The following is a 72,089-nucleotide window of genomic DNA, read 5'->3' as shown; positions in this document are numbered from 1 at the left end:
CCTTCGACCTAGACGTGAAAGGTTTTAATTTATGAGGGTTTGGTCCCAAATCTCTCTTTCAATTATTTAATTTAATTGTTTTGTTTATTATTTTCCTTGAAGTTACTAACGTATGTATTTTGTTATTAGAAAGAGGTACGAGGCATCAAAGTAAGTACTTTAATGGTTTAATTGATGTTATGATATAGAGATCATGCTTAGGTTTTTATTATGATATTCCTAGTATCATGTCTAGGGTAACTTTAATATTAAGTATGATTAAAAGTATGATGCTTCCTATTTTCTTTCCTAATATTCATGTTAGTATCATGTTAGGGTTAAAGATTTTATTTTTATTGCTTAGTGACATGCTAGGGTTTGTTATTAATCTTGTTAGTATCATGCCTAGGATCTTGCTATTATTATGCTTTAACATGATTATTTTAATTATAATTATTGTTATTAAAATTGTTATTGTTATGATTATTATTATGTTGCTTGATATATATTGTTATTGCTTGATCACACCTTTTATGCACGTTTAAAGGGAATTTGTACTTGTAATCACGCTTAATAAGATAATTAATAATCTTATTTAGGGTTAATATGATTATAATTCAAGTGATCGCCAATAATAGATTTATTTGTGCATTAATATTCAACCAACAAGATAAACAGGTTTAGGGTTAATCCTATTGATTGTATATTAGTCAGAAAGCGCACATGAATACGATCAGAATAAAGTAGAGGCCTATTATTAGGGCAGGTTCAATCTCTTTTAGGTTGGATTTGTACCTTCATCCCCGAACCCTATTTGGTTCAAGACCTTATGGAGTTGACGATCTCTTGGATCGTTAAGGGGTGTAACCTTCACCTCGTGAACGGTTTACAAGTTCCTAAAAAACTTGTTGGCGACTCTTTTGCTCTATCTTCTTTCCCTTTGGACGCCACCGTACTTTAGTGTATGATCACAGTGGGGTTCAAGTTAGGGGATTAACGCTTGAAATATTCCCTACAGTTTTTGGCGACTCCACTGGGGAGGATTTCTATTTTAATTCCTGAATTTGTTTCGGCAATGATTTAGAATGAGTGGATGAGACTCGAAACGTTCTAAGTATTTCATGTGCGTAATTTTGATTAACATTATTGTCATATGCATAAAAAAGATCTCATTGGAAAGACCATCCGTAATGAGTTAAAAAACATAGGATTATACACGTAGGAAATTTGAGAAATATCTTTCACAACTAGGACCGAAATAACACTGCACGAAACTGGAAAATTTTATCGAGCACAGAAAGCTGCTGAGGCAAGTAGGAATTAGCATCAGCGACCAGAGCATTGGCTCCAGGCATTTAACTGTAGCGCCAGACGACAGGCTTGTCGCCAGGCGCTACAGCTAAAACCTGGCGCCAGTCTTTGTTTGTTGGCGCCAAATTCTTCCAATACCGAGCCAGAAATATGCGTTCTAATTTCGACCAGTTTTTCGTATTGTTTGCTGGATCCTACTTCCTGATTGAATTTTTTTCTCACTTTTCTGAAACCCATATGTATTCTACATGTGGACATAACCCTCTGGGAATTCATGCTCCATCTACCTGATTAAACGCTCTGAGCAACAAAGGGTACATATGAGAATCTTGTTCTTGAGCAGGAGTTCCTGGAGCATTCTCCGTTTCTAGTTCTTCATTTGCTTCCAGATTCGTTTGCTCTCCAATTTCCACTTGCTGCTTCTGCAATGATGTTGATTTTTCATCTGGATCTGTCTTGCGGACAAGTCCAATTTCGAAATCATTATCACACTCATGTACATCATTTAAAGACTGTTCAGTTTCATCAAATATAATATGTACAGATTCCTCAACACACATTGTCCTTTTATTATAAACTCTATATGCTTTACTATTAGAGGCATATCCTAAGAATACAGCCTCATCACTACGTTCATCAAACTTTCCCAAGTTCCTTTTACCATTGTTATGAACAAAACATTTACAACCAAAAGATCTAAAGTAAGAAATATTAGGCTTTCTCCCTTTAATCAGCTCATAAGGAGTTTTGTTGGTAATGGCTCTAACTGATACTCTGTTAAGAATATAGCATGCTGTATTCACTGCTTCTGCCCAGAAGTTCCTAGGCAAACCACTTGAGATCAGCATTGTTCTAGCCATGTCTTCAAGGCTTTTTTTCTTGCGTTCCACCACTCCATTTTGTTGAGGGGTCCTAGGGGCAGAGAAGTTGTGATCCATTCCATGTTCAGTGCAGAATTCATCAAATTTTGAATTTTCGAATTCTGTGTCATGATCTGATCTGAGGTGTATCAATGGATTGCATGTTCCTCTCTGTTCTTTCTTTACAAAAGCTACAAATTCATCAAACGTTTCATCTTTACTCACAAGAAAGAAAACCCAAGTAAACCTTGAAAAGTCATCAACAATAACCATAACATATCTCTTACCATTTCTACTTTGGATTCTCATAGGACCACATAGATCCATATGAACAAGTTCCAAAGGTCTTTTGGTACTTACCATTTTCTTGGACTTGAAAGAAACTCGAGTCTGTTTTCCTCTAACACAAGCATCACACACTTTGTCATACAGGAACTTAATACATGGAAGTCCTTCCACTAGTTCCTTAGATCTCAATTTATCAAGTAGAGTAAAGCTTGCATGTCCAAATATTTTGTGCCATAATAAAGGATCATTCTCAATGACACTAAGACATGTTAAACTGCTATTAGGAACTTCGTTAAGATCAACAACATATGTGTTTCCTTTACGAATTCCTTCTAAGATGATATTTCCAGTGTCATTGTGAATGATTCTGCACTTATTAGTAGTAAAGCTTACGGAGTTACCTTTGTCACAAAATTGTGAAATACTCAACAAGTTGTGTTTGAGGCCCTCGACCAAAAATACATTATCAATTGCATGGGAACTTGACCTTCCTACTTTGCCAATAACAACTATATCTCCAGTCATGTTATCACCAAAGGTCACAGTTCCTCCATAGTAGGCATCCAGTGAGAGAAATCTAGATTTGTCTCCAGTCATGTGCTTAGAACAACCACTGTCGAGGTACCAAGTGTTGTTCCCCCTCACTGGAACCTGCATGAGAAATCAAACATTAGGTTCAGGAACCCAGGTTTCCTTGGGTTCTTGTGTAACAATAGTAGTTTATTCTTTTCGATCCAAATCTGTTCTACACGCTTTTTGTTTTTCTGAGTACTATTTTCTTTCATAGGACACTTAACTTGTTTGTGTCCAGAAATATCCACAGAAATAACAAACTATACTACTAGCAGGTCCACATACTTCTTTTCTTTTTGGAACTTCTTTTTGAAACCCAAACCTTCTGTTCTTTTGGTTTGAGCTTTGGTGATCCAGTCAGGAACTTTGTAATCTACAGGTTGTTTGCCTTTCCTGGCTTTCTCAAGTTCCCCCTCAAGTCTTGCTTTATCCGCTTTTAAATTTTCTAAATCAGATTTCAGTTTTTCAAAATTCGGATATTGAGCAAGTGGAGCAACTTCAGAATCAGGGGCATTAAGACAAAGTTTCATCAAGGATAGTTCCACATTCAACATTATGTTATCATGTTTTAACCTTTCTATAGTTTCTTTTAAACAATTATTATCATCGAACAGACTAAAGAATCTATATTGAATATCAAATTTCAGATTATCAACCCACTGACTGTTTTCTTTAAAAGTAACCAAAGCTTTATCACTTTTAAGTTTAGCTTTATGCAAATATTTAAGTTCTTCTTGAATTTCCAAGACAGCTAATATTAAGTTTTCTTTAGAGAAATGTCTAAGTTCTTTTCGAGAAAACCATACCTCATACTCTAGTTCCTTCAGCTTTGCCTTTTCATCAATTTTGGCCATCAAACATAGATGGGCAGTTTCCTCTGGTGGTTGTTCTTCTTCTTCCTCAGAATCTGAATCTCCCCAAGCAGCTAACATGGCTTTCTTCACGTTGTCCTTGGTGAAGTAAGGTTTGTAGACTCTTGACTCTTTGGATTGCTCCTTGCCCTTAGTCTTTCCTTTCTCACCGTCTGGTAGACCTGTTCAACAGGCCGGGCCGGGCTGGACAGGGCTTTATATGAGATGGTCCAGGACGGGCCGGGCCAAGCGTAATCTAAAATGGGCTAAACTTGTCCATGGGCCATTAAGCCCGACCCGGCCCAGCCCATTTAAAAATGTATAAACAAAGTACAGCAGTAGAAGTATATGCTAATATTCAACTTAATTTTATTTGAAACATTAATCACCTTATTTTACTCAATAAATAGTTGAAATTGGACATATTCCATCATTAGCTAGTCAGCATAAGAATATATGCTAACACGGTTACAACACGAATAAGAACAACACCGCTTCCAAGTTTAATTTCAATCCTAATTTGTGTCTATCTTTGTGAATTGAGAATCTTCTAGACTCACCTTCAAACCTTCCAGATTATTTCTTCCCATTAACAAATCCTTCATATCATACATATAGAAAACTTCAATAAAACAGTGATATATTAACTCGTTACATAAAGGAATACTTCAAATAAATCAAACAAAACTTGACGATCAAATTCAAATATCATTATGTGTTTGGTGTTTATTGTAGACGAAGACGAGAAGGTGATCGGGTGGTATGCAGCAGGCGGCGCGTGCCCCTACCGCGGTGGTCAAGTCCAGGCTTTATATGATAAAAAAGCCTTTTAAGTGTTACCCAATTTCAGCCCTTTTTAACTTAGACCCAACCCTTTAAAAACCCATTATTTAATAGCCCTTTAAAAGCCCACTCCATTTAAATGTTGAATGGGTAAAACCCTTTTATAAAAGGGCTGGACCAGGGCTTTCAATGGGCCTCTAACCCATTGAACAGGTCTACCGTCTGGTAATGGACAATCTTTAATGAAGTGATCTTTTGAGCCGCACTTGAAACATGTTGTGTTTCTGGAACTTGCATATTTCTTGTTCCTATCGAACTTCTTGTAGTTCATCATCCTTTTGAACTTTCTTACTAGCATTGCCATTTCTTCCTCATCAGCTTCTGATTCCTCTGAGTCTTGAGCCTAAAGAGCCAGACTCTTGTTTTTGGAACTTTCAGAGTTGGAACTCAGATGTAATTCATGAGTCATCAATGATCCAGCTAGTTGTTCCATGTTGAACTTTGTGAAGTCCTTAGCTTCCTGCATAGCAGTAACCTTTGATCTCCATCGTTCATCTTGTGGTAGACTCCTCAAGATCCTCCTAGCCTGTTCATCAATCGGAATGTGTCTGCCAAGGGAATTCAGTTCATTAATAATATCATTGAACCTAGTAAACATTTCTTCTATAGTTTCCTTTAATTGCATTTCAAACCTTTCATATCTAGACATCAACAAATCAATTTTAGAACGTTTTACCTCATTTGTACCTTCATGAGTTACTTCTAGTAGATCCCAAATCTGTTTAGCAGACTTACATCCCATGATACGATTATGTTCATGAGGTCCAAGTCCACAATGCAAATACTTTATGGCTAAAGCATTCAATTCAAGTTTCTGATAATCTTCTTTATCATAATCAGAAATAGGTTTAGGAACTAACTCTTTCTTGTCATTGGTTATGGTTATTTCAAAATCACCAGCTTCAATAACACGCCAAACCTGGTAATTTTCTGCCTTAATAAATATCTCCATCATGTTCTTCCAGTATGTGTAGAACTTACCATTGAACATGGGTGGACGTTGGGTAGAATACCCTTCTTCAAGTTTCTCTTTGTAATTCATCTCTCCAGGAACTTACTCAGCAAAGTTATTCGCTTATATGAGAGTACCTTGCTCTGATACCAATTGTTAGTTGAGACGATTAATACAAGAGGGGGGGTGAATTGTATAGAGTTCCTAATGACTACTTTTTGCGGATAAATAAACAATGCGTAAAGGAACTTAAGCAAACACACAGATTTTACGAGGAAACCTTCCAGGGCCCAACTGGAAGTAAAACCTCGACCCTACCTTAGGGATTTCAAACACAAAACACTTCACTATAATAGGGCAAACACCAAGTTACAACCTATTAGACACAGACCTTTATTTCACAAGTTCCTCACTGGACTTGCTACTTGATAGGACCCTATCCTACCCAATCTAAGCACCACAGTTAGATTCACTCGTATGTACCACCAAAGTACTACACGTACTGCCAAAGTACAAAACACTCGTATCACCCCAGTACAAAACTCACAGCCTCACCAAGAAGCTTACACAAAACTGTATGTAACACAAACTATAAATATCACCCAAATAACCCAACCAATACAAATATAAGACGCCTATTATGATAGGTAAGCAATGCACGAAATCCGAAACTAATATGATAAGTTAAAAGCTTGGTAAACTTACTCAGTTAAAGCACTGTGATTTCTCCACGCATAAACTCACAAAAACCTAAATCATTTTGCTCTCTCCTATTTATACAAGTAACACTTGTATAGAAGGTAGGTTTTCTAAAAAGATAAATATGTTAACTTGACTTATCTTTTAAACACGGTTTTAGAAAATCAAGTGGAATAAAATCTTTTCCGAAAATAAGTATAAAAGATATTTATTAAGAAGACTTATCTTTTCTTAATAAACCGACTTTAGAGAAAAATAATCTTTTTAGAAAATCTTTTCCTAAAATCTATCTTTTATTATTTTCCATATTTATTTTATTTACCAAGCAAACTTATCACGTTTCTAATAAATTTCGTGCACTAACCTACTTACCATATTAACAATAATTTCTAAGAATAAAACCTTAACTATTATTGTTGCGCCGCACTCTGATCAGATGAATTACTTGGGCTCCAAGCATATCAAGTTCCACCAAAGAACTTAACTGCTAGTCTTCAAGTTCCTGTTAGGGAACGTTCCTGTTAGGAAACTTAGTTCTTGTTAGAGAACTCTTCCTCTGATTTGTTTATAATTAAGTTCTTCAATAAAGATCTTCTTCATGTCTTCTTAGATTCAGATGGTTCTTCAATCACCAAGATTATTCTGCACCTTGACTAATCACACACTAGAGAATCTTTATTAGTTGAGTTTGCTTTTAGTTCAAGTTCCTCATAATCAAAACCTTTATGCTTCAACACTATCCAACATTTGATTGATAATAACAAGCTTCCCATACCTCCAGTTAACAAGAAGAGCGAGTGATGATAAAGCAAACAACACAAGACAAGAGGCGAGCTTCAACGACGAGATTTCATGACATCTTTTTTCTTTTTCTTTATTTACCCTTTCCCCAATAAGTCTAGCATAGGCACCTTTCTTTTCCCTTAGATTAATATTGTAGATTATTTCTTTTCCTTTAATAAAATGAGCATTTATTTCTTACATATGATCATCACATTGCATTGCACAAAAAAAAAAAAAAAAAAAAAGGAAAAAATCATTGTCAAACTAAGAACAAGGTATACCAATAATTTGAGGCATCCCTTGTAGCCACATCATATTACCTTTCACCCTTCAATTATACATCCTTTTTTGGTAAACCACTTTGAGCTTCGTCTAACGATAGACCCTTCATTTTTTCAACCCATATCTACCTAACCTTGGGATGGGATGGTGTGTAACTTATGCAATATAAAAAAGGCTTGAGTGAATTCAAAAAATTAAAATAGCAAAAATAAGCAAAAGCAAAAAATAATAATAATAAAAGTGTACGAAAGGGCAAGTGTTCCAATGTCTTTTATATGAACATGTCTTTGATATGAACACGTCTCATATTGCGTCTCTTATCGAGTGCTCGGTACCGTGCCTGAGAAACATGAATGCCAAGTGAGTGATAGACCGCATGATCGGGATTGCCCACACTTATAAAAATATAAAATGCAAAAGCAAAAAATAAAAAAAGAAGAGAGCAGAAATAAATAAAGCAAAAAAGAGAGCTAAAAAAGAGTAGAAACTCAAGCATAAAAATATAAAGATCCAAAAGTAAGGTTGCACACCTTGGGGGCTTATCTAGGGTCTTGAGCCTTTTATCCCCTTCTTCTTCAACCTTTAGCCTAACCACGTTACAACCCTTAAAAAGATGTTTTTGAGGTATACACACACTTGTGCGAGGTTCGGCTAGAGCTACGTTCGGCCTGATTCCTAACGGATACGTAGGCAACCTCACATCGAGGTGCGGCCGTAATAAACATGCATTCATATTCAAATTCACACACTTACACCATGATCATATCAAGGGATCTCCTATGCTCATCCCTATTCACTTAGAGCTAGACTTGGGGGCTTGATCCCTACATCATTAGCTTACCTAGCCTAAGAGTCACCACCATTTGACTCTTTTAACAAATAATATCTTTCCACACACTTAGCTCTTGCGGCCTAACTTTAGAATCACTTTCACACACATCACAGATACATCACCAAATATACTTCCCTTAGGAACCCTTTGTCATGAAATCTTAACATAACACTGAAGCATACCTTGTCATGTCAAAATGCCCAACATCACTCATAATTGTCATTGCATCACGAAGTATGAAGTGCTTAGCCTCCGTGCCTAAGTTACCCAACTACTTTCATCATTGAGTCAACCATTGAGATAGCCTAGGATGAATTAATCCTTGCACCTTGAGAGATAGTATCAAACAACATTTGACTAAGCTCATTCAACATGCACCCTCAAAACTTCGATTCTTTTTCGTGTCTTTCTTTTTCGGGAGAAACTCGGTACCCTCCACAAAAATGATGGAAAATTTTTGCTTTTTTGCATTTTTTAGTCACATTGAGTCAACACTACGCACACACGGGTCATGAGTTACACGTGTCATTTCACTTCGAGTCGAGTCAACCTCGAGTCAATCACAGTGAGTCAAGCTTACACCTTGAGTCATGTCAAGTCAATGAGTCAAGTGACATTAAACCTTAGGTCAACCCTAAGATAATTAAAGAGAATAGCAAAGTTCTATAGTCAAAAATAAATACAGGTGCAGCAGAATAGGGAAGACCCTACTCCAGTGCCAGACGACAACATCTAGCGTATGGAAATAGTTTTTAGCGCTTGGCGCTAGATCATAGCGTCTAGCGACAGAGCCAATTCTTGGCGCTAGAGATATTTCAGCAGCGACAGAGCTCGAAGCCTCTCAGAAAGGTTATTTCGACCTCATACAGCAATTTCGGGTTCCTTGGTACGCCAGTTAGCCCCTATAAGCAATTTGACATGATTAAGTAGTCAGCTTGATCACAATCGCAATAGGTGATCGACCTGACGATCGTCTCACTTAGCTTAAAGCGCCTAATCATTGGCTCATCGCAGAGACACCGACGTATTGGTTCCTAAATAACAGAGACACCGACATACTGGTTCATAAACAGCAGAGGCACCGACATAATGGTTCACAAGCAGCAAACCGCCGACGTACTGGCATAGCGGAAGCAAAGTTCAAGCGAGCTTTAGAGATCGACAAGCGTTGGTCTTCGGAAATTTTTCTTCGGAATATTATCGCAATAAACATTCAAGCTCTTTTGTTCAAAGACGCGTGGACAATCCTTTCAAGCTCTTTTGTTCAGAGACGCGTGGACAATCCTTTCAAGCTCTATTGTTCAGAGACGCGTGGACATTTCTATCAAGCTCTTTTGTTCAGAGACGCGTGGACATTTCTTTCAAGCTCTTTTGTTCAGAGACGCGTGGACATATCATCGAAGCTCTTTGCTCTAGAGACGCGTGGACATATTATCAAAGCTCTTTGTTCAGAGACGCGTGGACATGTATTTCAAGCTCTTTTGTTCAGAGACGCGTGAACATTCCCATCAAGCTCTTTTTCTTAGAGACGCGTGGGCATCCTATTATCAAGCTCTTTGTTCAGAGACGCGTGGACACATCATTCAGAAGTTCATATTAAAAAAAAAATAATATAATAAAGAAACTTTATTGTTCAGAGACGCGTGGACATATCCAAAGGAAAAAAAAAAGAAGCTCTTTGTTCAGAGGCGCATGAACATATCAAAAAAAGAAGCTCTTTGTTCAGAGACGAGTGAACATCGAAACAGCAAGATGGCGTTCCCTAGATTGTGGAAAGTTATCAAAAAGCAACTGAAGGTAATTTCAAACGAAGTTATCTTCGATAGTATTCCCTTGGACGTGGAATATTATCAAAGCGGAAGAGGATCGTTTCAAGTGAAGCAATCTTCGATAGTATTCCCTTGGACGTGGAATATTATCAATGCGGAAGAGGATCGTTTCAAGCGAAGCAATCTTCAATAGTATTCCCTTGGACATAGAATATTATCAAGGCGGATATTGGAAGCAGTTACAAGTGTAGCGGTTTTCAAGCGGGATGGAATTCTCTTGGCAGGAGGTCATCAAAACAACAGTAAAGCGGCAGCCAAATCGGTTACCTTCAAAGACGTGTGCTCAACGGTGCAAGATACGCGTTTCTTAACTCTTTTATCTGTTTAACTAACGCTAGTTTGCAGGTATCGGCGTTACAAGAATGATTTAGGATCGCAGAATGTTCTGAATCATTCTCCGTCCCTATTGATACTTTGACTTTTGTTTTCGAAACTTGCGTTTCTCCAAACTCAGTGAAAGTGGGGGCTTCTGTAGACACCCATTTGTGTCTCCCCAAAACCAAACCCAGTGATGAGTACCTTTCACGTCGAATCATAATCGAATGAAGTGAAAGTGTGGAAAGTTTAGTGTTGCGGATAGTTTTAATTTCTTTTCTCTTCTCTCTGTTTTTGAAAACTTATTTTAAGAAAAATAGCCAATCCAGTTTGGTTGGTCCATGATATAGGTCCAATAGTAGTGTAGTTGGATGGGGCTTGGCAAGAGCTTTCCAACGATATATTATAAGCCCAATTCCGATGAATATTGAGGAAGTTATGGCCAAACTACTGAACTGGGCCCGGTTTGAGCCTTATATGCGGCCCAATGATCTAGGGGAGGGCCTAATATAGATTTATCATTCCTAATGCAATTAGGAATGGTTTTAGTCTTCTAGATTCTTCTAGAAGGTTCTTTTCATTCCTAATTCAATTAGCATTGATAAATTAACTTTTGTTGACTTTTCAGAGTTTTAATTAAAATCAAAGAACATTTTTTGAGGAAAGATACGATTTTATCCTCCTGTACGGCAATTTCTATCTGATTTTAAGAAAACGCGTGAATTTCCAGATCAGCGCCAAACGCCAGCTGTAGCGCCTGGCGCTACACTTGGCGCCTGGCGCTAATGTTGGCGTCTGGCGCCAATAGCTAGCGTTGGCGCCAACTTGGTTTTATGTGCACCAGAACTCTGTTTTGATATTTTATCTTTTTGGCTGATTTTCTCTATAAATAACGTGTTAAAAACTCCGTTTTCGATAAACAGTTTTCATCATCAATTCTCTCTCATTCTCTTCTATAATCATATACCAACTCTCGTCAAGTTTCTCTTGATTTACTCTCTCTCTCTCTTTCTTTTTCTAAACTAGCTTTTTACATACAAAATTCCGCATTCATTAGATCTAAATACACCTAGCCATATTCGAAGTTGCCTTCGCCCTAGACGTGAAAGGTTTTTAATTTCTGAGGGTTTGGTCCCAAATCTCTCTTTCAATTATTTAATTTAATTGTTTTGTTTATTATTTTCCTTGAAGTTACTAACGTGTGTATTTTGTTATTAGAAAGAGGTACGAGGCATCAAAGTAAGTACTTTAATGGTTTAATTGATGTTATGATATAGAGATCATGCTTAGGTTGTTATTATGATATTCCTAGTATCATGTCTAGGGTAACTTTAATATTAAGTATGATTAAAAGTATGATGCTTCCTATTTTCTTTCCTAATATTCATGTTAGTATCATGTTAGGGTTAAAGATTTGATTTTTATTGCTTAGTGACATGCTAGGATTTGTTATTAATCTTGTTAGTATCATGCCTAGGATCTTGCTATTATTATGCTTTAACATGATTATTTTAATTATAATTATTGTTATTAAAATTTTTATTGTTATGATTATTATTATGTTGCTTGATATATATTGTTATTGCTTGATTACACCTTTTATGCACGTTTAAAGGGAATTTGTACTTGTAATCACGCTTAATAAGATAATTAATAATCTTATTTAGGGTTAATATGATTATAATTCAAGTGATCGCCAATAATAGATTTATTTGTGCATTAATATTCAACCAACATAGATAAACAGGTTTAGGGTTAATCCTATTGATTGTATGTTAATCAGAAAGCGCACATGAATACGATCAGAATAAAGTAGAGGCCTATTATTAGGGTAGGTTCAATCTCTTTTAGGTTGGATTTGTACCTTCATCCCCGAACCCTATTTGGTTCAAGACCTTATGGAGTTGACGATCTCTTGGATCGTTAAGGGGTGTAACCTTCACTTTGTGAACGGTTTACAAGCTCCTAAAAAACTTGTTGGCGACTCTTTTGCTCTATCTTCTTTCCCTTTGGACGCCACCGTACTTTAGTGTATGATCACAGTGGGGTTCAAGCTAGGGGATTAACGCTTGAAATATTCCCTACAATTATATAAAATCAGATTTTAATAATGTTCATGTTGAATTAATTTAAGAGGTTCATGTACATATAGTTGGGAGGGTTTAATTTAATTATTTGTGATTATTTGTTAACCTTATACTGATTAAGGTTATATTTATTTGTAGGGTGTTTTTGATCAAGCTAATTGAGAGTTCTTTTGAAGTGTTGTTGGCTAAGCGAAGATCAAGGTACGTTAGGTGGCTAGATACCTTGAAAGTGATCGATTTGAATGAAAATGTTTGAATGATTTATGTTGCTTGAATTAAATTGACTTGAATTATGGTTTATGAAATAAAAGTATGTTTAAAAGGTTGGTTTTAATAATTAAATTGGAGTATTGATTTTTATAACATGTTTTGATTAATTAATTTATTATTCATGTTTAAAAAGGATTGATTTTGAAAGCAAGTTGGATTTATGGAAAAGGAGTTTGGATTGTTTTCATTAAAGATTGAATTATTGGATTTAAAATAGGATTTATTGAATCATTGATTTATTATTATGCTTTATAAGCATGTTAGTAATCCCACTATGCGGATTTGGTTTATTGATAAGGCCTTGAACTTTGTATGGCCGGGTCTTTCCTCAAGAATAGCCTTGTAACATAAGGAGACTAGCTTGGGGGGTGTGCACACTTAGGAGAGGAATTGGTTTTAATGGTTTATTATGAGGAATTGGTTTTAATATGAGGAAATGGTTTTAAATAATTGGCATTGGTTTTATTGGTTATTGGAATATTGAGAATTGGTTTTAAACCATGAGTTTGGAATTTTTGGAAATTGGTTTAAAAGCATGTTTGCAAATAAATTGAGTTTAATTATCTTGCACTTACCGTACTTAGCATATTTTGCTAACCCGTACTTCTTATTTGTTTTGGTTCGCCCTGTTTACCGTAATGGTAAGCAGTGTTGTTTCAGGTGAAGTGAATAAAGTGATGCATTGGAGTCCCGGGATTTGGTTTTCACTAAATTAGGAATTTGGTCTTGTATCTATTTGGAGTACTCATAACATTGGTTACTATTATGGTTATTACCAATAAAGAAGAGTATTGAAGTTTCCGCTGCAAAGTATTGTTATTTATAGTAAGTTGAGTAGCCGTGCGTAATCACGCAGCGGTAATACGCCTAAGTCTATCTCTACGGTATAATTATATGGGTAATACTAGTATTTCCGTAGAGCGAGATTTGGGGGTGTTACACAGACTCAAAGTCTCATTTACAAATGTGGGTTGGGCTTTAAAAATTATATTATGTAAAAAAAATAAACGGGTAAACGGATCTGAAAACGGGTATTTCGATAAGACCCGTATTCAGATCCGTATTTTAGTGTAGGATCTGTATCCGAACCGGATCCATCGGGTCCAAATTTTACAGATCCATATCCGCGGAAACGGATATGGATCCACGGATCCGGGTCGGATACGGATCCATTGCCATCCCTAACCAGGTGGCCGTTTTCTCTTGCAGTGAGTACATTGCAGTCCTGACTTATCAGGTTTATCGTCTGTGGCAACGGACTTTGGCTTCCTAGTACTGGTTCAAAGGGAAAACCCGACAGCTTCAGGAGGTTGTTCATCATAAACATGTTTAGCAGACCTTACTCGCTCATCTTGTGAGGCCAACTGATACGCTCTGTCAAGGGATGGCAGGGGATCCTATGATAGGTTGTTGGTGCGAGTTTGAGCATAGTGGTCGGTATTCAAGCCCATCAAGAACTGATGAAGTCGAGTGTTCTCTCGCCGTTTCTCATGTTCCACACCGGCTGTACAATTCGCACAATAGGAACAAGTAATTATTGGCTCATGATTGTTCAATTCCCCCCACAAGGCAGTCAATTTACCAAAGTAGGAAGCAACAGACATATCCTTCGATTGCTCACACTTTGCTATTGAAGCCTTCAACTGTTGAATTTTAGGTCCATTAACAGTGGCAAACCTCTTCTTGAGAGTATTTCATAACCTCTTTGCATCTTTGTACTTAGACAAAGTACTCTTGACTTCGGGATCAATAGTATTCATGAGCCACGAAATTAACATAGCGTGAATTGTATTCCAATCCGATTGTGTATACGAAGAGGATGGAGTTGTGATTGTCCCATCGAGAAAGACAAATTTACGGCGTGCTTCCAAGGCGGTATGAACATCATTGGCCCATTCATCGTAATTTTCTCCACGAAATCGGGTCGGTGTGATGAAATCCCCAAGTCTGTCATGAGGACCCAGGTAATATGGAGAGGTTATGTCGATTCATGGTGGTGGAACATCATCACCGACCATGGTGATTTAAGGTTTTGTTATGTTTTGATTTTTTTTTTTTTTAGAGTATCCTAGCGACTGATACCATGTCAAAGTAGGGCTTCAAGCTTGCCCTGATTCATTCAATTGGTTTCAATATATAGAGTACATTGTTCCCTAAACATATCAATAGATATTCAAGATAAACTTGAGCCTATAAACTAGGAAACAAATATATATGATAATAATCACAAAGATATGCTAATATTTCCTAATATTCCTAACAACACATGTTTATTGTTATCATGAAAAATTCTCTAGTTCATTAAGTTATTTTTTTTTTATTATTACCTTCATTAATAGTTATTTGCAACTTTGGGGTATTATTTGTGAAATATAAAATATTTTTAAGTTGCAAATAACCATTAACGAAGGTAGTATATGCCATCCAATTTCTTGATAATTACGAGAAAAAAAAAAATACATACTACAAAATATGATGGTTGTGCAAAATTAGAAAACATTGGTGTGGTAGTGATGGCGTGCAATAATAAAATGTAGAGGTACTTGCATAATTTTCCCAATGCCTACATACAAACAGAAAATGAGGATTTAGAGTTCCAAGTAATAGTAGTGTTGAATTGGTTGTAATTTTATTTTTTTTTTAGTTTTTTGATGAAATTCCAACTTAGGGAATACTCAGCTCTCCCAATGCGACAAATATACTCTTCATACCCTTGGGTTCCGCATTTTACTACTTCTAGGTATCTTTATTTTTGTAAAAAAAATTCATTTGTTATTATTGTACTCCGTACTATTTTTAGAATACATCAAAAAAATAAATAAAAACACAACAGTATTTAGAACTTCTATAAATCATTTCCGTATATGTTAATTTTCATTAAAAACTTTGTGTTAGATAAGTATTTTGATTTTTTTTTTCTTTTTCACATGACAAAGCCTTGATAATGTAGGGCTTGTTTTGATTTTTTGAATTGAGATGAACTGTACTGAACTTATTTTAGTTGAACTGACTTGAATTGTTTACGAGAGAAGGAATATGAACTAAACTGAGGTGGGCTGAACTGAACTGAATTGAACTAAAATTAAGCTGAAGAGAACATGCCCGTAGTCAATCGAGATAGAGTAACCTATAAGCTTGTAAATGACGGAGTATGATAGAGTTAATAAAAAAAAAATTATTTAGTAAATTCTTGAAACTCTATTGTAGTGAAAAGTAGAACGATTGGAATATACGAGTATTTCATGTGCATATAATATTATATGGAGAGTCCGAGAACATATAATACACCCGAATTTTTAAGCATAGTTTTCATTTGTTGCATGGTACATCCAATATGGTTTTAGGTTTTGGGCCATATTATCAAAGAATGAGAATAATAGCATTAGTTATTAGTATTTTAGAAACCATGGTGCGATTCCTTTTTTAGTGGCACAAGCCTTAGCTAAGGGCATAGGCCATAGGGTGTAGGCTCACTACAAATACTTTATAGATTCGGTGTCACGAACCACCACCTATAAAAATTGTATAATAACAACTTAAAGGCTCAATTTACGCCCACCCATGCACACGTAAAGCGGCACACTTTATATAGCTTTGCTTAATTAGCTTAACACAACCCACCTCCATGAAAAAATAAATAAATAAAATTTAAAGCCTTGTTTAGTTCACCTTATTTTTATTTATTTCAGAAAAAATAAGTTCAGATAAGAAAAAATAAGTTTAGATCAAATCATCGTTTTATGTGCAATTTTTTATCGCTAAATATCTTTAATTTCGTAATAAAAATTATGAAAATAATAACATAATAAAGTACGCATTATTACGAATCTAACAGGACTCCACTTGATATATTTTTTCCATATAGATTATCGTATATTTAAGGTCAAAGTTTGGTCAAATCAGATCAGATAAGATCAGACCAGACCAGATCAGATCAGACCAAACCAAAGCAGATCAGATCAGACCAGACCAAATCAGATAACTTCAAATAAGCAAATATAAGGCGAACTAAACAAGGTCTAAATCTTGGTAATATAGTTCGCTTTGACGCTTGTCCTGCACAGAATTGTTTTTAGACTTCGAACCCAAAAAATCTCATACTAATGAAGTGTGTTTCTACTTAAATAGGAAATTTTATTTTCCTTATTCTTTTCACGTGAGACTTGAATTTGCCTCTACCATGAAAATTCACAATCACCTATCAATTAGTGTATCATTTATAAGCATAAAAAGATGTATTGATGAAATGTATGTTATTATAGAAGAATGTCAAAGGGAATACAATCAAATATGCTCCATTATCATGTACAATATGGCTAGTGGTGTCTTTGAAGTAAATCAAGCACTATATTATTGAAGAGAATATATGTTACACTTGCTATATATATATATATATATATATATATATATATATATATATATATATATATATATATTGTACTCAATGTATGGTATATTGGTATCAGGTCAACTGCCATTAGTTTAATTTAGTGAGTATTGAACAATGAAACTATTTACATAAAAAGAAATGTAATAAAATACTTCCGACATAAGAAATTATTTAAGCATTAAATTGACCGTTAAATTAAAAAAACATTTGTTGGGTAAATTTTTCATAGAATTAGCAGTGCTATAAATTACGTAGTAACAAATTTTGCTTTCAAAAAAGAAACTAAATAGTTATGAGTTGTCTAAGAGAGTAGTTGCTATAAAAAGTAACTACTTCATAGTTATTTTTAAGAGGAGTGTGCGAGGTGTCATAGACTCATAGTATGAGTGTTTTGCATCAAAAACATCTTTCTTTTTTTTTCTTTTTTTTTTTTTTTTTTTTTTTTTTTTTTTTTTTTTTGAAAAAGCATCAAAAACATTCTAACATATACTCTAAAAATTCATTTTATAGTATAGTTGGTGGAGTGTGAAAGGGGTGAATTCTGATACGTTAGATCGGAGTATCACGCCCCCTTATAAAGGAGGGGTGGATGAGATTCGAACCCGTGACCTTTGTGTCACATTGGCTCTGATATCATGATAATGGACCATCTTAATCAAAAGGTTAAGCTGATGGTTAAGATCCAGGAATATATTTTATACTCTATATATCATGACATTTAGTTGGCCTGGGTCTATTTTAAATTTGATTCGTGCACTCATGCTAAATTATTGTAAGATTGTGCCTTTTTATTTTTATTTTTATTTTTTTTATTTTTTAAGTGCTCCATTGAGGATTTTAATACTATTTACTAAATATATTTTGACCAATATTGCGAATTATACATAAGAAAAATATAGTATTGTAGATATTTGTTAGATTCATCTCAACGAGGTTCTGGTCTTTGAAGTTGTTCAGCTCTACTCTGCAGAAATTTGCTATGCTATGCCATGTCTTGCTCTGCTCTGCTATGTCCTACTGTGCTCTTCCCAGCTCAGCTTAAATCTGCTTTGCTCTATAGTATGTTGGAAGCCTTGTTCAGCTTTGCTCAGCTCTGCCAATCCTCGTTTTGCTCAGAAGATCAAAAGAATAGGGTTTGAGTAGATAATTAATTTCAATTATTCCAGAGTATAATTTATAGTTAATGATAATTAAAAGGAAATTTGCAAATTGCAGCCATTTAAAGTTCGTATTTTGCAAATTGTAGTCATTTAAATTTTTTTTTGCAAATTGCAACCCAAAAGTTCGTATAAATTGTAAATTGCAGCCCGATTCAACTTTTTCATCAATTTACAAGTTAAAAAATCTTCGGTTAAGGTTTTAGGGGTCATTTTAGCCTTTACAGGCTCGAATTGAGCTCGGAATTAGCAAAAAAATAACGTAAGTGTCTCATATTTACAGTTTCCCAAAAATCGATACATTTTTGTTACGCAAAACGAGATACTTGCGTTATTTTTTTGCTAATTCCGAGCTCAATTCGGACCCCTAAGGGCTAAAATGGTCCCTAAAACCTTAATCGAAGATTTTTCAACTTGTAAACCGATGAAAAAGTTGAATCGGGCTACAATTTATATGAACTATTGGGCTGCAATTTGCAATTTTTTATTTAAATGGCTGCAATTTGCAAAATACGAATTTTAAATGGTTGCAATTTGCAAATTTTCCTAATTAAAAATATTATTAATCATATTTGTCATGTTACTAAGAGTATTTTAAAAAAAACGAAGAAAGTATAATACTTTTTTTTTTTTGAAAAATTTGCAAATTGCAGCCATTTAAAGTTCGTATTTTGCAAATTGTAGCCATTTAAAAAAAATGCAAATTGCATCCCAAAAGTTCGTATATATTGTAAATTGCAGCCCGATTTAACTTTTTCATAGGTTTACATGCGAAAAATATTCGGTTAAGGTTTTAGGGGTCATTTTAGCTTTTAGGGGTCCGAATTGAGCTCGGAATCAGCAAAAAATAACGTGTCTCATTTTTACAGTTTCCCACAAATCGATACATTTTTGTTACACAAAACGAGGCACTTGCGTTTTTTTTTGCAAATTCGAACCCCTAAGAACTAAAATAGCCCGTAAAACCTCAATCAAAGTTTTTTCGACATGTAAACCGATAAAAAAGTTAAATCAAGCTGCAATACAATTTATATGAACTTTTAGGCTACAATTTGCAATTTTTTTTTAAATGGCTGCAATTTGCAAAATACGAACTTAAATGACTGTAATTTGCAAATTTCCCTTTTTTTTAAAAAATACTCCCTCCGTGTTTTAATAAGTGTTACACTTACCAAATTCGGTTGTGTTTTAATAAGTGTTACACTTTTTTTTTGGCAAAAAACTATATTAAAAAATTATATCTCTCTCCTCTCATGGTTCCCACCCAAACCCATTACTATTTTTTTTTTTATTATATCTTTCCTCTCACATTCATTACTTTTCAATCAACTATTAACCCCACTATTTTTCTTTTACAATTTTTTAATATTCCAACTACCTCACTTGCCTCTTATTTTATTTAAGTCAATTAAATTGCCTAAAACTATATACCGGTCAAACTATAACACTTAGGAGGGAGTAACAGTTTCAGGCCAAGTGGCCAAGTTATTCGAGTCAAATTTTAACACTTTTATATGTGTGACCCACCTAGGTTCATGGCCAACACATGTATAGGAGATTAGGAGTAAAATAAAATTTTTGGCACCAAAAGCCAACAATTCCTATAGACAACTCAAGCACGTGATCTGCTAAAATACCTTTTCTGTAAGATTTTTTTTGTACCAAAGTACAGTATTTTTATAAAATTAATTTTACTCGTAATTTTCTTTTAACTCACTAGACATCTAATTGTTCTCTCTGCTAATTTTCTGTTAAATAACCCATACATCCCCTCAATCCAATCACCCTATTTTATTGTTTTCCCTTAAACTTTTTTATAACACATAATCATTCTGTTGTCCTAACAAAAACTTTATTATGAATACGAATAATTATTTAAAGTACTCCCAACAATAAATAAGAAATTAAGAATAACAATATTAAGCATAACGGAGTAGTACTCGTATTTACTACGGAGTATTTAGTTGGATGTCATGTAGGAGTATTTAGTTGGATGTCATGTATCATCATACATTATTCATACGTAGTGTATTATTCTTATACTAGTATACTTTGTTGAATTGATCTTTGAAAATTTATGTGTAAAAAAAAAACTTTGAAAATTTAGATTGGAATTTTTTATCCATAAACTATCTCCATTTTTTAAATTGGATTACTTGGTAATGTGTGGAGTTTTAGAAGAGTATTACTTCGCATAATATTGTGAGTGGCTAAATAATTTATTATACAGAGTTGTTAAACCAAGAAAGAGAAATTATGTGAGAGAATATTATTATTTAAGTAGGGACCATGGGAAAGTAAAAAATGATATAAAGTATAAAATTATCAAATATAGAAGTGCTGCATTTAAATAGTGAATTGCTAAACACCGCCTACAAAAATGATCATCACCGCCAACATTCGGTGTGAATGGACAATCGTACCCTTATTACTTCACCACCCCTTATCCTCCCGGCGACCCACAACTCCTTCTGATCGGCGATGACCACCACCACCCTGATCGGCGACCCACCATACCCTCTTCTATGACAACCCACCACCTTCCCTCGTCGGCCAGAAGGTGGTGGTTTAATATATTTTTTTTATTTCAGGCAACCGCGGTAACCGAAGCCCAAAACCGGTTACCGTGCACGATAATCGGAGCCCAAAACCGGTTATCGTGCATGGTAACCGGTTTTGGGTTCTAGTTATCGCGCACGGTAACCGGTTTTGGGCTTCGGTTACCGTGCACCTTAACCGATTCCATGGTAACCGGAGCCCAAAATCGGTTATCGTGTCCGGTAACCGGTTTTGAGCTCCGGTTGATACGATTGTAAAAAAAAAACCACCACCTTTCCGCCAAAGAGGGAAGGTGGCGGGTCATCTTTGAGGGGGATGTGGTAGGTCGCCGGTGAGGGTGGTTGTGGTGGTGGTCGTCGTCGCCGGTCAGTGTGGTGGTGGTGTTAGTCGTTAATTGGGGTGGTGGTGTCAAGGTGTTAGTGATTGGTGGCAAGAGGGAAAATAGTGGTGAAGTACTAAAGGTATGGTTGTCAATTCACACTAAATGTTGGCGGTTTTGATAATTTTGGATGGCGGTATATAACACCCCCCTTTAAATAACCACCCATGAAAAGGAACTCATGCATTTAAAAATAAATAAAAATCGGAGGGTGTATATAGTAAGGCCCTAAACGTCAATTATCATATATAAGCACACTCGTAGTATAATTCATATCTAATTGGTCCAAATACAAGTATTGAGTACCCTCTCGTTTCGTAATAATCACAACACTTTGACTTTTACACTATTTATATACTCTCCCGTCCCATAATTTTTATTTTTTATTTTTTTGGTGTATAGAGAGCCACAAGGGCGGGTAATGAGAATCGATCCCAAGATCTATTGGAATCGGGAGGGGAACTCTAACCACTTGAGCTACCCCTCACTCCCACTCTCCCGTCCCAATACATGTGATGTTACTATTCATGTATTAGGTTTTACCATAGTTTTTTTATTAATAAAATATATGGTTAGATAGGTTTTAATAGAAAGTTGCATAATATAATTTTAAAAATAATTTTCATTAATATTTAATTATATAAAAATAAAGTCAAACTAGTGCAATGTTTGACTGCGTCATCTTTTATGAGACAGAGGGAGTATTTACTAGTTTGACTCTTTTTTTTTTAATGCATATATTAGTAATATTACCATATACTACATATATTTTTAGGTTAGTCTTTATGTATATTTTCATTAGATCAAGTTTTTACAAATCCTTAGCAATATATAATTACAAATATTAATGATTAAAGTTTTGCATTAACATATATCCGGTTAAAGTGTTACGATTATTATAAAACGGAGGGAATAATATTTAAGACATGAGATCGAGGTAATCGACCTCGAGTGCAACTAGGCGCATAACTCCTAAAACATATAGGAGGGTAAAATTGTAAATTTGACAAGCTTTTGGAAAAGTTCACTCTACAGTGGTACATTATAATGTACCATTATGCATGTATAATGTACTATTAAAATATGGGTAATGCTATATATAGCCTTTAGGGATGTATATAAGCATTAAAAACACTCTTGTAATTGTATAAAATAAGGAATTCATGACAAAAACACGAGTAGATCAATGTAATAAGTGTGAATTTGTCATGATTTTCTAAATTTAAACAGTTTTCAAGAGTATTTTTAATGCTTATATATAGCCTTAAGGGCTATGTATTGCATTTAGTGGTACTTTTTGTCTGAATAGTACTTTTTGTGTACTATTATGCATGTAGTGATACTTTTTACCATCATATACGTTGAACGTTTTCCCCTAAAATATTTACCACCGTATCACCTATTATGCATGTAATGGTACATTTTTCATACGATATGTTTGCTAAACCCATAAGAGCTAATGATTAACTATACGCTAAGGGTTAATCATCACCTCATCAAACACATACGGAATACCAAAATGGCACTTAGCATTATACATTTATACAGAGTAACAAAATTAATATAATAATCCCATAAATTAAAAAGAAAAATAACAGTACTCCAATTTCCCTCACTTTTTATAAGCATATGTCCCCCTCATTTTGGCAGTATGTTTGTGGGTTTTGGTTCTTTGGTTGTTTCTGCAAAATCAGTGGAAGGCCACACTGATTTTGATCCTATTTGCTTGCTTATTTCAGAGGAGAGAGAATTTTACAGAAACAAGATAAAATGGTGGTATGAAATTGGGAATCACTTTGATTCAAAACTAGGCTCCAAGCTAAACCCCAAATTACACAATTTTATATGGAATTTTGTGGGGATCAGTTTCTATTTATTATTTTTGGATAGCAAAATACTCACAGAATTTTCAAATTTTATTTTCCCTAAATTTTTATTTTTTTGGAGTGCCCCAGATCTCTAGGATCTTTCAGAATTTCACAGTATTATTTCCTTGTTCTTCTCAAAAAATTTATGCTCATCCTCTTTGTTGTGTTTTGTTTCATCTTCTTTCTTTCTTCTTCAAGTGGGTTCTGATATTTACCCAATTTCTGACTTTTAACAGTGAGAATTGCTTGAAATAGAGATTTTTAAGCATCTGGGTGTATTTCATTGTGCAGTAAAAAAATCATACTGTATTTTTTTTTGTTCAGAAAAAAGGTTAAAAATCACATCTTTTTCAAATAATTTGGGCTATTTCTTTCTTTTCTTGGCAATGATGGTTGATTTTCTGGGATTCTAATTTTGAGGCCACCTTTTTATTTGGGTAAATAAGTGGGGTTTGGATTTGGATAAGTCCTGAAAATCCTATTTTTTAGGAAAGTGATTTTCAATTTTTGTCAGAAAAGAAAGAAATGAAATTTTTTTAAGTGGGTTTGCACATTTGAAGACTGCTGGATCATCTGAATGCAAGAACATTGAAAATGGGCTTTTCTTTGCAAATTTCAGTAGGATTGTTTTTCCTGATTTTGGTGGGTGCTGTTTCTGCTACTCTCTCACCTACTGGTGTCAACTTTGAAGGTTAGTTCACCCCTTTTCTTTTTATTTCTTTCTACTATTTCTTATTTTTCACTTTCTTTCTATTTCTTAATTGTTGTTGCTGTTGCTGCTGTCCTATGAAAATTTATGTTTAAAAGTGAGATTCTGTTCATTAATGTATATATGTTGTAATTTGTTAATCTTCAATTTGAGGTTGAGAAATAAATTCAATCCTAGTTTTCTACCTAATTTTTGTATGGGCCACAAAAACATTTGGCACTTCATTTAATACATGTATCATTATCAATCTGTGCAGTTCATTTTCTGGAAATTCTTCTGAAATTCCTTCTTTCTGTTAGTCAGTAAATTCATAATTTTAATTTTTTATATATATTTTATGTTTGTTTAAAATCCTTGCAGTTGTAGCTCTAATGGCCATAAAAACTCAACTGAAGGATCCTTATAATGTTCTTGAGAATTGGGATGTTAACTCTGTAGATCCTTGCAGTTGGAGGATGATTACTTGCTCAAATGATGGCTATGTTTCTGCACTGTATGTGTTTTTCTCTTTGTTTTTGACACTAAAGTTTAACTTTATAATTTTGGAATGAGTTTTTCTGAGTGATGTTATTGAACATGTTTGTTAGGGGACTGCCTAGTCAGAGTTTATCTGGGGTGTTATCTCCTTCAATTCAGAACCTTACTAAGTTGGAGTCAGTGTAAGAATTTTCAGAATGCTATATTCTACTTCAAAACCTCGTTACCTCGTATATGGTTTATGTAATTTGGTGAGTATGGTTGTTTATCGTTGTGGCCTCGTGTAGGTTGCTGCAAAACAATGCAATAACAGGTCATATTCCTGCTGAGATTGGAAGGTTGGAAATGCTTCAGACTTTAGATCTTTCAAACAATGAGTTCACAGGAGAGATACCGAGTTCATTAGGAAATTTGAGGAATCTAAATTACTTGTAAGTTGTTCCATTTCTTCAATATGCTAGGACAATTTTAGGTCAGAATTTGAAATAGTACAGCATGAATAGTTAGGGTCTAGTACAAATGGTTCTGTTAATTTTATCCTTCTGATTTCGAGCTGCAGATAATCTGAGAATTGATGATTTCTGTTGTTTTGCTTTCTCTGTACAAGCCAGACGACTGAATAACAACAGCCTTACTGGACCTTGCCCTGATTCTCTTTCAAAAATTGAAGGGCTAACCCTTGTGTAAGTTCACTTTTGAAAATTTGAATTTCATAGTTGTTAAAGCTTGCCAATTTTTGTTAGCATGAGCATCTTTTGGTTGGAAACCTGGAATCATCATTTTGTATGAAACAATTGTTTGCAGAGACCTCTCATTCAACAATTTAAGTGGTTCCTTGCCAAAGATATCCACCAGAACCTTCAAGTAAGTCCTTTTTATGCTCGGCTGTGTCACATTATCACTTTCTGTCATTGATACTCTGATTTATCATTTTATCTTTAGTACTCATGTCGGATATTTGACACCCTAACATGAATATGGACTCTTGAAACTTTATATTGAACAGAAAAAACATGATTTTTCCCCCCTTAAATTAGCAGAGCATGGCACTTGCACACATACCTGTATATGATACTATAGCTTTCTGCATTACAGGAATTTTATTGGAAAAGTTTTCACTTGTTCATTATTCCTTTCAGGATAATTGGCAACCCTTTAATTTGTGGAACAAGTTCTAGTACCAACTGCTCTGTGGTATCTCCTGAACCACTTTCCTTTCCACCAGATTCTCTTAGAGGTATCTATTCAAAGAATTTATACCCTTCTGTTTATTGTCAAAAGGTGCAACTAAGCGAAATGTTCTCTTTTACTATTTTGGGTGCTTTTATATTCTTTCCTTTTTATTTCAAAAGATGTATAGTCAAATCTTGTCTGCTTTATGATTTTCCAGATCAACCAAATTCTTCTGGATGGAAAAGTCACCGTGCTGCTGTAGCAATTGGTGCAAGCTTTGGGGCTGCTCTTTTGACCGTAGGCATCATTGGGCTGGGCATTTGGTGGTGTTATGGTCGCAAAAGACAAATATTCTTTGATGTGAATGGTTTGTCCACTCATCTGCTCTTTTAAACCCTCTCCTTGAGTTTCAAGCAAATTCTTGCTGTTTTAATTGTTAAATGTGAAATTTGACAATTTTCTCGAATGGAGTATTTAACACACAATTAGTTAGGAAGTGATGCAAACATCATCCTTGGTACTGGAGTGAATGTATCTTCACATTGATAGAAGTTGAGAGGAATACGAAACTAAGTAAAACTACTTACATTATGTATGGAGAAAATTTAGTTTTCATGGTACTGGCGTCATAAGATTCTGCCATCTGACTAGCACAAAAAGAAATTTCATCATTGGTTTTCCTCAATGTATAAACTTAAATGATTTATTTAGAGTTTCTGTACATTATTGTCCTAACTGTTACACCCTACATTCAGCTGATTATATCTTGATTGGCAGAACAATATGATCCAGAGGTTTGTCTTGGCCATTTGAAGAGGTATAGTTTCAAAGAGTTGCGTTCTGCGACTAACCACTTTAGCTCGAAAAATATACTTGGAAGAGGTGGATTTGGCATAGTGTACAAAGGCAGCCTTAATGATGGCACACTAGTAGCTGTGAAAAGGTTAAAGGATTATAACGTGACTGCAGGGGAAATTCAGTTTCAGACAGAAGTTGAGACTATTAGTCTAGCTGTTCATCGGAATCTGCTTCGACTTTGTGGTTTCTGTTCAACTGAGAATGAACGACTTCTTGTCTATCCATATATGCCAAATGGTAGCGTGGCATCTCGCCTTAAAGGCAAGTTTCTTACTACTTGTCTATCCATATTTGCCAAATGCTTCGAATTCTTTTTAGAAATGTCTATTTTTACTATTTGTATATCTACCTATCCCTTGATTTGAAAATTCCATTTCATTAACCTTTAACAAACTAGCACCTTGTAACAAATATCTCAAGCGTATTCTAATGCTAAGTTACATGATGCTATCATAAGCTCCAATTTTTCGATTAATCATAAGTTTTGTTCTGCAAATTATCACCCAATAACTGTATATATTTGTATAATGACGAATTGACGAGTATATTATTTGATGCAGATTTTATTCATGGTAGACCTGTCTTAGATTGGTCAAGGCGTAGGAGCATTGCTTTAGGCACAGCAAGGGGGCTGCTGTATTTGCATGAGCAGTGTGACCCTAAAATTATTCACCGAGATGTCAAGGCAGCTAACATTCTGCTTGATGAAGACTTTGAGGCAGTCGTTGGTGATTTTGGGCTTGCAAAGCTTTTGGATCACCGAGAGTCCCATGTTACAACAGCAGTTCGTGGCACTGTTGGACATATTGCTCCAGAATATCTCTGTACTGGCCAGTCATCTGAGAAAACTGACGTATTTGGGTATGGAATATTGCTCCTTGAGCTGATCACTGGGGAAAAAGCCTTGGATTTTGGCCGAGCATCTAATCAGAAAGGCGTTATGCTTGACTGGGTAATCTTCTTTATTTTCTTTCCCTCCCCTCAACTTATTTATAGTTAGTGTTAAACGGCAATCAATCAATTTAAAGTGGAGGTTAGACAGGTCTCAATAAGTTAAGAACGAAACCAAAATGCATAGTTTTGTGATATTGCTTATAATATGGATTACATGCACGAGTGCTAAAAGTTAGTCTTTCTGGGCTAAGCTTATGAACTCGCTTTTGGAGCATCTTTGTTTCATTGCTTACATGTTAACTGAAATGCTGCAGGTAAAGAAGTTGCATAATGAGGGGAAGCTAAACCAGTTAGTAGATAGGGACTTAAAGAACGACTATGACAGGGTGGAATTAGGAGAAATGGTACAGGTAGCTCTTTTATGTACACAATTTAATCCAATTCATCGTCCAAAAATGTCTGAAGTCTTGAGGATGTTGGAGGATGATGGGTTAACCGAGAAATGGGAGGCTTCACAGAGAATCGAAACTCCTAGGTCAAGGTCCAGCGAGCCACAGCGTTACTCAGATTATATAGAAGAATCTTCACTTGTGGTTGAAGCTATGGAGCTTTCTGGTCCAAGATGATACGACATGGATTTGCTCAATGCACGCATATTTATCATGGCTTTGTCTCTTGTAGTGATCCGGAGTACTAAACCAAAATGCGAGTGAAGTGCCATTGTAATCATGCCTGAGGATTCTCTCTAGTAATCGGACCATCCAACTATCGAAGTACTATATCAAGAGGTAAGAAAATGTAGTTTCAAAACCCTACTTCCGATTACTCTAGTAAATGGACTGTGTGGTTACTAGAGAGGATCCTGACCCGAAATCGACACCCTTTAGTTTAAGTAGTTAGCTTCCCTGTCTCACCTTCTTTCACTCAAGTAGCAAAAGCTTTAGAGTGAGGAAGAAAAAAGAATTGTGATTGATGTCAATAGAATGTAATTCAATCTGTAAAAAGGAATATATGATGGAATGTATAAGGTTTAGAATTAGCCCAATTAGGTGGGTTTGTTAATTGTTACCTTGTAATGTATGGAAAGAAAATTTTGAGGATATGTGAGCAGTTGGGAAATGTAATTATATAATTTGTTCCAAGCTTAAGTTTGATGTGTTTGGTTGTATTGACCATTGATGAGCTTAGAAAATTTAATAGTAGGCACATTCATTCTTCCCTTCTCTCTATCTATTTTACGAGGGTTGAGAACCCTAAGGATCAACCAAACATTTTATCTATCGTATTTACAGGATGATACTAGTTGTAATTTACGAAATTTATCTCTTTTGATTAGCTTTGCGTATCACAACAATATGCGAAGCACATCTATTATGTTGCATAACTTGCATTCCCGAGTTAGTTAGCTTCATTAGGCTTCAATATGATAATCACTTGGTAGATGCAAAAATTGGTTATCTAAAAAATTTCACAGCACTAGGCCTTAATAATATGTGAGCTGCATTAGTGCATTACTTCAACATGCTAAATCATTACTCCGTAATACTTTGTTATAATCTTAAGAGTATACTAGTAATTTGATTTAATTTGCGTAGTAATGTATACTTCCTCCGTTCTATTAATATTGCAACAAGGATGAAATTACGCATCCCAAAACACATTTTGTATGCTAACAAAGGCCAACTAGTATTGGCCCATGTGAAATTTAGTACAAATTTAGAGTCAATTTTTTGTACGATAACAAAGGCCAACTATATTTTGGGGAGCTACGGCTGATGGTATCTACACTACCAAGTCTGGGTATCTTGTTGGAAGATTGAGCCATGTGAGGGGCTGGAATTCTCTGTTTGGTGGGGAAACCTCTGAGATATGGAAGATTGTGTGGGGGTTGAAAGGACCACCTAAACTTCGTAATTTTTTTGTGGAGAGCTTGCTCTGGTTCCCTTGCTACTTTTGGTAGACTCCATCAGAGACACATTCGAAGTGATGGGCTGTGCAAAATATGTTGCTGCGAGGAGGAGAGCATTATTCATGTCATTTTTCTTTGTTCGAAGGTTAGGGGAATTTGGGTGTTATCTCCCTTTGCTGGTTTGTTGGTGGATGCTCCGTCTGTTTCCTTTAAGGAGAGACTGTTCTGGTTTCATTCGAAGGTTAATCATGATGATTTTTTGCTCTTTGTGTCGCTGGCATGGGCTGCTTGAGCTTACAGGAACTCTATCGTGTTTGAGGAGCCGTGGCAGAACAGAGAGGTTGGTGTGCTGGGTTTTGTCAAGCTTTTTCATGATTATTCTGGACATATGAAGGCAGTGTCTTGTGTGATGGGTCGTGCTGGTGGTGTCTCTAGAAGTTCTTGGGTCCTTCCTGCTGCGGGTGTGGTTCGTATTATTTTAGATGCTGCTGTGTTCGATGGGCGGGGTGTTGGGTTGGCTGCTGTTATTAGGGACTGGCATGGTGCGATTCTTGCTGTGATTGTGCGCAGATTGCAGGCTCAGATGCAGGTTGCTATGGCCGAAGCATTGGCTTCCAGATTGGGGGTGTCTGTAGCTAGGAGATTGGGCTTTGATAGGGTGGAGCTTGAATGTGATGCGTCTACTGTTGTTAACGCCATCAACAACAATCGTAGTGGTCGTGCCCCTATTGATCTGATTTTTGAGGACATTGCTGTGTTGAGTGGAGAGTTCTCGTTTTTCTCTTGTAATCATGTTAAAAGAGGGGGGAACTGTGTAGCTCATATGGCTGCCAGGTTGATCTGTTGAGCAAGTGTTTGTAACTGACTTTCCGCAGGGCCTTGTTGCCTTGGCGGAGTTTGATCTCGTTTAATTAATTCTAATCCCGCTCTTTTGAGCTTCTTTTAAAAAAAAAATAATAAAAATCTTGACACCATAATTAATAAAACTCAAGAGCTACATCAAAATCAAGTTAATTGGTTTTAAATTTAGGGGTGATATTAAATTTTATGGTTAAGTCTTGTATGATAAAGTACAATTGTTTCTCCTTGATAAATAGAAAATTTTACAGTTGTCTTTTGAAAAATGACTATCAAAAGATATGAGGTGCTTTGTGTTTGTTTCTCCTTGATAAAATATTCACACAAGCATTTCTTGTATATTTATTTCTTGATAAATGATTGTGCATAGTATAGGATTTGTCATTTGTTTTTTTTTTACACAAAAAGGAAATAAAATTGTCGTTGCTAAATAATGTTAGAAAATTTTTTATAAGGATTATTATTAGGTGCACACACTTTAAATTTAGGCCTTATTTTTTTGAGTTGTTCTGCTGAAATCTGATCTGCTCTACAGTGTTGGAAGCTCTGCTCTGCTATGCTAACCCCTACTCTGCCCAAAAGCTCAAAAGAACAAGACCTTAGTGAATGTTGTAAAATAACAAGCTTATTTGAATAACTCCAACGATGTAGTAGTAGTTGGCTAGTTGGGAAAAAGAAGTATGATGATGATGAAATACTACAAGTTCATACGCGAGTATCCTTGGCTTGTAGCACAACTAACCATATAGGCTCACATAGTAGAGCATATAATGACGTAATGGCTCATTACTTTCATTAATCGGAGGTCTTTTACGTACACTCAGCTCGATCTACCTATGTAGGCTTAGGGATGGCACCGTGTCGGACTCGGAACCGGATTATGCTAAATCCGACTCCGACCCGACAGGAAGTCGGATGTTAAATCCAACTCCGACTCTGACTCCGACATCCGACTTCAGACTTTAATATCCGACCTCCGACTCCGACTCCGACTCCGATCCGATCCGACCCGACTCCGAGCTTTTTTTTCATTATTCAATATACTTTGAGATGTTGGGCTATTTGGGCCTTTACAACCCACACCCAATGCCACCATGATCCACACAAAAATTCACTATCTATTGGAGTCGGAGTCGGATAATCCGTTAAAGTCGGACATTTGTCGGAGTCGAATTTTTTTCTCGGATTTTTTGTAGGATCCGACTCCGACCCTCCTCCGACTCGGAGTCGGATTATTTTAACGGAGTCGAACTCGGATTACTTTTTTCTCGGACTCGGAGCGGATATTTTACCTCGGATCGGGGCGGAGTAGGGTCGGATCCGGACTAGATTGTCATCCCTATGTAGGCTATGTATGGTACATGTACTTTAATTCAGCACCTGACATCTGTTAGCTTATTAGTTCTTGTACTATAGAATTCCCAAATTCTAACCTGTTTAATTTCTAATTTTGCTGACGAATGGTAATTTAACTACTATACAATGAATGAACCTCACCTAAGCAGCACAGAAACTTTTGAAACTTGCGGTTCTTGCATTTTTGATACCTCAACGTTTCCATGCTAATAAAGATTAATTAGATATGGTTGGGACTTGAGACGTTCTCATTTTCGAAACTTTTCTTCAAATTAAGATAGGATGGTCTGCTCGTGATAAATAATTTACATATTTAGAGTGATCTTTAAAGGTTAATGATACCTATATTTGACTTCTTCTTTTTTTAATCACATTAGACTGTAGAGTATATATATGTTAATTTATTTATAGGACAAATTTACTAAATCAGTCAATTAACCAATCATCTAATTCACTGTGTAAGATACTTGTGTTATTGTGTACATACCTAATACCTTAACAAGGATATCTTGTGATTTGTCTAATTAATTAAATAAAAATCCAAGTATGAACAAAATTCTCTTTGTGGAATTGTGGTTATGTAGATTAATTCCTCTTTCCAGTAACAAAATCATCTTGTTTGAAACAAATATAATCAATAACTCAATCATAATAGTAATAGAATTAAGACATTATCAATAATATCCAACTAGTAACACTCACACACACAATTTACTTTGAGAAAAAAGTATAAATAACACAATGATTTTCTCAAATAATCTTCTAACCATGTTTAAATTACAAACAAAGAAATTAGAAATGAAGGTGATGTGTATTCAAATATAAGTGGTATATGGTTTCATATATATATATATATATATATATATATATATAGTTTGGTGCCCCGTGCGATGCCCGGGTATGCCCGGGTATTTATTGAATTTAAGATAATTTTTATTTACATTATGTAGTAGGTACGTAATAAAAACTAATAGTAATATTTTGAATAAAATTATAATTCAATTTAATATTGGTATTTTATCGAAAAAAAACTATAAACTAACAATTTTATCCTAAAATTCTATTCAAATAGAATTCTAAACTAATTTATTTTATCTTATGAAGTTTATTTTAATCTATCCAACGTGGCGCGACACTTGGCGAACACTTGGCGAAAAGTTGGAACGCCAAGTGTCGCTGTCTCGTGACCTGGCTAAAAGTTTAGCTTTATATATTAGTTATATGATATGATATTAGTTATATGATATGATATATACTGAGAGTGAGGGATAGCTCAAGTGGTTAGAGCTCCCCTCCCGGTCCTAGGTGATCCTAGGATCGATTCTCATCACCCGCGCTCTTGTGGCTCTCTAAACACCAAAAAAAAAAAATGATACTACCTCCGTTAACAATTATTTGCAACGAAAGCGACATGCGCGGACTCCTAGGCAAAATTTTTAAGGCTTGTTTAAGTATGAATAATTGTAAGGAGGGCCATGTGATTAAGACATAAAAAGGGAGGGAAAGGTGGTCCCGTTTTTTTAAGCAAAAGAGGAGAGAGAATCTGAAATTTTAGTGGGGTTTTTTTCCCTCCTAAATTTTCAGCTCCTTTAAAAAAAAGTACCTTTTCCATCCCAAATTTTTCCCTCCATTTCAAATTTTCATTCAAAGGAGGCTATATAAACCTGCCAAACAGTTTACTTGTTTAAAAAATTCATACATACCAAATGCTCTACCCTAACCAAATTACAGAATGTTTTAGGACCAAAAGTTAGCACTAATCTTCTTCAAAAACTTCATTACACACTAAATAAATTAGCATCCTACTACTACTAATTAGTGCTAGGTTAGAAGCAGCAATTTTCCTTCTAGGTTCAGCTTGAGTACTTCCAAAAAAAAACCAGCAATCCCAACTTCATCACCATTACTGAAATCTGTAATCACCAAAAGTTTTAACACAAAAATGTCAGATTATTTAGGTGATGATTTTTTTTAGCATAGATCAGTTGCTACATGAACAAACAACAATGGAAGACACAACAATGGAAAACTATGATTCAAGCTCCATGGGAGAAAGTGACAACAACAACCAATATGACAACAGCCAAAATATGGGCAATGAAGAAGAAATGCCACAACCCAAAAGTAGGAAACAACTAACTGTAATGCAAAAAAGAGAGATTGCTGATGCATTTCTACACAACTTGGATGGTCAAGATCTGCCAAGAGGATTTCAGTCACAAATTGCAAGAAAGTATAACGTTCACAGATCATCAATACAGAGATTATTCAAAGAAATCAAAAGGCAATTGGCTGAGGGGACTGTGATAGATGTCAGAAGCAAGAAGCTTGGTACAACAGGACCAAAACCAACTGAATATTCTGATGAGTTTCTTCCGTCAGTCCCTTTGTATAAAAGGACAACAGAGAGAAGCTATGGGGCTGCTCTTAAAATATCACATGTCACCATTCACAAGCTCAAGAAAAAAGGGAGGCTAAGGACTCATACAAGCACAAATCACCCTGCCCTCACATCCAACCACAAGGTGGCCAGATTAAAATGGGTCTTAAGTCACCTGCTGCCTGCTGAACAGAACAGACAACCCAAGTTTCAGAATTTCCAACAACATGTACACATCGATGAAAAATGGTTCTACCTTAATCCAGAGACAAGAAAGTTCTATTTGCTCCCAAATGAACCTAATCCATATAGGTGCCAACAGTCCAAAAGATTTAAGGTAAAAGGCATGTTCATGGCTATCATTGGCAAGCCAATTTTTGACTCCCAAGGTCAAGTGGTACATGATGGAAAGTATGGAATCTTCCCATTTGTTTATGAGACAATTGCAAAGAAAAAAAGCAAGAATAGAGAAGCTGGAGCTGTGGAAATTAAGGCAACACAGAATGTAAACAAGGAAGCAATCAGGGAAATGCTGCTTCACAATGTGATTCCAGCAATCAAAAGTAAATGGCCATCAGATCTGTCCAAGGACATTTTGATTCAGTGGGATAATGCTCGACCTCATCAAGTTCCTAAGGATGAGGAATTCAAGCATGCATGTCAGTCAGATGGGTTTAACATACAATTCATTTATCAACCAGCCCAGTCACCAGATCTAAATGTGTTAGATCTTGGATTGTTCAATATAATACAGAGCATCCAGTACCAATCATTCCCTAAGAACTTGGGGGAACTCATTGAGAAAGTGAAAGAGGCTTATGACTCTTTTAATCCAATACTAAACAAGCACACATGGATAACACTACAATGCTGCATGGAAGAGATACTGAAGCATTTGGGTGGAAACAATTTCTCCCCACCACACAAAGGGAAGAAAAGGCTGGAAAGACTAGGCCTGCTGCCTGAACAGCTAGAGGTGGAGGGGGCTGTGGTTCAACAAGCTGTTGAACATTTGAACACTTTATTCATAGAAACAGGGGAAGGCAATGAAGAAGATGAAGGCATGCAAGTTGATGCAGATTGAAGAACATGTCAAGCACATGGGACAGACTGCCACATATAACCATTGAAGAGCTATTAAGCAAGTGGTAAAATTTCTAGGTTGTTTTTTGTGTTTTTGGTTTTACCAGTTTAAAAAATTCATTGGTTATGTGTATTTTGTGAAAATTCAAGTCATATGTTGTAAGGCAGTCTGAACTAGCTTAATTTGACAAAAATACTACCTTTTGAAGGCTTTATTGCTTATGTTGTAAGGCTGTATTTAAGTGGTGTTGATTTATGTGCATGAAGTGGTGACAATATGTTTACCAGACAAAAAAAAAAAAAAAAAAAAAAAAAAAAAAAAAAAAAAAAAACCACATGTAAATCCATCGGAAGCTGTGGTTTATGACATAATAGTAAATTGCATAAGTGGTTTCCTCAACAACAACTTGCATATGCAGTTGTTGGAGCAATTCCAACTTATGAATTTCAAATGTCAAATGAGTCCCTTCATCATTTGGATTTGTTACACATTAAGGGACTCACACATTTCCTCACTCACACATAAAGAGACTCAGGAAGGGACTCATACATATAGGCAGCATTGTTTTGTTCTCTCTTAAAATAGTCATTGAGAACTAAACAAAAGGGACTCATACATTTAGGCAACTCTAGGCAACACTGGTGAGGTTCTCTCTAAGCATAGTCCTTGAGAACACACATAAAGGGAGTCATACAAAAAGGGACTGAACTGCATAAACATCTTACAGCATTCAAAGTAGGCTACTATTGTTTCATCACTCATCATATCACAATTCCCATTGCCAAATTGCATACATATCATCATCAAAACCAAAATAGCCAGTACATGCCTATTTATAGCAGAACAGCCATATATTCTCCACAAAACAACCAATAATTTCACAAAACAGCCATATATTCTCCACAAAACAACCAATAAACTCACAAAATAACCAATAATCTCACAAAACCAACAATATACTCACAAATTAGCCAATTTTCTGACCAAAACAGCCAGTACATGCCTATTTATAGCAGAACATAGACTTAATACCAAACCATATGCCCAAGTGTATGAAATATATCCATATCTCATCATAAATAACCAAAGAGTATCATAAATAGGAAAAGATCATCATAAACAACCAATACTAGCCAATAATCTAACAAAACAGCCTATAATTAGACCAAATACAGCCAATAATCTCACAAAACAGCCATATATTCTCCACAAAACAACCAATAAACTCACAAAACAACCAATAATCTCACAAAACCAACAATATACTCACAAATCAGCCAATTTTCTGACCAAAACAACCATATATTCTCAACAAAACAACCAATAAACTCACAAAACAACCAATAATCTCACAAAACCAACAATATACTCACAAATCAGCCAATTTTCTGACCAAAACAGCCATATATTCTCAACAAAGCAACCAATAAACTCACAAATCAACCAATAATCTCAAAAAACAACTAATTGCAAGCAATTAAATTAAAAAAGAAGGGTCAGAATAGCGTTACGCTGCGGCATTAGTTAGGGCCAACGTTAGAAGGGTTGTATTCCCCCCCAACAGCATCATCGGTGTCCTCAAAGGAGCCAGATCTGCTCCTTTTTTTTTTCCAGAAACACCACCGTCGCCCTTTTCTCCAGTCACCTCTTCAACCTCAGCAACAGTTGTTTTTTCATGGGACTTACCATCTTCGTTCTTGACAACATCAGCAACAGTTGCCTTTTCATTCAACCCAACCTTATTTTTGCCTAGATCTGCCAAATTCGCAACCTCACGTTCTTCATCGGAAGTAGGATCTGCAAGCTTCGCACCACCACCGAATTTCCTCTTCCTCTCCATGAAAATTTCCGTCTTAACCAACTTCATCTTCCCAGTACGACGCTGACATTTGTAGGTCGCAATAACATTGTCATCTGAAATCTTCTCATTTGGGGGATTCATTTTTGGTAAAATGAAGAAAGAAAACAGTAGATCTGAAATTAGGGTTTCGAAGAACAGGAGAGAAAGAGAGGATTACCAGATTTAAAGAGGAGGAGAGAGAGAGAAAGTGACAAATTCTGGAGGGAAGCGTACATTTAAAAGCTTCATCAGCCATATTAATGGCAGTGGTTGAAGATGTATTGATGAGGGTAGGTGAGGAGATGAGGTGATTCAGATCTAATGAAATGGAAAAAGGGGATGTAGATCTTTAATTTTGGTGGGAGTCATTAAATTAGATGTTTAGATTATACAGATGATTAAGTTGAGTATTAGAGTAAGTTAGGATTTAATCAGTTTTTAATAAGGGCAAAACAGTCATTAAGTTACCAAAAAAGGAAAAAAATAAAATTGTTGCAAATAATACTAAGCACCTATTTTGGGTAAATGTTGCAAATAACCGTTAACAAAGGTAGTATATACTACCTCCGTTAAATATTATGTGCAACTTTGGAATATTTTATATCTCACAAATAATACCCCAAAGTTGCACATAACAATATATATAGCAATAAATAGATTTACCCATATCATTTCCCATTAATAAAGAAACCAAATAATGACAAATTTTAAAAAATACAGACCTTAATTATTTTAATTTCCTAAATATATCGATCAATAAATGCCAAAATTTATTACCCTACTCTAGTTACGGTCTATGGAGTAGATTACAATTAAACAACAAGAATGATAATTTCACAATTAATTTCCATTTTCGGAATAACTGAACACTAATTACATTTTGCGCACTCCAATAAAACTCCAATCATAAATGTACAAAATTACCCTTTTTCAAATAAAATCCAAAATTCATAATCTTTGTGTAATTTTCAGTTACAAAAGGGTATTATCGTCAATTCACAATTAACCCATTTCATAGTTTTCCCTCCTCCTTCCCTCTTCTCTGCAACTGTAAAACAAAGAGCAGAAATTGAACAAATTCTCTACTGTTAATTAGTAAGTTTCGAAGAGAAGAGATTTTATTTCATAAAGTTTCATTTTAATCCAAAAATTTTCTCAATTTCATTTCAAAAATAAAAAGTACAAAAAAAAAAAGTGGGTTTTTTTTTTTTGAGGAATTTTGGTGGTTTATTGGTGTACTGTGCATGCAGAATTACAGAGAAATGAGCAGTAATGGCGTCGGTTAAAACAAAATTAGCCGATAATTTGCAGCTGAAATTACACCCAAAAAGGGGTTTAATAGTTTCTGGGTTTGGATTATGTATTGCTGCTGCTTCATTCATCATTTTCTCTCTCTTAATCTCGATTCCCAACAAAATTACACCCACAACTTCCATGGTTTCTTGGACTTTCTCTCTCCCAAACACGTCCTTAGCAACTTCAAATGAGAATCTTGGGAATGGGAGTGAGAGTGGGACCCACTTTGAAAATCTTGATTTGAAGTTGAAGAATGTGAGTTTCCATGGTTTGGAAGAAGAAGAAGAATCAAGGGTTTTCATCAATGTTTCCAGAAATAGTCTTAATATTGATGAATTGGGTTTGAGAAATTCTGGGGTTTTGAGAAAAGATTGTGATATTTTTGATGGAAAATGGGTTAGAGATGATGAATTACCACATTACCCTCCTGGGTTTTGCCCTTTTATTGATAGAGATTTTAATTGTCATCTTAATGGGAGACCTGATGATGGGTATTACAGATGGAAATGGCAGCCATTTGGGTGCAACATTCCTAGGTAATATTTTCAATTATAATATATGGTTTTTATTTCATGTATTTCATGTGAAATTATGTAGTGTTTATGTTTATAATTAATGGGTATTGTAATTTTTTTGTAATGCTGATGTGGGTGGTTAATGAATATTGAGCATTCAAATTATGCTGTTTTGTGTGGAATTTTGCTGATTGTTGTTAGCTAGTTTAGCTAGTGATTATGATTTGATGAATATGCACTATTGATGGATTGAAATATGCAAAGCTGCTCTAGTTAAATTGAACTTCAGCTGGTTTTAGTGAGAATGGGTGTGGGGAAAACATCGTCGGTCCCATCCCGCCCTGCCCCACCCCATGGACATTCCTAGCTAATTGTATGAATTGGGTGAGGCTTGATTTGGGTGTGAGGGAGGATTATGGGCATTATGGCAGGGACAAGAAGGAATAAACAGGATGTTGTGTTTGGAAAATTGTCAAGGATATGACTTCATTAATTAGTTTGGTTGAAGTTAGGTGCCTTGATCCTGCTAAACTTTGCCAAAATTGCTATGTTTTGTGCTTCCAATTTTCAAAGCCTTGTTGATTCATTGGTTGCCTGATGTGATTGCTAGACTGAATGCCACTGATTTCTTGGAACGAGTGAGAGGAAAGAAGCTGGTTTTTATTGGGGATTCGTTGAATAGGAACATGTGGGAGTCTCTTGTTTGCATTCTTTGGCATAGTATTGAAGACAAGAACAGGGTGTATGAGGTATCCGGAAAGAGGGAATTCAAAAAGGAGGGTATCTACGCCATCAGATTTGAGGCAAGATATTTGGTCTTTCCATTAACCTTCTCCTTTGCTTCCTTATATATATGCAAGAATGTGTCTAAGTGGTTATGGCTTTTGTATGCAGGACTACAACTGTACTATTGACTATGTTAGAGCTCCCTTTTTGGTCAGAGAATCCACATTTCAGAAGAATAATGGATCACTAGCAACGTTAAGGCTCGATTTAATGGACGAAACAACCCAAATGTATCATGATGCTCATATTCTAGTCTTCAACACAGGTCACTGGTGGACCCATGAGAAAACTTCTAGGGGGTGAGTTTGCAATTATTCTGGCAATCATGTAATTGTTTGTGTGACTAGAATAATCTGAGAATGTCCTGCTTTTTATTATTCTACAGGGAAGAATATTATCAAGAAGGGGATCTTGTTCATCCTCGACTTAAGGCTCTTAAGGCTTACAGGAAAGCCCTCGCTACTTGGGGCAGATGGGTTGACAGGCATATTGATTACAAGAAAACTCTGGTTTTCTTTAGAGGATATTCTGGCACTCATTTCAGGTTAGCATTTTGACTGGCTTGTGTAGTTGCGCTTGGTTGTTTAATTCATATGATGCTGAACTCATTGTTCTGGGATGTGGTTCCTCTGATACTGTAAGCACTCAGGCTTAACCATACATCATCTGTTAGGAGTTGACTGTCTAACTTATTACATAGTGCCAACCTCTCCTAGTATGAATATAACTTGATTTAGTCAGTTACATATGGGAAACTCTATTGGAGAATAACCCATTACATAATTAGGGAACGTGACAAGTCTTTATGGACATGATAATTGTACTTGTATATGATTGGCTTTTGTTTCCAGATGGAAGGAGTATATGAAATAATTTTGCTTGCTCTTAAGTCTTCGGTGAGGATTTGCATGGGGTAGAGATAAGTAATTATCTATCTCTATATTGATCATTGTCCGAAAAGAAAACAGAAGAGAGAGTGATTAGGTCTCTTTAATCTAAGATCTCAAGTTCATAACTCATAAACTATTGGCCTGAATATAATGTTGTTTATTTTGAATTCATATGCTCTGTGTGACTGTGTTATCATATGTCCATGTTCTTAATTAGTTAGTTTTCTAGCAGATTCAGAATTTACGTTAATTAGCGTTTGATGCAGAGGAGGTCAGTGGAATTCGGGAGGGCAATGCCATAAGGAAACTGAACCCATCTTCAACGAGACTTACTTAGGGAAATACCCTTCAAAGATGAGAGCTCTTGAGCAAGTTTTGGGGAAAATGAAGACCCCAGTGATGTACTTAAACATAAGCAGGCTCACAGACTACAGAAAGGATGCTCACCCTTCGATTTACCGGAAGTCATATGAGAGTGAAGATGAGCGAACTGAGGCCGAGCAATCACAAGATTGCAGCCATTGGTGCTTGCCTGGTGTGCCTGACTTATGGAACGAGTTACTTTATGCTTCTCTCCTGAAGGTTGGATGGGGATCCCAAAGTCAAGGAACTTGACTTAGAGCATGAATTGTGTTTTAAAAATACTTCCATGATAGCTTTTAGATCAAGTTTGTCGTAAGGTGTGTGATTGGATGAGTGTTATACGATTGTAAATTACTTATAACTAGCTTCTTGAATTGCACCCGGCTTCAGAATACACATAGGTACATTCTGTAACAATTTACATGTATCTTACGGAATTTTTCAACGAGCATAAACAGGTTGCAAAATGCAAATTATGTACAGTATTTGAAATGTGGTACAGAGCAGTTTTTGTTTTGAATGGGAAACAAAGCTTTACTCAATGGTCTGCTTTTGATATAAATATAATGATCCAACCAAACAAGTTATCGTCGGTTACTACTACTACTACCTGCTACACTAGTACACTACTAGTTCTCCGCTGTCAAAAAAAAAAAAAAAAAGTACACTACTAGTTCTACTACTGCAGTACTGTTACTACTACTTCTGCTACAATACTACTCTGTACTACTGCTACATTGCTACGTACTGCTACTATTTTTACACTATTGATACTGTTGCTGCTACCGCTACTACTGTGGTTGTGGTGGCTTCGAGGAGAAAGATTGGTGGTATTATGAGCATGTGACTCTTACGTGAGGGGGTCAATGCCGGAAAACAAGGTCGATCAATGCCATGAAAGCGGCCTAAGGTATTATCTCGCAAAAACTTTCTGGTTTTAGGTGTGTTCTTACAAAAAATACTGATAAGTTGGTTTTTCAAAAAAAAAAAAGTGTTAAAATGTGGGTTCTGACAAATTTTTATAGATGCGTTAGTTAATGGCAACAACGATATTAGCTCATAAAAACAACGTTATTTCAACTTCACCTCCCAACCTATAACGGTATCATCAGGTATTTCGAACCAAGTAGTAGCAATAGGAGGTATTAGGAAATTATCTTTGAACTCCATTCGCACAAAATGCCACCCTAATGTTAAAATGCAAGCTCCCTATACGGACCAGTGGCAATTGACGGAGTGGTCCAAGGTAGCACAGTGATGCATGGGCACACACTACGATTGTCACTACCAACATCAAAACACATAACAACTGAGTTGTAAAAGTTGGCAATCGGAAAGTAGTCATCAGTAGTAATCATCCAGTGATCCGTGGTACATCTCCCTCCTGTCCATGTGATACGGTTTATTGCTTGATCTAACAGTCCAGCAGTGTACACTCGAGAATACACATCTCGATGGGCAGCAACCTCATTTGCTACTGTACTTCTCGCCAACATCCATTTCTCCTGGTCTCCCATGAAGAAATCTGCAACACGTTAAAACCCACAGTTACCATCTCCTAGTGGATCACTCCACCGGTCCACCCTCGTAAGAGTGGAAGCATGAAGGTTGGTACTTTATCAAAATATGCAAATTCCTCCAAGTTTAAATCATTCCCTACAAGATATAAACAAAGTTAAAACCGTTCTGTTAGATTTTGTGAAACTCCTTAGATTGGAGTGTTTTCCATTTATCAAAATATATAGGGTTACAATATGAGTCCTCATGGGGTTAGGATCCCTCATAAGATAATTATACAAAGAATATCACATATATCCTACAATGACAGAATATCTTATCATATATTCTATCACACCCCCGCAGTCACAGCGGGAGGAGGGCGAACGCTAAGACTGGATTTGAACTCCAAAAATGTTGTCAAAGGTAGGCCTTTTGTGAATATGTTTGCAAACTGATACCGTGAAGGAACATGTAGGACCCGTACCTGACCCAATGCCACCTTCTCTCGAACAAAATGGATGTCCATCTCAACATGCTTGGTGAGTTGGTGTTGTACGGGATTATGAGAAAGATAAATTGCACTGACATTATTACAATAAACAACTGTAGCCTGTCGAAGAGGGCATTGTACTCAAGTAGAGGATTACGAAGCCAACATGCCTCGGCGACAACATTCGCGACGCCTCGATACTTCGCCTCTGCACTTGATTTAGAAAGAGTAGCCTGACGCTCAGAAGACCAAGAAATAAGATTGTCACCTAAGAAGCAACAATATCTGGAAGTGAAGCGACGAGTGTCAGGACACCCGCCCCAATCTGCATCAGTATAAGTGATCAAGTTTGTCTGAAAGATATATGTGTACCCCGTGATCAATGGTGCCATGAATGCATCGCAGGATGCGTTTAAATGCATCATAATGAGCCTCTCTACAGTCAAGCATGAATAAACAGACTTGCTGAACTGCATAATCTATATCAGGGCGAGTAAAAGTGAGGTACTGTAATGCACCTGCTAGACTTCGATAAAGTGTCGGATCATGAAATTTAGGTCCAGACTCTGCACTGAGTTTGGATTGAGTATCCACTGGAGTTGCTGTAGATTTACAACGACTAGCCATACCTGCACGCTCTAAAATTTCCTGTTCATATTTTTGCTGAGATAAAAATAGATATGATGGAGTGCGAGTAACAACAATGCCCAAAAAAAAAATCAAAGGACCTAAATCAGTCATTGGAAATCCTGTACGTAAGTGAGATATGATGCGCTCACGTAGCTTCTCTGAGGATGTAACCAACACAATATCATCAACATATAATAGTAAGTATGTCATATCATAAATGAATAAAGAATTGTCACTCTTAGCAATGACAAACCCCATATGCACAAGAAAGTTAGCAAACCGCTGATACCAAGCTCTTGGGGCTTGTTTGAGGCTGTAGAGAGCCTTGCGAAGTCTGCAAACATAGCCGGGATATCTCTTGTCAACAAACTCGGGGGTTGATGCATATACACACACTAATTCAAATCACCATATAAAAAGGCATTGTTTGAGGCCGTAGAGAGCCTTGCGAAGTCTGCAAACATACCCGAGATATCTCTTAGCTCTGATACCATGTTAGATTTTGTGAAACTCCTCAGATTGGAGTGTTTTCCATTGATCAAAATATATAGGGTTACAATATGAGTCCACATGGGGTTAGGATCCCTCATAAGATAATTATACAATGAATATCACATATATCCTACAATGACAGGATATCACATATCACGTTCAAATTTCGAATAAACAATGGTAAAAGGATAGTTACATAAAAATGAACCTGAAGTTGTGCCAATTGGTGGCCTATGACCACCTTGATGACCCCCCTACTATCTTGACAGCCACGAGAACCCAAGGTATGTTCAAATTTGCTACGTATACACCACCACCGACTTAACGATGGCCAACCTTTACGAGTATGTAGCCGAGCACATCTTCTCACGTTGTAGATCTCTCTCATGTTAGGGTTTTCGTTTGGATACTTCTTTTTCAATGCTGTTATAATGTGACGTGGCTTAGCTTAAACAGAAGTCATCTTAATAACAAGTGCCTTCGTAGCTGGACTGAGACTACTAACCTATTGAATAGCCAATGGGGCTTGATCTTTCATTAGTTGGTTTGACTTATTATGAAGAAAATAGATGGATAAGTAGATAACAACTAGTAAAACAAAATCATTGTTGAAAATAGACCATGATATTACATATCGGATAAAACTTAAATTTAAAACTATAATATACAAGTATTTTTGCAAAAGAATTCCGGGATCTGAGTTGTGGGGAAGCCAGCTCATCTGTCTCATCTGACAGTTAAGTCAGTCAACAGTGTTTCGAGAGAGAAAGTTTGTAGAGAGAGAAAGTTTGTAGAGAGAGAATGGAGAAAATTCATTACCCGACTAATTTGTGTAGATTAGTATTTGTAGGAGGGGATTAATTGACTTGATTAGGGTTATGATTAGGATTTTAGGCATTACGGGATGTATTAGGCACTGTTGGGCCATATTAGGGTTTCTCGAAATGCGTGCTTGGATTTATCATCACGAAAAAGCTCTAATTACATCAATTTTTAAGCAAATGGAAAAACGACATTCCGTAAACAAATCAACTATACAATCCATCCAACATGACATTTTCGTAATTATATCAATAATTATGAGACTCGTAGCTAATGAAAAATCTATACTGATATATTAAAAGAATCTATACTGATATATTAAAAGGCGTTTATAAAAACGTCTATGTGCCACGTAGATCCTTTTAAATTATGCCACATCACTTCACAAATAAGAAAGTTTATAATTTAACCATATATGAAAAAGAAATGTACATAAGTGTTAACCATATGATTTAACAATGTCGATTTCATATTTAACAATGTCGATTTCATATTTCAAAATCCTTTTTTTTAAAAAAACACGTACCCCAATCGTACGATTACAAAAGTAGCAACCCGGGACAACGTCTAGGCTACTCACTAGTTTTTTATTTATTTACCGTTTTGCGATATCAAGATCTTGTAATTTCTCGATTGTCATTTAGCTTGTTAATGGCAATTAGATCAATAACCATCAATTTTAGCCATATCTCTTTATAAAATCAGGTAAATATCTTATCAGATCAATGATTCGGGTCATTCTAGTCGGATCGGTTTTTATTTTTAAAGCAAGCCGGGTCTGTTTTGTTAGGTCTAATCAATATCATCAATCAATAACTATATGCTAAAGGCGATTAAAAAATGACACGTGACAAAATCTGGTTAAATAATTTCCGTCCACTTTTTTTTTTCGTCAGATTATCTTAGGCAATTTTAATACACTATAATATTTACTTTCCTACTTAAACACAATCTTTCCGTCCCAAATTCAATAAAACATTTTTGTAACAACTTATAGAAAATTTAAGCAAAATAATACAAAGTATTATTTAAAAAGATATGCATAATTTTTAATATAATTAGCAGAATATTGAATTTTTTCATACTTATTATAAAAAAAATCATAAAAAAGTTGTTGAAATAAAAATATTTACTACTTATAAATTTTGGTAAATCCGTGCATAGCACGGGACCATAAGCCAGTACAACTTATAGTAACGCCATTCAAATAACACTTGGCAGCCGATACATGTTACTTTCTCCCGCCCCCCATTTTGTGAGCTGTGGAATTCAGAAGGGTTTGCACTTTGCAAAGATGAACTCTCTCAATTTCTTCTCCAATTCCTGCTAATAATCGCTGAGTACTCGAATTATGTAAGTCTTTCAATCCCTTTGTTTCTCAATTTTTGTGAAATCCATCATAATTCTAGGTTGATTTTAATTTTCTAACCCAATTTTGTAATCGATTTTTTGGTAGATTGAAACCTGAAAAATCATGAAATCTAGATCAAAGAAGCAAAAACTTAGCGATAAAGATGATGAAATCAGAGATTGGTCTAGCGAATTGCCAAAAGATGTACTTGCTCACATACTTTCTTTTCTGCCAATTAGAGATGCTATAAAAACTGTTCAAATTCGCAGATTTGGTGATCTTTGGACTTTGAGCCCTAATCTTAATTTCTCTTTCCAAAAGGAAAGATTCATCGACAATGTGATCAAATACCACAAAAATCCCATTATTAATACGTTTGAATTAAAAGTATTATTTGATATTTCACAGGATAAGTTGATTGAATGGACCAATTTCGCTTTAAGTAAAGAAACTAAGGAGTTGAAGTTTATTTTTATAATTTAGTTAATCTGCCACCACAAGTTTTCCGTAGTCATTGTCTTGTTGTGCTTGAGCTTATGGGGTTTGCGATCAAGCTCCCGGGTGTTGTGAACTTGGAGTCACTGAGAAGTTTGGTGCTTGAGCGTGTGGGTTTGAGTGATGAGATGTTTCAAGATTTGATAAAAGGATGCCCGCTTTTACAAGAATTGTTTGTTTTAAATCCTCAAGGATTACAAAAGGTGCATTTTACTAATCCGAGCATTGCGTATTTGCAGCTTGATCTTTCAATGGAGTATGTGGTTGTACCCTAACATTACTCAATTGATTGCCCTAATGTCAAGATCTTGTATGTTGAAAATGTGCTTTTGGATCATCTGAAAGTGATTAATGCTTCTTCGGCCTGTCTATGCTTCATCAAAAAAATATTTTATTTCGAAGACCAGGATATGAGAGTGACGAGGGCTCAGCATTTTGAATTATTACTTGACAAATTTCGGAATGCTGAGTTTTTCCAGCTGGGAAGCAAAGTTTATCGAGTGAGTTGTTTTCTCCTTTCCTTTGTTCTTACTTTTTGAAGAATTCTGCACCTTTTGGTTTATTTGTGATTCCTCACTATTGTTAATTATTTTTCCATTCTGGCCACACTTACAGTATTGTTATCTGGTACAGGTATTCGAACTGTGATAATGAACCAGTATATTGTAATCTGTTACTTATTGATTTGAAGTCTTTGTCGTAACAATAATTATGGTCTATTTTGTGATACAAGATCTAGCTGTTTTTAATATATCTTTCATCGTAGAATGTTAGCCTGTTAGGAACAAGGATAATACCTGATTTATCTACTTGAAACTATGAATATGTTGGGTAGATTTTGCAAAGTTTTGATCTTTCTGTGTTTATATTCTGGTCCTTTGTGGAAAACTCACAATGATCGAATCAAATCTGTATTGTTTCTGTGTATTGCGGCTCTCACCCTTTACAACCTAAGCTGCCACTATATATACAAGGATACATCCACTAACCCTCTACACCTGACCAAAGAGTCAAAGACAAAGTTCAGCTAATAATAATAATAAAAAAAGGTAATTAACATGTGGTCACATGTTAATTTCTACAACCCCTCCCTCAAGTTGGATTGGGGAAGGTTCCAACAATTCCTAACTTGTAGGATAAGAAATTGTGCCGACTTTCATGTCCTATCCAACCAAACTAGCTCACTAGTTGTGTGTGGCATGCTGATTCAGCCGAAGACTTTGAAACTGTCTTTTGCTTCTTGCTTTTTCAAGATATGAGACTATTCAGTATCTTGGCAAAGACTATTCAAGTGCCCAGATTGAAGAGCAGCTTGTAGATGAGGCTTCCTGGGAGTCTGCATAAATTGGTCTGGATAATCTCAAATATAACGGTCTTCCAATGAGTCTTCTATACTGTTGAAGGAGGATTTTAGCCCCTTTTGCATAGGGAATTTGCTGAATATGTTTTCTCTCATTCAGGATTATTCCCTCCTCGTTCCTTGATACTTCTAACCAAGGATGCACGGATTCGTTAGATGGTAGCCGTCTCTCGTACCGGAAACGTTTTGGGGACAGGTATGGTACAGGTACGGCTTGGAAAACGTCCCCAAGGTGTCCCCTTTGAAAGTGGTATGGCAAGCCAATTTGGGGATGGCTAGCCTCTTGCTCGGATACATATCGGGGACGGCTGGGCTCATTATATGACGTTTCCTTAGATTTACATCCCATATTTTTAGAAAAAAACCCCAAATTAGTGAATTACTAACCTAATTTTCGATTCCCCTCAATTCTCAAAAACCCTAACAATTGCCAACAGCGATTCCCTTAGAGTTGCGACTTAATTCAATCTTCTGCGTTGACAGGAGACCACTGGCGACCACTCCGACAACGGCGACCACTCCGACAACGGCGACCGGCGAGGCTTCGATTTGTTACTGTTCCTCTTTCTTCTCTCTTTGTTCAGCTTCTAGCTCTCTTTTTTCTCCTTCTTCGCACCTTACTCATAGTTCCTCAATACACATCTTATTCTCTAATGTCATGATAAGTTTGGATATCCCTCTTTGATCATATGATACATAATCTAACTAGGGAGATATATCCCATTTTTTATTTTTATTTATTTTTATTTATTTCATTTGCATAGTTCTCCCTCTATGATCTATGCTTATGCTATCCATCAATGATATATCATTTGCATATCCCACCAATACACATCTTACTCCCTTGTTTCCAAACTTATCTAACTTTCTATCGGTGTTTGATGCATAGCATAAGCATCCTATGATTATAAGATGATCAAATCTGGTTTCTTCTTTAAGAGCCTCTCATAAGGTGCTTTCCACCCAACTAAAGCACTAGGCAATAGATTAATGATGTGTATAGCTGCCATTACACATTCACCCCATAAGTATCTCGGTAGATCTGCATAGATTCTCATGGTTCTAGCTGTCTCGGTCGAGTGCCCGTGCCTGTGCTTTCTCTCAACTCTGCCATTCTGTCGAGTTACACCTAGAATACTTCTCTGATGCTTTATCCCTCTATCATGAAATATTTTACTGCATTCACTTTGTAACACCTCCGTCCCATATCACTTCTCACATTTTTCACCCTTACATTGAAGTGATTTTCAATGTAATTAAAGAAGGTATTCAAAATATCCTTCACTGGGACAACATATGTGTCCAACTCCTACTATAGTCATCTACTATAGTGAGAAAGTATCTCTCTCCTATCACAGCAGGAATTCTATAGGGTCCCCAAATATCTACATGAATAAGATAAAAAATTCCATCTGCAATTGAATTACTTAATTTGAAAGGAAGTTTATGATGTTTTCCTATGCAACATGCATCACAAAAGAAATCTTTAAAGGAAGTACAATTGCAAATCTCAATATGTATCATCTTAGAAAGAGAACTATGCCCTAGTCTAGCATGAAGAACATTCAAACAGTTAAATTATTGCTCATCTTCTCTTCTCCTCTTGTGGCTTCATTCCCTTCATCACACTTTATCACCAGCATGTAAAGCCCATTCTCCTTCACTCCTCTTGCAACATTCTTTTTAGTGTAGGGGTCATGTAAGATACAACTTTCTGTATCAAATAGCACATTGAGCTTGCTGGTTTCAATCAGTTTACTCACTGACAGTAAGTTATGTTTAAATTCTTCAATACACAGTGTATTGCAAAGAATCAGTTTGCTTGACATCTTAACTTCTCCTATTTTCTCAATGAACTTGATAGTTCCATCTGGAAACCCTACTTTAACTGGTTTCTTTAGCAATTTAAAATCACTAAATGCTTTCTCATTACCACACATATGATCAGAGGCACTGGAGTAAGCAATCCAAGTATCCAATACTTTCTATTGGAAGTTATAGCATTTGAGACTAAGATTATACCTGCAAAGTTGGCCATTTTGCTACTGCCCTCTCCAAAACCTTGCTGTTTGCTGAATGCCTTCATTACTTCTTGAACTACTGCAGATTGCTGTCGAGCTTGCATTCTGCATTCCCGCTCTTGCTTCCACAATCAAGCTGTTCTTCCTCTAGGTACTCATTTTAGCAGCATACCTCATTCCTCCTTTTCCTTTTGGGTTGTTCTTGAACCAGTCCGGGTACCCGTAAATCTTGAAACAGTCATCAATAGTATGTCCCTTCATTTTGCAGTGGTCGCACCACTTCTTCATCTTCATCTCTTTCGTCTTTCTTCTTTAGAAATTTCCATTTCATCTTCCTTGATTCATCATGATCGCTGCAAAAACACTTGTTTCTGTTGTGTTCTGCCCCTCCAATATCTGTCTCAGCTTGTTGTACCAAATGAAACGCTCTGTTCAGAGTTGAAGATGGCTCCATTGCCATTTTATTCCCAGCAATGTTCTAATTTTTCTTGCTGGTCCCATTACAAATCTCTCACTTTGTTTCTTTCCTGCATCTCCAAAGAACTTCTTGAGCAACTAGCACGTGCATTTCTTCATAGCACTACAGGTGCACTCAGGTAACCCTTCTACATCCTGTATTTCATCCCAGATCTGTTTTTATCTTGAAATAATACTCATAAACTGGCATTATTTCTTGTTCAAGGTTCTTAACCTGTTTCTTCAGAGAGAGTAGAGGAGAGGTGCATTCGTTTTTCCATATCTCTCCTTAAAGTTCATTTAAGAGCTTCTCTATAGAATCTATGTATGTGAAGCTATTGGCAATCGTCTTATCCATAGACCTGCAAACTAGGCACGTAATCGTTTCTCATCCAAAGAGCATACTTTGGTTCTTCAGGTTTAGGCTTAGTCACCTACTCACCTTTCCCTCTAGGAATTCAAGCTTATTCTTAGATCCCAATGCAAGCTTGATGCTTCTGCTCCAGTTGAGAAAGTTTTCTCCATTGAACATAAGAGGAACATTTGCATTATCAGAGTTCGCAAGAAACAATGGATCTGCATATCCATTCTCATTCTTTGTTTCCTTATCTTGCCTTGCCATTCGATCAAGGTTCAAGAAACCCTTCTGTTTTCAACTCGATTATGAAGCAGTAAGGTAAAAGATTCAAGCTTTCAACCTTGCTGCTCAGATATCATGTAAAGTTTTGATCTTTCTGTGTTTATATTCTGGTCCTTTCTCGAAAACCACTTGCAATGATAGAATCAAATCTGTATTGATTTCTGTGTATTGCAGCTTTCACCCTTTACAACTTAAGCTGCCACTATATATGCAAGGATACATCCAAAGTTATTAAAATCGGGATTCTACTTTGAATCGGAAGGGGCTATCAGAATCGAATCGTATCGTAAAATCGAATCGTAGAATCGTAAGATTCTACCGACATGCATAATCAAGACGTCAAATATAAATTTAAATAAATATATTGAAATTATGAGTTTGAAACCTAATTATTGATAGATAATAATTATTTACCCATTAAGCAATCAATACTTGACAATATATATTTATAAAAACCTATATAAACATGTTTGTTACTTGTAAGGATTTTGCTAGTTCAGAAAAATGTATAAAATCGAGTAGAATCGTAAATCGAATCGTATGATATACATGAATCGTAAAATCGTAAGATTTTATACATCCACTAACCTATACTCCTGACTAAAAACAAAGTACATCTATTAAAAAAAAAAACCTACAGCTATACAGGACAGCTGTATACAGGACATAATAGAGAAAAAAAGAAAATAAGGTAATTAACATGTGGTCACATATTAATTTCTACAGTTTTTCTCTTCACTTGTAGTTGAGTTTTGATGTTGTGTATGTTACATTTGAGGGTTTGGGCACTTGTAGTAGTATGTCATTTGACAGCAACTCTCAAGTCATTTACACTTTAGTTTCTCACAGTTTTTGTTACTTCTGACTGACCATTACTTGCTTTTGATGTAGCAAATATGTTTGGCTACCATACATGTAGTCTAACAAACCAATGTTAACCAAGTGTGATTGCCAAAATTAAATTTCTCAGTGTGCTCAGAGAAATTCAAGCTTTTTTTTTTTCTTAACAACTTAGTGCATTGCAGTGGTTTTTTTCTCTGTTATCGAGTGTTCATTTTATTTACTTTTAGGCTATAGTTTTGATAATAATTGGAAGAAACAAGTAATAGTTCTAATTTTATTTGTTTCAGCAACTTCAACACTGTGGACAAGAATATAATGAGAAACTATCTGATGATTCTGATCTATGCAATGATTGGACACATATAGCTCTGAGGCCTGGTTTCCATGGAGGCTGTCTGCTAGACATGTTCAGATTACTGTGCAACTCACACATGTTGGAAGAACTTATAATATATGCCAACGGGGTAAAATGTTTTACATAATGAGTTTTTCTAGCCATTATCGTGATCCACCTTTTAATACTTATAACATAATGATCTTTCATATAATGTCAGGATTTTTCTTGTGATTGCAATGAACTCCTTGTGCAAGAGGTTTTTTCTTGTTATGATATCCATCAACTTACGAATGTCTCCATTCGTGAGTATGAGAAGCCTTACAAAACTCTTTTTCGGCTGATAGGAATTCTGCTTGAAAGAGCAGACACCTTGGAGAAATTGGTTATTGCCAGCAGTGGGAAGGATCAGCTCTTTTCGAACGACAACAAAATTTTCTTTATGAAGTTATTGGGCATTCCAAGGGCCTCACGCAATGCACGCGTTATTTTCGATGGAGAAATATACTGAAGGTATTATGCGCTTATGCTGTATGTTGAAACTTGAGGATTTCTTATGTTTAAGACCGAGTTCCTTTGAAATTTTTTTTACTGTTGCAACTTAGGATCACTGTTTGATTTCAGTGCTGCTGCTACCAATATCTGACTTTGCTTGGAAAATGACTGAATTCTCCATCTCTATTTGTTCTTATTTGGAATTTTTTTATAGACAAAATCAAAATAGGAAGAAACGTTGCTAAGTTGATTTATGTTATTGCTGTTTGCTACTTCATTGCTTTAAGGCCATCCCCCCTTTAGAAATTACTGAATAGTTTGGACCATTGTTCATAATAATTAGTGACTATGTTGCTCACAACTACATTGCCAAAGCGGCACAAATGTGACAATGTAACTCTTAACTTATGTCAACATTGAGCAATTTTGGAAAGGTTTAGCACCAATTGATAGCGCAAACACCAAGCAAAGCTTGTGTTGTATTACTTGGTAAGGTTCATATGTTGAATCCTTGTGGTTTGAGGCTCAAATTTTGTCATGTAATAGTGTTTGTGAGTGAGGATCCTCTGATCTTTACATCTACATACAATTTGCACAAAGTTTCAAATAAATTGATTAAAAAAATTCCCAAAAGTATTATGAAATGAAACATTTGCATAGAGCGTAATGTACAGCGTGCTATCGAGTGCACAAAATAACTATTTATTGTTTGGGTTTCTTTTTGGCTTGTTCATGGACATGCAAAGTATGAGAGCTTGAGATTATAGGAAAGAGACAAAGCAACCTTAAAGAAAGATAGAATAGAGGTAGAATTGTTTTTCTCTCTTTGTTCTTATATGAATACATCAGTTTGACTATGTAAATTACGTTATGACTAATCTAATAAGATATTTTATAGTATCATATATTTATACACTATTGTTTTAGGAAACTTCAAAATTAGTATACATTATAAGAATTGGAATTTTTTAAAAATTTTGTAAGGAATAATACATTTATTTGAAATTTTATAAACATGCTTCATATGTTTTGTATAAGAAATATATCATATAGTTTCCAATCATGCTATTAAAGAATATATACCTTAATGATATTATAAGATACAAATATAAAACTATACGAAGTGATAAAGAATATAGGTAGAATAATCTCTTATGAGATATAGGAAATTATTTTGTAATTATTGTAAAATAATAGGTTTACTACTACCTCTGTAGTTTGTTTCCAAATGAAGTTCTTGTTTGGAAAAAAATTAGAATTAAGAAAATGGGAGGATGAAGTACATTAAAAAGAGAGTTAAGTACAAGAAATGTGGGTAGAGTCGATAGACCACAAAAAATAAGAATGTGAAAAGAAATAAAATACGTGCACATGGGTGGAGGCACAATATTTTAGGGAAAATATGAGGGTATTTTAGATAGTTAAGTGAACTAAAACTAAATATTGAGGGTAATTTGATATTTTTATAGTGTCTATAAATGAAAAATGAAATAGAAACAACATTTTGGGGCGCCTAAAAGGACCACGGGAACTTCATTTAAGGTATAGAGGGAGTATATGGTAGATATCTTTACCTTACCTAATATAATACGAAGTACGATTCTCACTCTAGTCATGGAGTTTGTTATATTTTAATCTTACATGGTAGTTTTTGGCTATATAATTCGAATTATGATAACTAACCCCATATACATGCGATTTGTTCGTATTTTTTTAAAACTTATTACTTTTCTATCTAGTCAATTTTGTCAATCTTATACGAAGGAAAAAGTACATGTTAAAATTAAAGAATTTGTTGAAATAAATGTAATTAAAAAAAACACTAAACTTTTGTTTTATCTATTGTATGAGATTATTGCTTGCCTTAATTTAATTGGGCAATTGAGTTTAGGTTTGACAATGTTATAGTATTTTTTTATTGCCTTATTTATTTTCCTAAGTCAATCAATTAATTATCCATAGTTAAATATGTCTTGTTATGTCAAGGTTTAAGGTTTATCAATCATTGACTTTTTTTTAATGCATATACCATCATAAGAATTTTGTAAATTAAAAAATAAAACAAAGGTGGGGGTTATCGTTGGTAGTTTATATTTTAGACACCAATTTTTCATTCCTCATCCCTTCACTTTTACAATAGAGATAAAACAAAGGTTTACCCTATAATGGAGTTAATTCCTCCTGAAATTCTTAGATGTGGGATGGATAGAAGGGGTTAAAAATTTGAGGTTGAGTTAAAGTTGAAACTCTGAATATTGTAAGTCATGAAATCTATTTCAAAGGAGCAAGAGGGTTGAGATATGGATAGGTTAAGTGACTTACCTGATGAATCACCTGTGTCCACATTCTCTCCTTATTGGATATTAGTGAAGTTGTAAAAACTGTCTTAATTCATTGATTTGATAATCTTTGGACTTTGTTTCAACATTAATATTTGATTGGTTCTATGGCCAATACGTCTCCAAAATATGAAATTTCAAGTATTTATGCTAGTTTAGCAACTCTACCACGTGTTTTTAGAATTCCATATCTTCCGGTTGAACTTAAAGATTTAAAAATTAAGCTCCCAGGTCTAGTATACATGCATCTCTTAGAGTATTGTATCTTTCTTATGTGACTTTGAGGGTGATGAAACTTTCAAATTTAATTTATCTGGATGCCTGCATGTATGAGAAATGGCTATTCTGTTTCCTGATCTTTTGAAAGAGCTGCATTTTACTTCTCCAAGCATTGAAAAGCTGGTGCTTATTCTAAGTATCTGCACGGATTTTGTAGGAAAACCATACTCACTAGATTGTCCCAATTTGAAGATCCTGCATATTGGTAATGTTTTATCAAATAATCTGCAACTGATTGATGTTTCATCTGTCCGTGAAGTCAATATCATACGTCCGTTTCCCTGTAGTGATGAATGTTTTGAAATTTTACTTGACAAGGTTGAAGATATCGAGGTTTTTCACTGGGGATATAAAGCTTATATGGTGAGTTGATGTGTATTCCTCTTCCCCGTGATCTTTCTTGTGAAGAACCCGGCCTGCATTTTTGCTGTGTATTCTTGATTCTTTAGTATTTGTTGCTATTTATTTTCAATATTGTTATCTTGTCAGCTATGATATTAATTATGTACTGTATCAAATTTAAGTCATGTCATCATACAATCTTATACAATCTTAGGCTCTTAAATTGTACTTGCATTGTTTCCTTGATGTTAAGAGAGAGAGAGAGTTAAATTAAGCATATGATCCTGCATATTGGTAATATTTTATACTTTTATCAAAAAAAATGCAAGTGGTTGATATTTCCTGATAGGATATCTCGTGTATGCTTCATTTAAGCTACCTTAAAACTCATAAACCATGTAGTCCAGCAGAACAATGTGTTGATCAAGTGTCATTACCAAACTCAAATTAAATCAAATCATCGTGTCATGTGCTCAGATTGATTTATGTAAGCTTTTTTTTTAGACAGCTGAGCCATTGTAGTACTTTCTAATTCAGTAATTCTATGTTGTGGGGTGTTGTTGCTTAGTTTCTCACAAATATAATGTTAAATGAAAATCATTAGAATATTGCTTATGTTCTTTTATTCTTTTACAGCAATTAAAACATTGTGGAAATGAGAAATTGTTTTCCACAAAATACATGGATGCATATAACTTTGTGTACTAGGGTCCATAGGAAGCTGTCTGCTACACATTTGTAGATTGTTGAGAAACTTATAGTTCTTGCAGGTACTTATAATATATGCCGATGTGGTAAGTTTATATGTATATTGAATTCATCTAGCTAAATTTTTGCTCACCTTTCAGGTAACACAGATTCTTTTGTATATATGTGCGACTGCAGTATGCTTTGGTACAAGCTTTCTTCTCCATGTGTGATGCAACAACCTAAAGTTTCACCAATCGTCATTATTAGAAGTCATGTTGAATTTCTTCTTAAAAGTGCTGCTATTTTCAACAAATCGGTTATTATGTGTGACAGAAAGGATCTACAACTTTTTGTGAAGGGGCATGAATTTATGATGATGGAGTTGATATGTCTTCCAAGGACCTCACGGAATGCAAGGGTTGTCTTTGCTTCAGAATTACGGTAATGGTATGGTAATATGTAGGACAGCATACTCTGCTTCATCTTTAAATGTAGAAATCTTTATCTTATGTGTAGGAGTTGGGAATCAGGACCCCCTGTTGTGATTCAAAGTCTTGCTGCTACTGATAATGGCCTGGTCTACTCCTACGGTTTGCTATGCAGATTTGGTAAGTTTTGTAGTGATTAAAAATTTGGAAATTTTGTCAAGAACTGCCAATTAAAGCGCGTGTTTTGAAAACTACATATTAATTTATTTATTTTTTTAAAAAAAACTACCACAAAGTTGTAAAAAGTGTAAATAACACTACCACTTTAATAATTCCAACTAGAATATTCGGCATGTGGCACTATTACTTTTTACCTTTACCTCATTAAAACACCATCTAAAATGACTAATTATTCTTCATAAAGGTAAAAAGTAATAAAAAGTGAAACCTAAATGCCGGAGATTCTAGCCAAAATTGTTAGTGTGGTAGTGCTACTTAAACTTTTTACAACTTTGTGGTAGTTCTTTTTTTAAAAAAAAAAATTTAATAGGTAGTCTATGTTAATCGGCTCGGGTACCCATGTCCGACACGGGTATGTGTCCAAGTATCCGACTCGGCTATTTTGTGAAAAAATTCTATGATTTTGAACTATAATGAAGTGTCCAAGTGCCATATCCATGTCCGAGTGTCGGACCACTTGAGGTAAAACGAAGAGTCCGAGTAATATAGGTAGTTGTTTTCAAAACACGTGCTTTACTTGGTAATTGTTGACAAACTTTCCTTAAAATTTTTAATGGGCGATTAATGTTATTGCAAGCTGCAATTAGTTTCATCTGATCTACTATTTGTCTCCCCTGTCTCTTCCAAACATCATTTGGTGATCAAATCATACCGTAATGATTTTTATTTAACAAACTAATAAAAGTAATAATAAGAATTATATCGTGTTGCTCTTTGTTTCTTTAAGCACATTTAGTAATGGTAACTGGTATAGTGATAAATACTTTTGTAATTTTATGATGGTGGCTCTGGGTAATTCACCTCTTTGTATGTGCATTGCCATGGAAAAACTTGCAAAATTGCAGGACCTGGTCATTACCAATATCACAATCTATCATTGCTTACCATATGGAAAAGCAAGGTTGCTTAAATATATTAGAACCATCCGCCTGTGCGAGTAATTCATGCCATTCTGCTTTTGTCCTGTTTTATAGAATATGGTTTGCTCTCATTTTGCTGATCTTCATTAGCTAGTTTATTTCATGGTTACTTTTGATATTATTGGCAAAGCATGTTTACAATATTTGTATAAGATCAACTATCACTCTGCATTGAGCATACTATTCTTGTTTGGCAGATATAGGCAAGTGTTATATACACAACCACAAATTCCACAACAGTCATTCCATGATGAGCATTCTCTACCACATTGAGTGCACTTCGATTTGGCAGATAAAGTCTCGTCCGAAACCTCGTCCATCTCATGAATGTCGTACTGCAGAACTGCTCCCGCTTTTACTAGTTCTTTAAGTAAGTTTCCACTTTCATTCTCTATGATCACCTTTATCTTCTCATCGGCACTGATTACTCCTGCAAAATGTGAAAACAATCTCTCCTTTGTCTTAATAATTGTGAACTAGACCAAATTACATGATACAGTCAGCAAACATAGAGAATAAAATCACGAGGTTATTCCATAAATCGTAGTAAACAGCAATACTGAGAGACTAACCACTTTATTACATGATCTATATTCTAAGGTGACATCCTAGTAAAGAAGTAATGAAATCTAATAAGTTGGTTAATGAGATGGTCTATTACGGACACATCGAGGTATAACAAGCTCCCACTCGATAAGGCAAAAACAGTTTCTACAGCAATTTCTTGAAGAAATACAGGCTGCTCCACAAGGTATGCACTTTAATTGATCTTTTGAGTTTGCATCTTCTTGATCTGTTTGTATTTCCATTACCTCTTTGGCAAGTCCTAATGTTTTTGTTTCGGCCTCTATCAACATTTGCATTAATAAGCTACCACTTTCTAGTTCATCCTGATCCTCTACATTTAGGCGATTTAGCTTCGTAGCAAATGTGTCACCTACAAAAAGCACACATTTACCTTAGTCTTTTTATTGAGGGCTAATATATCTATCAATCACGATGTATGGATTAATTCATCCACTCTATAGGTCGGAGAAAGTAATTCACATGATCAATTAAACTTGAGATTTTTTTTTTCCTACAAATGTGTAAGTTATCTAGATGAATCTAACATAGCCACACATGATAAGTGTAAAGTTAGAACCCGGCAATTAAAAAAGAATAAAGAAAGTATATACTACGTACGAATGCAATAATAAGCAACTTTAAAATTAACGAATTCGTGATCAAAACCATAATGGTACAACTGCAGATTAGATCTTAGTAATACTAGACGGAAAAAAAAAAAAAAAAAAGAGGGAGAACCTGATTGAGTGAGCAAAAGTAGAGCTGATAAGAAGACAGTGAAGAAGCTTAACTTGAATGTGATTTTCGCCATCATTTGAAGCTCAAATGTTTGAGAATCAGGAAATGAGATTATTTGTTATGAAAGTAAGATATTTCTGTTTATGATTGATGTTTTTGTGGTCAGTAAAATCAAAGAGAGAGATCTCAATTATTTGGGGTGTGATATTCCTGTTACAAGTCTTCATGTCCTGGGTCACGAATTTATTATATTAAATCAAATCATTAATATAACACCATATAGTATGTAACGATTGTTAGGTAGATCTTATGGAATATCTAACGCACAAATCTGTAGAACCTTTTTGGATAGGTGATTCGACAATTTGTTGTAGCTGTGAGGATAATTTCCTAATTATTTTGTATTTGGAAATATTTTTTTTTATTTTTATTTTTATTTTATTTTATTTTATTTTTATTTTTTTTTATGATTCCGCATAATCCTTTTATAATAAAGTAATATCACAATAATCATCAAGAGAGAACAGTATATCCACATTTATTTACATAAATTGTTGTTATTTTCAAATCTTAAACTTTCTTAACATCACAAATTTATTACTTTATCTAATTTCATCAACAGATCAGAAGTGTCAATGACTGAGCCATTGGAGCTAGATGAGATAATGGCACTTGCGATTTTGATCATTTTGTGCTATAACCTTTTTCATCTAGCATATATTTTTGTGTTTCCTGTTTGTCTCAAAACTTAACTAGTGATTAGGAAAAACAAATTAACTTGATGCTTAGCTAAGTTTGATTGAACTTGAGTATGTAAATTGCTCATTAATTTTTTTTTTATTTTTTTTTCATACCTGTAATTTCAATTCCCAGTAAAATCTAAATGTTTAGTTGATTAGTTGCATGATCATTTTCTACTTTTGCAAGTGATATACAAGTAAATGAAATTTGATATCAGATCTTTGGTATAAGTTTGGAATAATGGGGTTGGTTTAATTTCCCTCGTAAGTTGCAATTGAAATTGATTCAGTCATCAGATGTGTTAACACATGAACTACTCCAAATAAAACCAACTTGATTACAAGGATTGTCACTTTATTCTTTATAATTACAAATTACCTCTTAGGAAAGTTCCCACAAATTTCGAAAATTTCTTTAACTAACCTATTGATATTTTGTTAATTGAGTGACAACATATATGGATCATAATCATAGAGTGGTAGATGAAATCCATCAAAGATCGGTATGTATCATATATGGCATAAAATACGAGTACCTAATTGTAAATCGCTCAGTGGTTATTTATAAACACTTTGTCCCTTAATTAATATAGCGACTTTAATTCCCTTGACTATATCATATTGGTCATAATACGTAGTATATTAATATCTGTCTTGGCAAAATATTTGCCCAAAATCTACATTTTGGATAATGAATAGGATTCTTCTTATATTTGCAAATTGCAAGTATTGCAAACATGAAAAGCACATCAGTTTGGACAGCCACTTCAGAAAGTTTTGTCAAGTTGACATTATATAAAGAAATAAGTACTTTGCATCAAATATTAATTCAAGCCCAAAAGGTCACTTTTCAATTTTAATATGTATATACTGTACATGATTACCTTATCAAAATTTATTTAAAATTAAATACCTGATTAACATCAAATTAGGCATGGGGTTCATAGGAATGTTTGTACCTCCATCTCTATACTCGCTCCATCATCAATAGGTTATTATAAAATTCATAATCATTTGGATGCAAAACTTAAACAAATCTTATTCCACAACTATTTGGGCATCCGGCCCACACCTACTTAACACACATCTTACTCGTCCAAGATCCACCTCACATTCCCTAATTAAATTTTAATCTTGATAAAATAATACTACTATCATATAAGTAAAAATGTAGAATAGTACAATATAGTTGGATGTCCTCTTGGCTATTACTTGATTATTAATATTTCCTTAAAAAGGTTATTTGATTATTGCTTGATTTCACCTTTCATATTCCACTATAACGATGTAGGTTTTTTATGCAATTTAGGGTATGTTCTCATACGATTATTTTCAGTTCAGTTCAGCTCAGCTCTAAAAAGTTCCGTTTAGTTCAGCTCCTAATTTCCTTCTCTTATAAAATATTCATCTCAGTTCAGCTCCTAAATTTCCTTCTCTTATAAAATATTCATTTCAGTTCAGCTCCTAATTTCCTTCTCTTATAAAATATTCAGTTTAGTTGAGTTCAGTTTAGCTCTAATAAGTTCAATTCAGTTCAGTTTAGCTCTGCTCAGCTCATTTCAGTCAATGAGAACAGACTCTTACTATAATTTCTCTTTTTTTCATGTTATTATCAACCTCTCAGGTTTCTAAATTTTCAAATAATAATAAAAAATAAAATAAAATAAAGATTTTCATATGAATATATTAAGTATATATTTAAATTCTACTGTGATTCTTCCAAGACCATTTTTGCTTGCTCGTTATCAAAGTGTATTTCTTCTTAGTGTTAGAGACTTACCCTTTTTTTTTTTTTTTTTTTTTTTTTTTTTGACGGGAGAGACTTAACCTTTATTTCACTTATTATTATTGTAAGAAAAATAAGAAGTGTGTTTCATTAGAGCATGATTTGTCTCACCACAAACGAAACTATGCAAATCCAGTATATCATCAGTTTGCTTGAATTGGTTTCCAAAATGATATATAATCACTAAATAAATGTCCACAAAGATGAAGTAGAGTGCACTTCTAGGAAGAGATAGATGAATGGAATAATTAGTTAGCTAATAAACATGATTAATCAATTAATTTTTGGAAATGTCTTGTATGATCAAAATTGGAAAAGGCATCCATGTACCTTTCAAAACCATGCTGATCATTTCTTATAGCAATAGTAAAGTTAAAATTCGACTAAATAAATTAAGAAGAAATTAAAGAGGTTAACAACGAATCTTGTAAACTGATTATACCATAATACCAATTCATTTAATTAACATGGAGTAGGTTTTATGTGCATACATTTTTTTTGATATTCAACTTTCACAAGTTTGGTGTAAAAATGAAAACTAGAAGTGTAAATTGTAATTACACCCAATTTCAATTAGGTTCTTTCTATTGCTAGAAAAATGGTCAATATTTATTTATTTTTTTAAAAAAAAAAACAAATAAACAAAAATATAAGACGATCACAATATTATTAACAATTTAAACAAACTCAAATTACACACATAAAGTTGTAAACTCAACAACAATCAATCATAGCTTACATTTCTTTTTAACAAGTAAAAACACAAACAACAAATTTTACACATCACAAACAAAGATGCACACATAATAACTAACATACAAGAAGATGAAAACATACAAAACATTTAAATTGAAATAGCCCAAAAATGCCATTATATTGACTTGCCGGCTTGCTTGGTTTTTCATCACTTATCTCTTAACCTTAGCTTTCCTCACAAAATCTTACGTACGTATTCTTCCTCTTCCTCATCATCTAATCGCTTTCCATCATAGATGCCAAGAGACAAATGTTGAAAGAACAAACAAACTGTGGATTTTCGACAAAAGTCGAGTCATCCTCATATGATCAAGAGCCATGAGCATCATACTCTTCCCAAATCGTAAGCACAACCATATCTATTAGTTCCAATATCATTAGTATATAGGAACTAATAGATTATTGGTGAAATTTTTATATAGGAAGTTTATAAGCCATGCTTCTTAAGTTTTTATTTCTTATATAGGAATAATTATAGTGGAGGGTGTAACATATATATATAAATAAATATTATGTACTATATATAATTATATGATATGATTGTGGGAGTTGAGAATCATAACTGAACAAGATGATGACTCTTACCAGCAGTTTTCCTTTTGGCTTTATAGATTTCAATATGAAAAAGGTTGAATGAGGAAGTATGAGTCATTTTCTTACACTTTTGACGTGTATAATCTTATTTTTTTAGTGACAATATTGACCCTTAATGCATCTTTTGGACAATAATAATGTTGCTAGGTTTGTTTTCTTCTTGGTCCACTAATTGTGTGTATTTGTTGCATTACTTAATTATAAAATTACAATTACGTGGTTGTGGTTTAAAATAAAGAGGCCATAACAATATGCGAATGAAAACGATTTAAATATTGTAATTTAAATAAGAAACTGTTATACTAATAAGCAATAAAACAGAATTAACTTATCTCTTGATGCGTGAACCAAACTGACAATAGTCGCGTCGTGGAGAACCACTGACCTAAAAGACGATTCCGCGCTACCTTCCGGTGCAGTAGACAGATGCGGTCGCCCTCTAGGATAAGCACGGCGCCGGAGTTTATGTGCACTCACAAACCCGACTGGAACTCAGAATACTTGCCCAGAAAACAGAACGAGGAGAACATGTGTTTAGATAATTTTAGAGAAGAGAGAAGACTGATTGTGTTGTGTGTTTAGACTGAGAAAACCACCGAGTATTTATAGGCTGAAGAGGAAAAACGGGAAGCATAAAAGGTGGGAAGAATCTGGCCAAGAAAATGACCAGATTAATTTGGTCAGTCAACAACCGAGGCAAGAAACAAAGAATTAATCAGTCAACTACAATCAAGGAATTAATGACTAAATTAATTCCGTAATCCCAACAGTCAAAAAAGAATAATCCCAACAGACAAAAAGGAATATTCTGTTTAACAAAGAAAGGGAAATAAAATTTCTCCAAAAAGATAACAAGGACCCACGCCCGCGCATCGCATTCCCCAAGTCCCGAGGCCCGAGCCCGACCCGACCCGACCCGGCCAGGCCCGACTCGGCTCGGCAGTGTGTGGAGTAACACACACCTCCAACTCACTCAACTAAGTAGTGATAAAGCACTACAATTTAAAAACAAGGAAACACCTCACTCCCCAATCAATCACTACAAAAAAAAAATCAATATAGCATCAACTAAAATTTGTTGCTATTCACCAAAAATCCGTTGCCAACTCTATTTAGCAACGGGTTGGAAACAAAATTTTTTTGTTGCTAAAAGGCTTGTTGCCATGGAATTTTGGAAACCAGTTGCAAAGCAATTTGTTGCAATATTGCATCAATTTAAATATAGTTTCCATGATTGTTGCTGTTTTTGGTGCATTCGTTGCCAACTTTGGCAACAGATTACCATTGGTTGTTGCTAAAATTAGCAACAAATTATTAATGTCAGTTTCTAAAATAGCAACAAATTATTAATGTTGGTTCCTAAAAATAGCAACAAATTATTAAAGTTGGTTCATAAAAATAGCTACAAATCATTAATATTGGTTGCTATCAATACTACAAGACAAAAACTCAATCCCTATTAGCAATTCGGTTCAACCCGATCTCAGCCTTTACCAATCTGAAATCTCACGCAGGTTAGGTCAACTCGGCTCGACTTTGTATGTAAGACTCTTTGAATCCCCAGTCTCAAGAATCGCATTTGGTAGGAGTCGAACTTGCGACCTCAAATTTAGATGGTGAATCTCTTACCAACTATACCAAGTACTATTTGTTTACTTCTATGCATATAATTTATAATAAGTGAACAAAATATTAGAGACGAAATTGAAAAATTTGTCTCCAAATTAGGGACAAAATCAAAAATCCGTCTCTAAATTAGAGACGAAATTCAAATCCGTCTCTATTTGATGTCATTTTAGCAACAAATAATTTTATACATTACAGCAAAAAGTGGCTTACATATAAATTAACAACAATATATAACACAACTCGTTTCCAATGACAACAAACAAAATAATGCGTTATCAATTAGCAACAATAATTTAGAAGACTTGCTTCTAATGGAAACAATTCAAAAATTCATTGTATTTGTTTGTTTCTAAATCAATACAAATAAAATATTTGTTGTCATAGTTTGTTACTATTTGGCAACAAGAGAAAAATATGATGCCGTCTAGTAACAACTAGTAAGACAATTTGTTTTAAAAAGCAACAAATCATAAATATGTAGCCATTGTTTATTAAAAACTAAAGCATAAAATGTCGCTTTTAATTAGGCCATGAAAAAATTTAGATTCATTGCTATTTAGCAACATTTTAAAAATCTGTTGCCAAACTTAGTTGCTGAAAAGCTTTTATTTTTGTAGTGAATGTGGGACTTTTTCTCCTCAATTGTTTTTTTCTCTCACTTTGTTTTTCCCCAACACTCTTGTTTTTATATCAAGAACTTCCAACAGAAACTTTATCAACTAAGGGTCTGTTCACTTCAACTTAATTTCAGTTTAGTTCTGTTCAGTTTAGTTCAGCTCTTAATTTTCTTCACTCATAAAATATTCATTTTAGCTCAGTTTAGCTCCAATCAGTTCAGTTCAGTTCAGTAAATGTAAACATGCCCTAATTTTGTTTATACTGATTGTTTGTTTACTAGACTCGGATTCAGATTGTGTAGGCTAGCTAGCTAGGAGAAGAGAGGGAGAAGGGAGTTTGTGAAGTGGTGTAGAAAAGTTGTGTAGTGTAGACACCCATTTGTGTCTCCCCAAAACCAAACCCAGTGATGAGTACTTTTCACGTCAAATCATAATCGAATGAAACGAAAGTGTGGAAAGGTCTAGTGTTGCGGAAAGTTTTATTTCTTTTCTTTTCTTTTCTCTCTGTTTTTGAAAACTTTATTTTGAGAAAACAGCCAATCCAGTTTGGTTGGTCCATGATATGGGTCCAATAGTGGTGTAGTTGGATGGGGTTTGCAAAGACCTTTCCAACGATATATTATAAGCCCAATTCCGATGAATATTGAGGAAGTTATGGCCAATTTACTAAACTGGGCCCGGTTTGAGTTTTAAGTACGGCCCAATGATCTAGGGGAGGGCCTAATATGATTTATCATTCCTAATGTAATTAGGAATGGTTTTGGTCTTCTAGAACATTCTAGAAGGTTTTATCGTTCTTAATTCAGTTAGGACTCTTCAGAGTTTTAATTAGATCAAATAGCATTTTCGACTGAAATTATATTATTTTATCTTCCAGTACGGGAAATTTATCAGATTTTCGAAAACACGTTGAATTCCGAATTGGCGTCCAACCCCAGGCCTTGGCGCCTGGAACCAGGATTGGCGCCAGACGCCAGCATTGGCACCTGGCGCTAGCCACTGGTCCTGGCGCCAATGAGCCAGGGCTGGCGCCAAGTTAGTTTTGTGATCTTCAGACTCTGTTTTGATAAATTATCTTTTTTGGATGATTTTCTCTATAAATATCGTATCGAAAACTCCGTTTTCAATCATCAAGAGACACCAATTCTCTTTATTCTCTTTATTCATCAACATTCATCAACAATCATCAATTACCATTCATTAATTCTCTCTTCATTCATCAAGCTTTCATAAATTCTTTAGCATTCTTTCTTTCTACTTTGCTTTTTAATACAAAATTCTGCATTCATTAGATCTAGAAACACCTAGCCATATTCGAAGTTGCCTTCGCCCTAGACGTGAAAGGTTTAATTTCTGAGGGTTTGGTCCCAAATCTCTCTTTCAATTATTTAATTTAATTGTTTTGTTTATTATTTTCCTTGAAGTTACTAACGTGTGTATTTTGTAATTAGAAAGAGGTACGAGGCATCCAAGTAAGTACTTTATTGATTTTAATTGATTTATGATGTAGATATCATGCTTAGATTGTTGTTTTGATTCCTAGTATTATGTCTAGGGTATCTTTAATATTAAATATGATTGCTACGATGCTTCCTATATTCTTCCTAATATTAATTCATGTTAGTATCATGTTAGGGTTAAAGATTTGATTTTTATTGTTTAGTGACATGCTAGGGTTTGTTATTAATCTTGTTAGTATCATGCCTAGGATCTTGCTATGCTTTAACATGATTATGATTATTATGATTATGATTATAATTGTTATTATTATTATTATTATAATTATTATTCATGATATTGATTATTTATTTATTATGTTGCTTGATGCATATTGTTATTGCTTGATCACCTTTATTGCATGTTAAAGGGAATTGGTATTTGCAATCACGCTTAATAAGATAATTAATAATCTTGTTAGGTTAATTGTGATTATAATTTCAAGTGATCGCCAATAATAGTCTATTTGTGCATTATATTCAACCAACATAGATAAACAGGTTTAGGGTTAATCCTATTGATTGTATGTTAGTCAGAAAGCGCACATGAATACGAGTAGAATAAAGTAGAGGCCTATTATTAGGGCAGGTTCAATCTCTTTTAGGTTGGATTTGTACCATCATCCCCGAACCCTTATTTGGTTCATGACCTTATGGAGTTGACGATCTCTTGGATCGTTAAGGGGTGTAACCTTCACCTCGTGAACGGTTTACAAGTTCCTTAAAAACTTGTTGGCGACTCTTTTGCTCTATCTTCTTTCCCTTTTGGACGCCACCGTACTTTAGTGTATGATCACAATGGGGTTCAAGCTAGTGGGATTTTAAAGGCTTGAAACTATTCCCTACATGTAGCCATATCAAATTGTGCAGTAGTCCTCTTGATTTCATGTGTTCCCAATTCACAATAATCAATAGTGTTTATTGAGATTTCTTCAAAAAAAAAAAAAAAAAAATAGTGTTTATTGAGAATTATTTAATTCATATTATGTAGTACATGTATAAATAAAACATAAGATGGAAAGATTAAATTCACACAAAATCATTACATGTACTATTAACGATTTAACATATATACATGCATCATTTTGATCCTGGTACTATTTATATGTGGCTACATTATATTACTAAGGAAAATTTGTCAAAAATAAGCCAACCTTTACATGATTAGCTCAAAATAAATCAACCTTTTGATTAACTAAAAATAAGTCAACCTTTATAGGGTATCTTCTCAAAATAAGTCATGACCTGTTGAATTTTGGAATTACCGGTTGTTTGGGTTAATTATGCCACATGTCATTATGTAATTGGTCCTTTTATATAAAAAAATTTGATTAACATTTAATTTTGATTAGTTATGTCAAAAAAAACTTTTTGTTCAGTTAACAATAATATCAATAAAAATAAACTAAAAAAAATTTCAGCCACCTACCCACTGCCAGCCTCACTCCCCAGCATCTCCCTCGTCACCGGTCGCTGCACGGCGGTCAACCCCCTTCCCTGGCCCACGCGACCAACCCCTCTCCCTTCCCCCACCCACAAACACACCTATCCCTCCCAGCCTCTCATTCCCCTTTCCCCTTACCCAAACCCAAACCCCGACACCTACTCTTCTTTCGCTCTGCAGTTCACCAGAAATTCGCCGCACAAAATGTCAGGGGGTCAACTCACGGTAGGGGAAGCGAGAAAGGGGAAAGAGGAAAGGGAGGCTGGGAGGGATAGATAGGTGTTTGGGTTTGGGTGGGGTGTTGACATGGATGGGGAAAGGGAGGGGATACAAGCACCATGCCGGCAGACATTGGTAGAGGGGAGCTGGTGGAGATGGGGTTGCTGAGATTTTTTATTTTATTTTTTTAATTATCGTAATTATAATTAACATTTAATAAAATAATAAGTTATTTTAATTAAAGAATGACTTGTTTAATAGGTTTTAGGTCATTGGACCTATTAAAAGAAAATACCTCTGAAAGTCGACTTATTTTGAATTAATTGAAAAGTTGACTTATTTTGAGTTAATCATGTAAAGGTTGGCTTATTCTTGACAAATTTTCCTATTACTAATGTATTTAAATGTCATTTGTAATATAATTGAGTTAATTCAGTGTTTATATTCAAAACAACAATTTTTTTCACAACTTTTCTTACATATATAATTAATTTAGTTATAAAAAGTTGTAGTTGTACATATATATGAGCAAGTGTGAAGCTTAAAATAATGCATGCATTGCTAAGAAGTTTGGTCACGGAGTATTATTTAAGATAATGGTGATTATTACTGATATCTAATATATTCTTGAGGGGTATAATAGACATTATACTTCAATTGAGATATAGGAGTTGACAAACAAGATGTGCTTTATGGCTTTCGTGGCTAACTTTATGATTGAGTGGATCGTCTTTTGCTAAGGTGTACCTCAGTATAAGTGGATCCACTAATTAATGCTTCCTCTTGTATTTTGCAAGCTGGCTCGGCGGCTTGGCTATAAGCTAGCTAGCCGGTTCGATCGGACCAATCACGAGCTTTCGATTTCTAACAATCCTACGTGGCATCACTCTCATAATGACAAATAATCATTTTTCAAGCCAAGATTTAGAGTTGCATTAGCCGAGCCTAGGATAAGTTGATGATGAAACCCTTCAATATTCAATTATGAGTATGATGGTGTCATTATCCACTATGCACCTCGAACAATACGTGTTGCTTCGGCATCTCTTTGATTGACTAGGTAATACGCTTTAAATTATTTTCTTACCTTTTTTTCATGCTAAGGAAACTCGATCCTTACTTTTGAATGTGTTATTTTTGGAAAATAGTTTCTTGACAAATAAGTTATGGACATTTGTTATAAATGAAAACTATGATTTTTTTTAAAAATGATGAATAACTTTAAATTGATAAAAAGAGGAAAAAAGATTATAGAGTATGTGATCAACTTTACTCATACGTTTAGGATTACGTTCATTTTAATATTTCACAAATCACCCACCAAAATTTAAGAGCTTGACTGCTTGAGCAGCTAGCTTGAACTTGAACCACAAAAAATCCCAAAAAAATAAATTGAATTAAGTTATTTTAGAAGTATGTCAATATAAAATTTACGAAGTATATGAACTCCTTGTGTTGAGCAATATATCATCCTAGCTAATGGCTTGTGTAAAATGAATACCTATACGTAATTAGACAAGGAAATATAATAACATCAATCTAATCTAACATCTTGAACTTTATTTTATTTAATTATTGTTATTTTTTTTAATAAGAACGACATAAGTAATAAATATTCATAAAGAAATTGAGATTACTTATTTAAGAAATGGTTTTTTTTTTTTTTTTTGGAAAGATTATGAAATGGTATTAAGGGCTTGTTCTGATTTACTGAGTTGAACTGAAATAAATTGTTTATAAGAGAAAGAATTAGGAACTGAACTGATTGGAGCTAAACTGAACTGAAATTAAGCTAAATAAAACAGGTCCTAAATGGTGAAACTTGTCAAAATGGTACTACCATGTTTCTTTTTTAGGAATTTTTTTTTTAGTTGACACGACATTTCTTTTTGAGGTAAGTTTTTTACCTTGCATTTACAAGCTACCTCACTTGTTTTTTCATTCTCTCTCACTCTCTCTCCTCTTCTTAATATATGTGTCTAAATCAAACACGTCAACTAAATAGAAACGGAGCAAGTACTTAATAAATAATACAAACACTTTGTGTGGAAATCAACAAATTCACATGTCCCACCTTAATTTTATTATTATTATTAGGAAAAATTGGCTAAAACAGTACAAACTGTTGCTTGGGTACGATCAATAGCACGAACTTTAGCGGCAGTAAATAACATAAACTATTTCTTGTGCCGGAGATTCTACCGGATTCCAACCACTTTTTTAGGAATAAAATTACAGTATAATTTAACCCCCTCTGCCTTCTGACATGACTATAAAGTTGATAGTGTTTAAAAAAAAAAAACAAAAAAAAAAAAACAGTAAACTTGGTTATTTGTTCTACTATATTATTATACTACTATAAAATTCGTATGAAATTGGTGATGATGATATGAAGACTATAATCATTGACTAAGTCCAAGGTAGAAGGCAAAATTGTCAACCATTGTTTCCGTTACTTAGTAACTAGATGAAGCCCGTGCAATGCACGGTTCGTTTGAATTTTTTTTAAATAATTTTTTATATATATATATTTATGTGCTAAAATTTGTTATATATTTAGATTAAATTTCTAATATCAAAAGATAATATTTTATATTTAATTCATTTATTTTGGAAAATCTCATTAACTAATTTTGCTTACGTGTCATTTATATTATTTAATTCTAAAAGAAATTAATAATCTCGTATTTAATTGGCTACCACTAAAATTTATTATCCTACATGGCGCGCTGAAAAAAATTAAATCTTACATGGCTCTCTAAAAACTCGGGAAAAAACTCTCCTTTATATATATATATATATATATTAGATTAAGAAGTATTAGGGTTTTATATACTCCCTCCGTCCCCGAAAGAACGACCCATTTGGGTTGATTTTGCGGGTATTAAGAAACTCAATTTGCAAGTACAAATGTATGAGAAAACACAAGTCAACAATAATTTGCAATTAATACCTAGAGAGATGGCAGTATGGCACAAAGATCAGAAAAAATACAAGGGTAAAATAGGGAGAATGAGCTACATGACAAAAATATTTGAGGATATATTGGTAATTTTGTGATTTTAATAGATGTTGGGAAAAACAAATGAGTCATTCTTTTTGGGAATAAAATTAGGCTAAATGGGTCGTTTTTTCGGGGATGGAGGGAGTAATTAATTTGGATTGAGTTATGGGTAAATTTTGGGTTTGAGGTTATTAATTTTAACTAATAACTATAAATTGGGAATTAATTTAATTAATTTTTATTGATTTTAAGGGGTAAATTTGGGGTTTTGTGTAATTAATATTGATTGATTTAGGGGTAAATTTGGTGTTTGCTAAATTATGATTGATGTAGGCAAGAATTCAATTAGGAATTTTTATTTTTGAGACTACATGTATGCAAAAAATGTGAAATTTTGTTTGCAAAAAGCAAGTGATCACTAGTGGAAAAAATCTTATTTGTAACAAGCTATTCGTAACGGGCATATGATTTCCCGTTACAATTACATCATTTGTAACGGACAAATTCAATGTCCGTTACGAATAACTAACTAGTCGTAACCAACAAATTTTGCCCGTTACGAATAACCAACTAGTCGTAACCAACAAGTCTTGCCCGTTACGAATAACCAACTAGTCGTAACCAACAAATTTTGGTCGTTACGAATAACCAACTAGTCGTAACCAACCAGTCTTGCCCGTTACGAATAGGTTTCAAAGTAAACCCTAACTTTTAATTTCCCCTTTCTCACTCTCTCTCTCAAAATATTATTTCCCCTTTCTCTCTCTAATGTTGAAGTAGCTGGGTCGTCGTCCTCAGATCCCTCAACTCCATTGAAGCAGCTTGGTTATCACCTCA

General features: G+C 34.7%; 4 protein-coding genes and 1 long non-coding RNA gene across 5 annotated transcripts; 4 read left to right on the top strand and 1 right to left on the bottom strand.

Annotated features, from left to right (window-relative positions):
- Window positions 1-22,823: 22,823 nt before the first annotated feature.
- Window positions 22,824-28,364, top strand: LOC145641342 (protein CLAVATA3 INSENSITIVE RECEPTOR KINASE 1-like). The gene is made up of 11 exons (XM_081692269.1): window positions 22,824-23,798; window positions 24,177-24,309; window positions 24,404-24,475; window positions 24,581-24,724; window positions 24,905-24,976; window positions 25,098-25,157; window positions 25,433-25,530; window positions 25,684-25,833; window positions 26,244-26,585; window positions 26,885-27,276; window positions 27,533-28,364. The coding sequence occupies exons 1-11, from the start codon at window positions 23,702-23,704 to the stop codon at window positions 27,842-27,844; spliced, it is 1,872 nt and encodes a 623-aa protein (XP_081548395.1). The 5' UTR covers window positions 22,824-23,701; the 3' UTR covers window positions 27,845-28,364.
- Window positions 28,365-33,347: 4,983 nt separating this feature from the next.
- Window positions 33,348-34,805, top strand: LOC145627571 (uncharacterized). The gene has a single exon (XM_081679943.1). It carries the CDS (start codon window positions 33,348-33,350, stop codon window positions 34,803-34,805), a length of 1,458 nt encoding a protein of 485 aa, XP_081536069.1.
- Window positions 34,806-37,859: 3,054 nt separating this feature from the next.
- Window positions 37,860-41,044, top strand: LOC145641084 (protein trichome birefringence-like 2). The gene is made up of 5 exons (XM_081692255.1): window positions 37,860-38,477; window positions 39,067-39,259; window positions 39,351-39,541; window positions 39,628-39,786; window positions 40,399-41,044. The coding sequence occupies exons 1-5, from the start codon at window positions 37,918-37,920 to the stop codon at window positions 40,745-40,747; spliced, it is 1,452 nt and encodes a 483-aa protein (XP_081548381.1). The 5' UTR covers window positions 37,860-37,917; the 3' UTR covers window positions 40,748-41,044.
- A 4,605-nt stretch (window positions 41,045-45,649) lies between these two features.
- LOC145641315 (uncharacterized) lies at window positions 45,650-59,924 on the top strand. The gene is made up of 13 exons (XM_081692268.1): window positions 45,650-45,782; window positions 45,886-46,478; window positions 46,581-46,775; window positions 51,883-52,059; window positions 52,150-52,188; window positions 52,277-52,442; window positions 55,200-55,247; window positions 55,361-55,405; window positions 56,233-56,515; window positions 56,591-56,682; window positions 57,860-58,032; window positions 58,263-58,413; window positions 59,590-59,924. The coding sequence occupies exons 2-6, from the start codon at window positions 46,317-46,319 to the stop codon at window positions 52,373-52,375; spliced, it is 672 nt and encodes a 223-aa protein (XP_081548394.1). The 5' UTR covers window positions 45,650-45,782; window positions 45,886-46,316; the 3' UTR covers window positions 52,376-52,442; window positions 55,200-55,247; window positions 55,361-55,405; window positions 56,233-56,515; window positions 56,591-56,682; window positions 57,860-58,032; window positions 58,263-58,413; window positions 59,590-59,924.
- LOC145641331 (uncharacterized) lies at window positions 57,749-59,185 on the bottom strand. Its single transcript, XR_014115373.1, has 2 exons — window positions 58,968-59,185; window positions 57,749-58,599 (listed from the first exon to the last, which is right to left on the bottom strand). It is a non-coding gene; the product is annotated as an uncharacterized LOC145641331 (long non-coding RNA).
- Window positions 59,925-72,089: the final 12,165 nt, after the last annotated feature.

The sequence above is a fragment of the Chenopodium album genome, chromosome 1, assembly GCF_948465745.1.
Source record: "Chenopodium album chromosome 1, dcCheAlbu1.1, whole genome shotgun sequence".
Classification (NCBI taxonomy): domain Eukaryota; kingdom Viridiplantae; phylum Streptophyta; class Magnoliopsida; order Caryophyllales; family Amaranthaceae; genus Chenopodium; species Chenopodium album.
This window is presented reverse-complemented; position numbering and strand designations above follow the sequence as displayed.

Excerpts from the sequence above, each read along its gene's own strand:
- LOC145641342 (XM_081692269.1), top strand. The coding sequence starts at position 23,702 with ATGGGCTTTTCTTTGCAAATTTCAGTAGGATTGTTTTTCCTGATTTTG. Across the intron at positions 24,977-25,097 it reads ATTGAAGGGCTAACCCTTGT|AGACCTCTCATTCAACAATT; the intron begins GTAAGTTCACTT and ends AATTGTTTGCAG. Across the intron at positions 27,277-27,532 it reads AAGGCGTTATGCTTGACTGG|GTAAAGAAGTTGCATAATGA; the intron begins GTAATCTTCTTT and ends GAAATGCTGCAG.
- LOC145641315 (XM_081692268.1), top strand. The coding sequence starts at position 46,317 with ATGGGGTTTGCGATCAAGCTCCCGGGTGTTGTGAACTTGGAGTCACTG. Across the intron at positions 52,060-52,149 it reads TTATAATATATGCCAACGGG|GATTTTTCTTGTGATTGCAA; the intron begins GTAAAATGTTTT and ends ATATAATGTCAG. Across the intron at positions 52,189-52,276 it reads ATGAACTCCTTGTGCAAGAG|GAATTCTGCTTGAAAGAGCA; the intron begins GTTTTTTCTTGT and ends TTCGGCTGATAG.
- LOC145627571 (XM_081679943.1), top strand. The coding sequence starts at position 33,348 with ATGGAAGACACAACAATGGAAAACTATGATTCAAGCTCCATGGGAGAA.
- LOC145641084 (XM_081692255.1), top strand. The coding sequence starts at position 37,918 with ATGGCGTCGGTTAAAACAAAATTAGCCGATAATTTGCAGCTGAAATTA. Across the intron at positions 38,478-39,066 it reads TTTGGGTGCAACATTCCTAG|ACTGAATGCCACTGATTTCT; the intron begins GTAATATTTTCA and ends TGTGATTGCTAG. Across the intron at positions 39,542-39,627 it reads CATGAGAAAACTTCTAGGGG|GGAAGAATATTATCAAGAAG; the intron begins GTGAGTTTGCAA and ends ATTATTCTACAG.